This window comes from Sus scrofa, chromosome 14 (assembly GCF_000003025.6).
Source record: "Sus scrofa isolate TJ Tabasco breed Duroc chromosome 14, Sscrofa11.1, whole genome shotgun sequence".
Classification (NCBI taxonomy): Eukaryota; Metazoa; Chordata; class Mammalia; order Artiodactyla; family Suidae; genus Sus; species Sus scrofa.
Genome location: NC_010456.5, coordinates 119,347,429 through 119,419,517, shown reverse-complemented (window position 1 = coordinate 119,419,517; position 72,089 = coordinate 119,347,429).

Genomic DNA, 72,089 nt, shown 5'->3' with positions numbered 1-72,089 from the left:
TCTGCACATATGCTCCTTCCTGCTCTATTTCTCCTCATTCATCTTTTTTCCAGATCTACCCTTTCAAGCTGTGTGTTCAGGTAGTCTGCTAATTGCTGTCTCAACCTCAGGATCACTGGCCTTTGAAATTCCACTGTCAGAAATTCCCCTCTGTGTCTTTTGGTTTAGATTTCTGAGTTGGAGGACTAAGAGCCTTTGTTCATTTTTCAAAGCCAAGGAATAGCAAATTTATGGGTAGCCCACCCTTACTCAGGTGTCTATCCCTCATCCGATTAAGGTATGGGAGTGAGCCAAGTGGGGTTACATATTAAGATAATCACTCTATGGGATCTACAGGTGGGAGGAACTCTGATTAGGCGCATGGGCAGCAAGTACCTACATTTTCATTTCAAACAACTTCCAGCCACTCTGGCATCAAGATATACTTATCTTCTGATAATCAACTTAGCAAGGGGGCACTGGCAGTCCAAAGCAGGGCCAGGGACCAATGCCTATAATTTTCTTCCAAGAAAGAAGTTTTATGATTAAATTTGATGGTAATTGTAGTTATTAAATATCTTTGCTGTTAGCTATAATTATTGATAACATTGATCTGATGTAGTTAAAAATCTTCATGTATCCGTGATTCCCAGGTAACCATATCTTTTGAACAGCTTTATAGGACCCTTTTCCTGATTTGTTTTTTCCCAAAGAAATTGATCTTAAGTGAAATTTCCCCAGGGGCTTCCTGACAGCCAGGGCCTACTCCTCTTCAATGAGTCAGGATAAGCACATGGTGTTATGATTGCATTAGAATGGAGCTTGTATTAGCAAAGCAGAATCTGAACATAGACTAATCCAGAAATCTAGTCCTTGAAGAGACAGCAACTTGACAGATATCTAGCAAGAGAAGGCCCATCAAATTTTCTTCAAGCAATAGCTGATTTATAATTGATAAGGCCTAAAGCAATCCCCATGACCCACTGCCACAATTTACTAAAATACCTTATTAATTAAAATACTGATGCATGAAACAGTTTTTAACTTTGTGGGCCAAAATAAGTAGCAGAGAATAATAACAAATGAAGTGAATGCTCAAGCATTTTCCTTCCTTTTTAATTTTTTTTAATTAAAATTTTTTAAAATTTCTTGTATTTTTTCATGACTGCACCTGTGGCAAGTGGAAGTTCCTAGGCCAGGAGTTGAATTGGAGCTGCAGCTGCAGGTCTATGCCACAGCTATGGCAATGCTGAATCTGAGCCACATCTGTGGCCTATGTTGCAGCTTCCAGCAAGGCCAGATCCTTAGCCCACTTAGTGAGGCCAGGGATTGAACCATATCCTCATGGAGATTATATAGGGTTCTTAACCCAATGAACCACAATGGGAACTCCTATTTTCCTTCCCTATTTAACTAAGCCTAGGGTCTCAAGTCAAAAGAGATGTTCATTATCATACTGAGCACTAGCAAATCAAGGAACACTCCCAGGGAAACCTCTGCAAAGAGGAAAGGAAGCAGATTCCAATGTCTGCCATTCTGCCCTCTGTAGACTGACTCCTCCGTACAGATTGGCATGTAAGGGAGAAGCACAGTTATCTATTGGCTCCTTGGACCATCCTTGAACAACCACATATCAGGTCTGGGGAGAAGTAAAATGCTATTGCTTCAAAGATTACTGGGTCAAGAAATCATATATATATATATATATATATATATATATATCACATGTTACCTGAGGTTTCTGGTGGCAAAGATTGGGTGTCAAGAATATCTGAAGCTTTCTTTAGTGTGGTTGTCCAGGTCCTCCATAACTCAACTTTGTAGCCTCTTCCTTCATGTGGTCCACCTGATTTCTTGGCTCCAGCCACACTATGTTCACTTTCATCTCTGTGCTGACTTTCCTTGGTCAGGAGTCTGTCTTATCAGCTCCTATTTCTCCAACTGACTCCTCCCACTCTTTGAGACACTGTCAGCTTCTGCTCTGTCAGTGTTGCCAGTCACCCTAATGCATTAAGATCAATGGGCTTTACCTTCTTTAAACCTTTAGTATTTTTGATAGTTGCATTTTATGATGATTAAGTGTGCAATCTGTAGAGTCAGTTGGTCTGGGACAGAAAACTGACTGCCGTTTAGTAGGAAAGAGACCTTGGGAAGATTTCCTAATCTCTCTGCCTCAATTTCCTCATAGATAAAGTGGGGATAATTATAGTAATTATATATCATCTTGGTGAGGATTGGAAAGCTCATATTGTTTTTAATGTATCATCTGCAAAAAAATGACTTTGCCTTGATGTGGGTATATTTTTAGTAGATAGGCTGTACTTCATTTGAGGGCAGGGATGGTATATTGTATGTCTTTGCATCTACAAAAATGCTTGTAGTTGGCAGACACTAAAATAAATATGAATTGATGACTTAATCGTTCTAGATGGGCACTAAGAGATTGTGATGAGGTGTGAATTAGCTTTCCTTTCTTCTTTCTTCCCATTAACCAATCAATATTTATAATGTAAACAGACCCATGGATGAATGACTGATGAGAATGTAGGGAGAACAGTGAGTGCTATGACTTGGCTAACACAGGAGCAATGGGAGCACATGGGGGCGGGGGGCAGGGGACCCGAAGAAATCCCCTGGCAAAGAACCAGAGCTCACAATTGCTGTAGCATTTCTAGCAAGGGTGTTATCCATCCAGTACTAGAGAATAGATGGGTAGTGAGATTACATGACTGAGAAAAAAATATTATATGATGGGAAAAAAATTATTTCAGGAGAAGACTGTGTCAAAATTTACAGTATTTCTTGAAATGAAGGAGGGATTCAAGTTTACCCAGTTCATTGCGATGCTGATACTCATCAAAAAGATAAGAGGGAGAACGAACTATTCTTATTGATACAGTTGAGATTCCTATATACTTCTACTCCTGCATTATTTTGAAGGAATATTCAGAACTGCTTCAACTGACTCAAATAGTTTTATTTGGTGACAGTTTAGGCAAGAACCAGGCAGCAAGCCATTCATGACTTAATTACTAGGCTGTATTAAAATACAGCAATTTAACTGTAATTAGTGTTAAAATAATTTATTTATAAAATGCCAGCGTACGCATTTGTAGTTGACGATACATTTACTTTCAGCCTGGTACCGTGTGTGCCCCATTAAATTATAAAATGCAAGGTCATTAACCTGCAATTCCATTTGCATTTTATTAAATGGCATTCCACCCCTTCTCTGGTTGAGACAGAATTGTTAGATAATTTATCTGTAACCGTTTAATTTACCCGTGATCTTATTACTGCTAATTAAGCAGGTGTGACCTGTGCCGAAAGCAGTTGGCAGTCTTTGTACATCTGGCCAGGATCCAAAATTGGGTCAAGTCTCTTTAGTGCTCTCATTTTCCTCTTGTTTGCCTTTGGCTATTAGTGATTATGGTGGATCAGTATGTGTTTTCATGTTTGGGATCATTAGGGTTTGGGGGGCTTAAAATGAGCACTTGGCATGTGACCAGGTGCACTGCGAATAGACCATGGAAGCAAAGCACTTCTTCTGCTTCTGAAGCCAAGATGATAGTTAGTGTTGAGTGGTCAAGGCTGTTGAGCTCAGCATTATGGATAATGAGACTGGGATTTGCAGATTGGAACTTCCCAGGTAGGTTTTTTTCCACAGACAAAACCTGTGTTTCCTGAACACAGGCAACATGTACTCCTGTTTCAGGCCAGGGACATATCTTACTGGGTACATGTGAACTAGAGATTGGACATGCAATATGACTTTCGTTCATGACTTTGGCAGAATAGGTGAAGAATGAAAGAAATAAAGGGAGCTGTCACTTATGTTGCTCCTGTTGATGTATTATTAACACTCAATTTGAAAGCTCTTAGCTCATGCTCAGGTAAATTTCTCTGCAATGCTCTCAGAAAAGTGTTACTATAAACCCAGTGTTACAGGTAAATAAATTGGGGCCCAGAGGAAAAACATAACTTGCCCAAATGTGTACAGTTACTAGGTAGCTGAGCTAAAATTTAATGTCAGGGCTGAAGAACTCCAAAGCTCTTTGTAACAAACCACAATTTAAATAGCCTCTGGCACCACCATGTGCAGAGCTAATTCCCTGAGCTTTGCTATCCTGTCTGAGGATTAATCATGTTTGGTCATTATCGTCCTTCTCTCTTTGGCTCACTCTCTCTTGATCATATTATTACTTGCTAAAATTTTCACACTGAAAGAAAGAAGGAGCAAGCATAGAAAGTATATAGGTCAAATATCATCAGATTTCAGATAATGGTAACTTTTGATCAATGAAGCCGCATGTACCTATTTAATATCCAAATAGGAATGAAGAAAAAGAAAGAGCATTTTCAATAAAATTGTATATAAGTTATACAGCATGATGCTTCAGTGTATGTGTACATGGTAAGATGATTACTTCATTCAAGCTAATCAATATAACCATCTCCTCTTAGTTGCCATTTTTGTGTGCTTCATGAGACAACCTGAAATCTACTGTCTTAGCAAATTCCCAGTATTCCATACAGTATTATTACCTATAATCATCATGCTGTACATTAGTTTTCTAGACTTAGTCAATCTGCATAGACTTTACTATAATTTTATACCTTTTGACTAATGTATCTCCATTTCCCCTACCTCCTTGCCACCACTGGTAACCAATATTGTACTCTGTTTCTACGTATTTTGAGTTTTTAAGATTTCACATAATATGAGATCATGCAGTGTATTTCCTTTTGCATCTAGTTTATGAAAGAGATGTTTTTAATTTTTTTCAAGTGAGTATCATGTATTTTTTAATAGTCATATATATGTGATATCTTAGATGGCCAACAAACACATGAAAAAATGCTTAACATCGCCGATTATAAGAGAAATGCAAATCAAAACTACCATGAGATACCACCTCACACCAGTCAGAATGGCCATCATTAATAAGTCCACAAATAACAAGTGCTGGAGGGGCTGTGGAGAAAAGGGAACCCTCCTGCACTGCTGGTGGGAATGTAAACTGGTACAGCCACTATGGAGAACAGTTTGGAGATACCTTAGAAATCTATACATAGAACTTCCATATGACCCCGCAATCCCACTCTTGGGCATCTATCCAGACAAAACTCTACTTAAAAGAGACACGTGCACCCTCATGTTCATTGCAGCACTATTCACAATAGCCAGGACGTGGAAACAACCCAAATGTCCATCGACAGATGATTGGATTTGGAAGATGTGGTATATATACACAATGGAATACTACTCAGCCATAAAAAAGAATGACATAATGCCATTCGCAGCAACATGGATGGAACTAGAGAATCTCATCCTGAGTGAAATGACCAGAAAGAAAGACAAATACCGTATGATATCACTTATAACTGGAATCTAATATCCAGCACAAATGAACATCTCCTCAGAAAAGAAAATCATGGACTTGGAGAAGAGACTTGTGGCTGCCTGATGGGAGGGGGAGGGAGTGGGAGGGATCGGGAGCTTGAGCTTATCAGACACAACTTAGAATAGATTTACAAGGAGATCCTGCTGAATAGCATTGAGAATTATGTCTAGATACTCATGTTGCAACAGAAGAAAGGGCGGGGGAAAAATGTAATTGTAATTATACATGTAAGGATAACCTGACCCCCTTGCTGTACAGTGGGAAAGTAAAAAAAAAATAAAAAAATTAAAAAAAATAATAAATATATGTGATATCTTATTTTACATATATTTTTTATCACATATATGTGATATTTTATTTTACTTATATCTCATGTGCCTCCACTGTAACACCTTAAACTCATAAGAATTGTGATTTTGGCTCTCTTGATTATTGTAGAATCTGTTCTCAACTAGAACAGTGCTTGATACATAACCAGGTGTTCTGTGTTAAACAGTGAATGAATATTATGACTATTGTTAATTGTGTAGTGTGGCATTTGGGCAGTGTCTTCTAGGGTTTTGAATGCGTAGGATTCTTTTCCTATTTATTAAACATCCATTTTTCTTGTCATTTGTGTCTACTTTTGTACAATGTCTCTCTGTACTTACATGTTACTTCCAGTTGTTATTTATTTAGCTTTCTGACTATGCCTGCCAAAAGTAGGTTCTTTCTGATTCTAATATCAATGCTGGATTGAATGGGGAAAATAGATACTCAAATTAAAAAAAAAAAAGATTAAACATAAGAGAAGGCTTCAGGATTTTGTCTATGAATAATCAAATCAGTTTAATGAATCTGAATTTGTAGCATCTGATTTTGGTACTGTTAAAAAGACTAATATTGTAGTTTGAGGTTCTCTTTCTCGCTCTCTCATTTTTCCCCTCTTCCAATCCATGGCAAATCTCAGTTTTCTCAAAAGGACACTGATAGAGCTCTTCTTTGTAAATCGAAAGCCTTGTTGGTATTTTTATTGATCCTTCCAAAAGTCTCTCCCCAATGTCATGTTTATAAACTTTTCCATCAATTTCCTATTGTGTCCCTCCAGGGTGTATTATGTTAAGTGAATGTTACAAGCTTATGTTACAAGTTTTCAGAAAGTTTAGGTTATTGAGGGAAGCATAAAATTACTGGCAGATGGAAGTGAATGAGTCTGGAAAAGAAATAAAATAGAAAACTTTGAAGAGAGTCCTAATTGTATCCATTGTTGCTGCTTTATGAACCTAGCCCTCAGTGGAAGAGTTCATGGCAATGGTATTAAATATTGAGTCCCATTTCCACATGCTCAATATAAAATTTAAAGACCAATGAATGTAAAGATCATTCTCTCAACCCTACACACAGTGAGTCCTTTTGGATGCCCATAAATGCCATCCAATAGTTTTGCATTATTTTAAATTCTGATATTAGTTAAACAGATCAATATTTGATTTTTTTTTTTTTTTTTTTTTTTTTTGCTTTTTAGGGCTGCACCTCTTGGCCAGGGCCAGTGGTTCCCAGGCCAGGGTTGAATCGCAGCTATAGCTGCCCAACGCCACATCCACAGCAACTCAGGATTGGAGCCCCATCTGCGACCTACACCACAGCGCACAGCAATGCCAGATCCTTAGCTCACTGAGCAAGGCCAGGGATTGCACCCGCAACCTCATGGTTCCTAGTCAGATTCGTTTCCACTGCATCACAATGGGAACTCCTAGTATTTGATAATTTCTTAAACAAAATCCCAGAGATGGACCTAAAGCTAACCTGGGGTTAGGGAACTGGCAGAGAAGTTTTGAGGCTGATTGGTGAGAAAGCTGGCAGTTTGGTGTTGCAGATGCTTGATGTTTCTAAGTAATTTTCAAGTTATCCTCAAAGTAGTATTATGGGAAGAGATTAGTGTGAAGATCAGGATGCCGCATTCAAATTCTGGTTCCCACTTGAGCTCTGTCCTGTAGGCAAGCACTTTCTCAGGGTCTCAGTCCTAGGACCAGGTCTGGGTGAGGCAAGCAAGATGCCTTAGGGCACAAAATTTAAGGAGGCCTTTAAAAAGAAACACTCTCAGGGTCATTTTTTAAAGTGTGATGTCAGCCCTGAGGATTAGAGCCTCCTTAAATTTTGCACCCTAAGCTCCTCACTTTCTTCACCTTCATCCAGGCCTGCCAGTTCCTCTTCTTTGCAATGAATGGTTTGACCTCAATTAGTAGTTCCCAAAGTGGGACCTACAGAACAAGAATTTTTTGGCTGCTTTAGAAATGAGGTTCTGTAAAGGTGATTGAGTTCATAAAATGTAGCATATTACATTCCCACCTTGGAAAATTACAATACATCATATATTATTTACTCTGCTCTGAAATACCCTACAGAATGTATACCTGTTTAACTTGATGTAATTCGTTGTTTCTAAAATTATTGATGATCAAACTTTTTGCTCTTCTCTGCTTAATAACTGAAAAAAACCTGACATCTTAGAAAAACTATGCATTAGGCACTCTGGCGCAATTTCTAAATTAATCCTCAGAATAGCCTCTGAGATGGGCACAAGTACTATCTACAGTTTATAAAGGAGGAAACAGTCTGAGGGGGAGAAAGTAAAATCATTGAAAGAGATGTTTGTGCTTTACCAACGTATTTCTCTGTCATTATGGTGGACTTCACATACATAGAGAAGTTTTCCTGTGTTTCTTATTTCTTTCAACATTAGCACAACATTTTATTTTCAGAATAATGAAAACTATTTTTGCATAAATGAAGTAACAGCTTTGGTCTACACTTGTCTTTTTCTTCTTTCTTTCTTTTTTTTTTTTTTTGTAAACTTCTTGCCTTAACCAACTTGTAATGCAGATTTTATTTACCTCTAACCCCCCAGCCTGCCATGCCATCATGGTTTTTCAGCCTTGACTGGCTCAGCAGGCTTCTACATACTCCTGAGCAATGTGAATTTCAACCCCAGAGTTGCTCAGCTCTGCCACTGAAATCAATACACAAAATTGTAAGATGGTGACATTGAATAGCACTTTGTATAGAGTGTGAAGAGGGAAGCAGGTGATAGAGTGAACAGGTAGCTATCTCCAGAAGTCCCTCTGTAAAGGAAACACCTCTTCTATGGAGTGTCATAATCTACACTGGAAGTTCATTACTGAGCTCCATTTTTTTTTTAAACCAGAGACTATCCCATAACCCAGACATACAATGGTGGAAAGATATACATGATCCATGTTCTCTTATAATTTATAATCTGGTAGTCTTATATTCTGCACAGAAGCCAAGTAAAAATAATGATTAAATTGTTAGTTGAGAAAATCACTTCCAATTCTCTACTGCTCAGCACTCACTGTCTTTTGTGATTGGCAGGACACATCAATTTAAGGGGCTGAGAGATGCTTCAGTTGCATCCACAGAGAGTAATTGTATTTATATTTAGAAACTCAATCCCTCAGCACTTCTTTTAGTCCATGAGGTGTGGGTTCAAATACAGTTTCCATTAGTCCATTTTCAAGGAGGCTGAATATACATTTTGGCTTCAGTGACACTGACATGTAAAATTCCCTCGGGACTTGAAGTGACTGCTGAACTGCAGGACTCTGCTTGAGAGAAACTAATGCAACTCAAGTTGACTACAGATCTTTTTCTGGGTCCAAATCAGAGAATTTTGCTGACTTCCTCTAGCAAGTGAGTAAATAATTGGCCCCAACACATATTTTCTAGAGCTATATTTAGAGGGCTGAGTCAGCTCAATATTTATCACATTTTCAATTCCTATTTTGAAATGAGATCACCCTCTTGATTTTATGCTCTGTCCTACCATTACCATCCTTGTATGTTAGGGAATGTCTGTCTGGTGGGGAAGCTTGCCAAGTATCTGTATATGGGACCAAGTTGCAACCTGGCAAAGAACTCCCTCTCAGGGAGATGGGGTTATCCTTATAAAGCTTCATCATCAAGGAAGAGAATGTTGTTTCTTAGCACAACATGGAATATTTAGAGCACGCTTCCCTTAAGGTTCTTATATTTTATATTTCTCAAGGCATATATATGTATATGGCAAATACATATGTATATATATTTGATGAGACATTTAATTTTTTAATCCTAGTTAATTTCAATTATTCAAAAGATTATTATAATACTATAACAGTGTTCTATAGTATAATCAACTATAATATGATCAATATTCAGTAGCTTATTCCCAGGAAGCAGAAACTCAATATAGATAGACAGCAGAGTAGTAAAATTACTGTGGAGACACAAAAAATTAAATTGCAAAAGGGAGCTCTTCAGAATCAAAAGGAAACATTAGCAAAGCAAACAAGGAAACAATAGAGTTTTTAAAATGCAATCACAAATGAAGATATATGTCTTGGAATAAGAAAAGCAAAAATACTTGCAACAAAAATAAAAGAAAAAATAAAATGATTGAAGGAACATTAAAAGCATGAAAGATTTCTATTCTTTTTTTTTTTTTTTTTTTGATTTTTGGCTTTTTGGCTTTTCTAAGGCCTTTCCTGCAGCATATGGAGGTTCCCAGGCTAGGGGTCTAATAGAAGCTGTAGCCGCTGGCCTACACCAGAGCCATAGCAACATGGGATATGAGCCACATCTGTGACCTACATCACAGCTCATGGCAACACCAGATCCTTAACCCACTGAGCAAGGCAAGGGATCAAACACACAATCTCATGGTTCCTAGTCAGATTCATTAACCACTGAGCTATGATGGGAACTCCCCAAAGATTTCTATTCTTTACAGAAGAAAGTAAATGAAATGGAACAAAAAGTCTAGTTACTTCTTCTGGTTAAAGAGGATCATTATAAGCAACTGAATGAAATTAAGAAATACTATACTGCAATACCAGATTGATTTGGATCGATAAAAGAAAATTGTGACAAGTTAGAACAAAGTGAAAGAACCCAGGAAGTTCACCATGTAATACTGAATTGGCTTCTTACCACCAGCCAAAGAAGAAAGACCAAACCAAGGATGGAAATTGTAGAAATAAAAATAATCTAGTCTTTGATCATATATATCACTGAGTGTCCAAATCTATGGACACAATAAACAGACTAACTGTGGACTCCCCATTATGTGAAAGAATAAATTTCCTTATTACTTGAAATTTAAGTGTGCTTTTCTAACAACTTATTACCAGAGTACCCTAACTTATATTGGCACTTTGTGTCTTTCACTACAGAATATTTGGTCTGTACAAACTAATACATGCTCAAAATATAAAATGTATTTTATAACATCTATAGGATAGTTTACTCTTTTAAATTATAGTTGATTTACAGTGTTGTGCCAATTTCTGCTGTACAGCATAGTGATACTTCACTTTTTAAAGGTCTTCTGTTATTTACAATAAATTCCTCTGACTCCTGGAAAAAAATCTATCATACCATGTATTTTATAGTATAATGATAGAAATATAATCAACTATTGTCACCATGTTATATTAGATCCTCAGAACTTATTCTTCTTAGAGCTGAATATGAACCCACTTAAATTCTTACTTGTGTTAATTGTGTGTGTGTGTGTGTGTGTGTGTGTGTGTGTGTGTGTGTGTGCATGTAGTGACTACATTGACCCTTACTATAGGGAGAAATAAGACATCTGTGGATTTTCATAATGAATTTTGCTGCACTAGCACTTATACTAAGACAGACTCTCTCACATATTATTTGGACAACTTTTTCACTAATACCTAAGTATTCAGCATCCACTGAATTGAAAATGAAAATGTTAAGAAAACACATTTATGTGTCTGTTTAAGGGGTTTCTGGAGTTCCCATTTTGGCTCAGCAGTTAAGAACCTGACATAGTCTCCATAGGGATGCAAGTTCTATCCCTGGCCTTGCTCAATGGGTTAATGATCTGGTGTTGCCACAGCTTTGGCTTAGGTCGCAGATGCACATTGGATCTGGCGTTGCTGTGGATGTGGTGTAGGCGGCAGCAGCAGCTCTGATTTGGACCCCTCGCCTGGGAACTTCTGTATGTCACAGGTGCAGCAGAGTTTTCTGACATTTGGATGTATTCTCATTTATTTGGCCTTCAGATACTTCCTGTAGTTTTTGGCTTAAGTCTATTAATCCTAGAGAATTATACCATGTATTCTTACTGGGGAGTATGATGACTAATTTTAAGTAAGAATATAAAGTCACCTGAAAACATTTAAGGTGAAAGTAGCAATTTACAAACTCCTTTATTATATTTTGGAATATTGCTGAGCTCAATTTTTTTATCTCTCTTCAGCAGATTTGGTATGTTTTCATGATTAATTATATAAGCCATGTTTCATAATTCAGTGAAGTTGTCATAACATTGTAGGTGCACAATCATTTATCACCCAAGCAGAGAGGCACCTCTCTCTTTCCCTAGCTTTCGTTATATAAGTTTTATATAAAAATATAACCTGATAATTATTTGGCATCAAACGTCTCAGGATAAGAAGCTGAAATTAAAATCATCTAAGCCTTTAATATATGGGTCATATTACCCACTTTAAAAAGAAAATACACCATGTGATAAATGATTTTTGTTTACTGACTGGTAAATGTACTAATTAACTTCATGGAAATGAATGTATTTAATGTAAAGTGGTGCCATACCATAATTTTGATTATTTATATAATTTGACTTAAATGTTTTCACATTTTCTCCTGGTCTTTACCCCTATGTTTTTGATGTAAACATATTTACCAAATGCCATTGCTAAATATATTAATTTAAATGCATGAAATAATTACAGAAAATTCAAGATGATATGATACAAAACATATTTTCTAAGTTAATTACCAAATGTGTAGCCCAAACACCAGGTGCACTGAGGCTGGAGTTGAAAGCAAGTTAGGTTAGCGTTCTTAACCTAGGGTTAGGGTAGGCTTCAGTGAAATTTTGTGCATGTGTCTACAATGATAGGTACATATACTTTCTTTTGTTAAGTGTCCATAGCTTTCATATTATTTTTGATGAAGCCTATACCCCTACCTTCTAAGTTCTACTGACATGATAGTTTCTCCATTGGCAAAATCAAAGCACTGGATTTTATTTTCCGTAAATTTCATTCCACTTCTCAAATTCTGACCATTCATCTTGCATGTTCTCTGAGTTCCTTCCTTCCCTCCATTTCTCCTTCCTTGTTTTTTGCTGTTCTTTTTTTTTTTTTCCCTTTGCAGGAAATGATGTAGTCAAACTCCCTCATTTTATAGACAAATAATAAGTTCTACTGAGGTATAACTACTTTCCAAAAGTTGTAAGGTTTTTCTCTCTTTTTTGGGGGGGGGCAGATGTGGGAGTTTTGAAATCAAGTTTTCCCAAAGGAATGTTTTATATCAAGTTGTTAGGAAGGAGCAGTGAGAATAAAAATACTCAGACAAAAAGATGAGGGTCATGATAGCAGAATTGGCATGGGCAATGAATTCACTGTGCCATAGAGAGAAGTTTGTCTTTTTAATAATGTAAAGGAACTGAAAAATAGAGATCCAGGAAATGGAGGCAGAAATTGTAAAGTAATAGAAGCAATCAATGCAGAGAGGGTCAAGGCAGAAAACAGAGCAGCACAATTGCCTGGAAGAGGTGGCAAGACATAATGTCCCAAGGCTTCTACAAACAGACTGTGTTAAATTACGTGGGAGAGGCAGCTGCATTCAAAGCCCAAATCTACTGCTCTGCTGCCTCTCTTCCATCATACTTTTTACACACAGGCTTCTCTCTCTGCAACAACAAATTCAATAACTACTTAAGGGGCTCCAGCTGTGGCTCCTTAAGAATCCAACATAGTGTCCGTGAGTGTGAGAGTTCTATCCCTGGCCTTGCCTAGTGCGTTAAGGATCCAGTGTTGGCACAGGCTGTGGCATGGGTTTCAGATGAGGCTTGGATCTGGTATTGTTGTGGCTGTGTCAGGCCTGCTGCTACAGCACTGATTCAATCTAGTTCCGGTAACTTCCATATGCCACACATGCAAGTGCAAAAAGGAAAACAAACAAACAAACAAAAAAACCCCCAAAAAACCCAAACACTTAAGAATCTGGAAGCTTCTAGAATAAACTAGCATAAAGGAGGATAATTGGGGCTTTTGTGATGAGGGAGCTTTGGCCTGTCATACCAAATGAAGAGAGAAGAGATAAAGATTAAAAATTTAAGTCAGGAACTTACAGGGTGTTCACTGAGCATCAGATCAAAGCCTTGCCTGTTATTTCCACACTGTAGAAAGAAGGGCATATGCTTGAGTGCTCTAGTTTCTGCTTCTCTGTGAGCCATCTCCATCATGGAAGGGCTCTCATGAAGTGTTTAAGACCTGCTAACTGCCTGGATGCCTGAGACACTCAGAGGTAAGATCTCTGAATTCTTTCTTGGGGGGAATTTCCACCACCAAGGTTTAGGTAGATAGTCTGAGGTCATTAACAAAATGAAACAAATGGTGTGGGGGGAAAGGGCATGAGATTTCAGAGGCCTGATAACACAAATTACATCAACTCAGTAATTTTGTCATTAATCAGTTTCCCCATATGACAAAATGAAGATACATATGCACTGGATTTGGTACAGAATTTAATTTAGTTATGAATATGGCAGAACCGTGTAAAGCTCTATACAAATGTTAGCTTACTTACTTATTTAAAAGATAAATGTGTGTCCCTGGAACTTGCAAGGCCCAGAGATCATTTGGAGGTTAAGCCTGCATACAGTAAACAAATCAGTGTACAAATGGGGCACAGTGGGGACCTTTCCCCCTGCTCCTTGCCCTGCAGAGCAGCTGGAGACAGCCAAGCATTGTAGCCAACTCCTAGCATGAGGCCCATAACCAATCCTCCAGGTCAGACCCTTTCTCTCTGGGAATATTTTCCAGTGAAATGTTATTGCTATATCTTCTCTGGGCAGGAGGGATTGAGAGCAGGAGGCAGTGGAGGCTAATCCAGGCTGAGTGAACAGCTCCTGAGCTTGGTGGTATAGAAATCATCTGACCTCCCATCCTCCTGTCTTTAATGGGAGGAGACAAATTAACTTCTTTGAGAAGAAAAACAAAGGACTTAATGTCAGAATTATTAGGGGTCCCTCTGTTTACATCTCTGAACAGCATGATTAGACGAGATCTGGACTTGGAGGTGGGAAGTTTGTTTTCCAGACTGGCCACGCCATTAACTCTCCTTGGGATCTTCAGGAATTCATTTCACTTCTCTGTTTCCTCTTCTGTAAAAATGGGATATAAAGGGAGTTCCCGTTGTGGCCCAGCAGAAATGAACCCGACCAGTATCCATGAGGATGCAGGTTAGATCCCTGGCCTCATTCAGTGGATCAAAAGGATCTGATGTTGCTGTGAGCTGTGGTGTAGGTTGCAGATGCGGCTTGGTTCTGGCATTGCTGTGGCTGTGGCATAGGCCACCAGCCATAGCTCCAATCTGACCCCTAGCCTAGGAAACTCCATATGCCATAGGTGCAGCCCCCCCAAAAGAAAGATGTAAAAGTACATCCTAGTTTCCTTATGAAGTGTTCTGAAATACATTTGAAGTGTTTAAAAGGCACAATGTTATGAAGAAGTAGGTATGCACACATACACACTCCCTTACATTGTGTGAAAACAATACAACTTTATTTATGAGACATTAGATGATATCTACTTTTGACCCAAATAAATAGCATTGCAGGAGACATGATTCCTCAAGTTGTGCCTTGGGGGTGAAATGTCAGAGTTGAAAGACTGTATGCTTAAAATTAGGCAGACTTGGGTTTAAATCTTTGCTCAATCTCTTAAATAGTCCTGAATGATTTCCCTAAACAGCCTTGGATTAATTTAAGTTGGTTCACCTATAAAATGGCCATAAGAATGCCAGAACTGGCATCACGGAATTTCTAGAAGGTGGAGAATATGTGATAGACCTCTATACAGTATCTGGCCAACAGCAGATTATTATTAATGATTAACTTCGTTCTACCCACTCTGTACAATATTAAAATGGAATTTGTAAGTAGTTTGAATGTAAAACTCTTTATCAGGCATCCGGCTTCTGTTCTTCTTTAGGTTTTTGACCTGCATAAAGTACATAAATGTGGTTTCACATGGACATTTTAAGGCACAATTAAGAAAATAAATAGCACATTAAAGACTACATTAAGCTGTTCAAGTGAGAGAGGAGTAATTTCCCTGTGAAGATTCACTTCCCCTTAGATTTAGGAAAAATTTAAAAGAAAATGAATATAGTAACAAGCACATCTGCAATAGGAAATGTGAAATGTAGATTAGTAATGTAGTTTTTTTTTTTAATTCTGTGTGTTATTGTTAACACATTGTGCATTTATGTTGGGTCTCAGTTTCCTTCTGCACAGTGTGATGCAGTTCAGCATAAGACCCTTTCCAGCACCGACATTTTTGGGTTCTACATTTCTCTGATTATATTTCTGCATCTTTGCCTGGGATTAATTCACCCCTAGAAAAAGAAGCTTGAGTTGAGCACTGGGAACAGGCAGGAGGCAAAGTTTACACAGAAACATGAAGGAATGCTTGCATTTCCAGCCTCACCCATGTCTCCAACACATAGCCCTGCTAGTGGTCACCTGATCAGGAATCTGCTTAATGAACATCTGCAGTGGCACATCACACTGCATTTTGACCAGCGGCCCTCCCACAGACAGACCTGTCTCTTTCAGGGAGGGGAATCTGTTTATGCTTTTCTCTTAGTTGGAATTAGCACAGTGGAAGCTCATAATCCCAGTGGTGGTCAAGAGCAAAAAAGATATTTTGCATCAAAAGCAGCAGATAGATTTAACCTGATGCATAATTTTTACAAGGTATGGGCTTTCATATGGGTATAGCTATAATAAATTTTTTTTTATTTATAAAAGTGCTCTCATCTGCTGTGGTAGCCTTTGTGGAGGCAGAATGTATCACTTTTCATCTGGAGATCAAAAATATGATGTAGGAGACTTTCCACTGCTCATGGAAAAAATGCCAAGGTTTAACAGTTTTCTCGCAAGCAGTGTGGTTTGAGTGGCCAGACATCAGCAATGGGTGCTTTCTTTTTGTTCCTTCCTTGTACTGAGTTCAGTGATTCTCTCACTTCAGGATACATATGTATTAGCCTGCAGGACTTTAATTTCCAACTGCATATATTATATATTATGAATGACTCAGGGGACTTTCCAGGATGATTTTAACAACATGCAATTTTCATATTATGTACTGAATATAGAACCTATCTTAGTAAAAGAAGTAATTCTCTTTTGTTGTTTTTCACTCTAAAAATGGACAATTCTTAAAATCATTTATAATAATGAGTTAGCTAAGCTTGGATGTGGGCTCTCATATACTTTGGCTGAGTCTCAGCAAAACATTTTCATTAAGTAATTGGTCAATATCTATCAACTTTAAAAATGTGCATTTTTTTTTTTACTTTGTAATTCCATTTCTAGCAATTGTTCTGCAAGACTTTTATGCATGTGCCAAAAGATGTATAGAAGATGTTTACTGTTGGACTGATTGTTTTAGCAAAACAAAGCCATTATTTAATATATATCCTTAGATATTGTCATACTGTACTTTTGATAAAAGTGTAGTCTCTTACCTTGATCTACAAAGCCCTGAAAGATCAGGCTTTTTGTTACATCTGCAGCCTTTTCTTATGTTCTTTCCTTCTTGTCATCTACACAACAATAATTGGTATTTTTCTAGTAACTCCACAAAAGTGGAGTAAATAATAAATGATAATACATCTAGACAATAACAAATTTGAAATGGATATATCTATAAAGATGAAAAGATCTTCAAGACAGCATCATCCTAAAGAGGGATGTGTGTGTGTGTGTGTGTGTGTGTGCGCGCACGCACATGCTTGCTTGTGCATAGCTTTTGCTCACTTATACTTCCACATCAGAGTTGTGAACCTGCTCCTTCAGCTATGCTGAGTGGAAAAGCTGAAAAAACTACCAAAATTATCACTTCCAGGCATAATCCCTTTCCCTCTCCTTCTTCATAGAAATCTTAAAAACATAACTAGATTACTTCTCTTGTGGGTCCTGGAGAATGCTTTCATAAGCCTGTCTTAAGTTTTATTATACTTTTTTAATAGCAAGTATTTATCAAATGTGAATTTGTGCAATGTCATGTGCACACTTCCAAGGCATTTATTTAGCTCATTCATTCATTTCAGGGACTCATGGAAGTAAGTAGTCAATATCTTCATTTATAGTGAAGATAAGCAAAGTTAATTAACTTACCCTGGTCGGACAACTAGTAAATGATAAAATCAGCATTTATACCTAACTCTAACTCAAAAATTCATGCTTACAAGCACTAAACTGACTGAAAATAGTGGATAAATGGTAAGACTTTTCAACTTAAATCCAACTGATTGTACCTTCTTCCCTGCCCCAAACCCCACACTAGGTAAAGCACCTGAGAGAGAAAGGGACAGTTGGCTATATTGTTCTTAAAGATACAAAGAGCTGCAGTTCTGCCCTTCCATATCTGAGACAACCAGAGACTTCTTGACTTTATCATAAGATGTGGTTCAAAGTCATAGAAATATCTCAGCACTCTCCTCAGAGCAGAGGTGACCAGACAGACTATTGGTTCCATTCTAGTACCATAAGAATCACAGGGACAGAAAAGGAACCCAGTGCAGCTCATCTTCTATGTCTACATCAATTTCTAGGCACCTGAGCTCATACAGAGGACACCTGGGTCAGCTTTGCTATCTCTCATTGTTCTAGAACAGTTATAATTAATAACTGCAAAGTCAGAGCTGTTCATGATTTATGGACTAGAGTCAGAAAGACCACTTGCATATATTGTTTATACTCTTAATTTAAGGACCCTAATTGCATTTCTTATCTTTTCTTGCTACATTTTGGTCATTATTTATATGGCAACATGGATCATCTTTGTCCTTTTGGCTTGGATTTTGTGAACAGTTGTGCTAAATAAAGACAAAACTGTGAAAAGAAACAGTTCAGAAAGGTTCAGAAAAAGTGGAACTATCCGGTCTGGGCCTCTTGATCCCTTGTCATGGTCAGGTCATCCTGGAGTTATGGGTCCTCTGTGCCTCCAGTTTCACATTGGTAATGGATCTTTCTACCTACTCTCTGTTTTGCTAGAGACTTTGTAGTTTATACCCATGTTCGCTTGTTCTTGGTTTACAAGATTTATTTCATGGATACTTTAGCAATGGAGAGAATGCTAATGTTTACTCTTACGAATTTTGGCAAATATTAAATAGACTGCTTCAGAAAGGAGTGTCACCTTGATATTGTGGCTCTATGCTGTTGAGTATGTGCTGCACTTGTCTTTAGGATACAAAGGAAAGAAGTTTACTTAAACTAATTTGCCTAAACAGGATAGGAAGTGGGGTAGGGGTTATTTTAAGGATACAGTGCTATTGGCGATCTAATGGGTATGGAATTAGAAGCTGGAAAACTATAAGGAGGTAAAAATAGTGACTTCTTCTGTCTTTCTGTTTGTCTCTGGTCTGATCTCTCCTGGAGTGTCTTAATTTCTCTCTCTCCCATTCTCTACCTCTCTCTGAGTCTCTGGTGTCCTTGAGATATTGTTTCTGCTTCTGTTTTTGTGCCCCTTTCTCCTATTTCTCAACTTCATCCTCTCTGCCTTTTTCTCCTCTCAAAATGTGATTTCTTTGAAATATTGCATGTGTGACCTCTTACATCAGATGCCTGTTCCACCTAGCAACAACCTCAGAGCTCTTCATTCAGCTGGGAACCCATTTTCTGGGGCTGGGGGCAAGTTAAGGAGTAACACACAAGCTTATAATAATGTATTTGCCAGGATGATCCCTCTGAATATCTTCAGTAGGATATGGTGGATAGGATAGGTCCGAAGCCAAACCTTAAGGATCCTGAGCTCCATCGAAACATAACCTATAACAACCAATATATGTAAATTTGGTTCTTTCAAACACTATTACAATGAGCAAGTCTATATCGTGGATAATATCACCCTAAGAAGGTGTACCAAGTGCTAATGAAAAGGTATAAAAAGACACTAATAAGCCTATGCCAGATAATGCCCCTTTATTATTTTGTGTTTTCCCTGTGCTATATAGTAGATCCCTGCTGGGTATCTATTTTATGTATAGTAGTATGTCTATGTTAATCTCAAACTCCTAATTTTTTTCCCTCTTTCCTTCCATTTTGGTTACCATACATTTGTTTTCTATGTCTGGGGGTCTATTTCTGTTTTGCAGATAGGTACATTTGTATCTTTTTTTTTTAGACTTCTATATAAGCCATTATATTTGTCTTTGTCTATCTTACTTCACTTAGTATGATAACCTCATGTCATTATTTAATTATTTTTTTATTTCTGGGTAATACTCAGTTCCATTATAAATACCACATCTTATTAACCCATCCATCTGTCGATGGACATTTAGGTTGCTTCCATGTCTTAACTATTTGTAAATAGTCCTGCAATGAATATTGGGGCACATGTATTTTCAGTTATGGTTTTCTCCCAATATATGCCCAAGAGTGGAATTGCAGGATCATACAGTAGCTCTATTTTTAGTTTTTTAAGGAACATTTATCATGTTCTCCACAGTGGCTGTACCAATTTACAACCCCACCAACAGTGTAGGAGGGTTCCTTTTTCTCTATACTCTCTCCAGCATTTATTATATGTAGAAACATTTAGATGATGATCATTCTGACTGGTGTGAGGTGATACCTCATAGTTTTGATTTGCGTTTCTCTAATAATCAGCGACGTTGAGCATCTTTTTATCTGCCTTTTGGCCGCCTATATGTCTTCTTTGGAGAAATGTCTATGTAGGTCTTCTGCCCATTTTTTGATAGGGTTGTTTGTTTTTTTGACATTGAGATATATGACTGCTTTTATATTTTGGAGACTAAGCCCTTGTTGGTTGAATCATTTGCAAATATTTTCTCCCATTCTGCAGGTTGTTCTTTCATTTTGTTTCTGGTTTCCTTTGCTGTTCAAATGCTTTTATGTTTAATTAGGTCCTATTTATTTTTTTTTAATTTCTATTACTCTAGGAGACGGATTCAGAGAGATCCAGCTGTGATTTTTGTCAAATAATGTTCTATCTTTCCCTTTAGGAGTTTTATAGGATCTGGTCTTACCTGTGGGTTTTTAATCCATTTTGAGTTTATTTTTCTGTGTGGTGTTAGAGAATAGGGTTTTATCTTACTCCTTCATTTGGAACATACTCCTTTGCTGTCTCATTTTTTCCAAATTTCTATTTGTATTTTTTATGTATGTGGGAGGTTGGTTATCTTTCTTGACTTTTCCAAGGTGTCCCATCGGTTCACTCCCCTCTCATCACCCAGTTGCCAGGGGCCAGCAGGTCCCAGGGTTGGTTCTATCCCATTAGAATTGTTACGGTTTAACAATTACTTTTGTAACTTTATTTAATGTCAAAAATAGCACTAAAAAATATCTCTTAGCATAAGGGGGGGAGTTGCCTGAGTGAAAATTTAAGCAAAAATATGATCATAAAATCAAAGACATGGCCTTCATTTTTTAGGGATTAAGTAGAGGTGTCTTCTGCAGAAATCAGGACAAGAATGTCAATATAATACCCTTTAAATGTCAGCATCATTTTGTATTACTGTTAAATCATTAAAACAAACTTGAAAATTCCTGTTGTGGCTCATTGCTAACAAACCCAACTAGCATCCATGAAGACGTGTGTTTGATCCCTAGCCTCACTCAGTGGGTTAAGGATCCAGTGTTGCTGTGCACTGGAGTGAAGGTCACAGACACAGCTTGGATGTGGCGTTGCTGTGGCTGTGGTGTAGGTCACTGATGCAGCTCAGATCTGGCGTTGCTGTGGCTGTGGTGTAGGCCGGCAGCTGCAGCTCTGATTCAGCTCTTAGCCTGGGAACTTCCATATGCTTTGTGTGCAGGCGGCCTCCCCAACACACACACTCACAAAAGACAAAAATCCTATTGTTAGTGGGACACAAAATAGAAACAGTGAATGGAACATGGAGTTCAGAGCCAGTTGAAGAAAGTCTTAATTTCCTCTTTGTGGCGGGTGAGTCACAAACTCTCTGAACTAACATTTTTTTGTCTATTTCATCTGGAAAGTGGAATTAATGACATGGTTCTTCTAAGAATTCAGTGGAGATGATAGATCTTAATCAGATATAAATTACAACATGAAGTTGGAACAATATTTATTCTGAAACTATTGTAAACTATAATAGAATGAAGTTTAGTTTTACATAATAAAAATCTTCCCTTTTTATTACGTAAAGTGATAAGAGTAAGTGATAATAAAAAATTGTTTTAACCAATGTGCTTTAATATCCTTAAGGTGGGTAATCAGACTTCTTCTTCCTCTAGACTATTTTTTTTCCTGTGAAAGAGGTTTTCTAAATTAGAAAAAAAAATAGTAAAGTTCATGACCTTGTGGTGGAAATTCAAATCCTTTTCATGATCGAGTGGACACAGAGGTTCTGTGTACAGAGGTTCTTTAAAGAAACAAAAGTTACAGAAGTAAGTGTTTAACCATAACAATTCTAATGGGATATAAGCATAATACAATAACCACAATTTACCCTTATTATTAGAGGAGTTAATTGAACTTGGACTTCTACCAGTTAAAGATTTTGTTTTAAAAAAACAGTGCATTGAATTTCCTCCATATATAATTCTTTACAAGTGGCAATGCAAATAAGGAGCAAGAATATAGGATTCTAGGTAAACCTTAAAAAGATGATTTCATTCCAGTTATCTGCTCTTTCCACATAGATAGAGAAGAAAACACTGCCGCATTTTAAAATTAAAATATTTGTATATATTAATTTCCTTTCCAATTGAAAGAGGCAAACAAAAATTTTAACAAGACAAACTTTACACTGTAATCATTCCCAGATGAAATCTAGAGAAATGGTCTTCCCATATTCCTACTAGAATCTAAATGAATCCCTATGACAGAATGTGTCTCTGTGAACTGTAGGAATGCATCCAGAAGAAGTTTGCTTACACCCTTGGATTTTTAGTTTATTGGGATGTTACACCAATTATCTCTCTTTTCAATATCAGTATTGAGGTAAAATCTACATAACCACAGAATATATCTATTTTGTTTGTTTGTTTGTTTTTCTTTTTAGGGCTGTGCCTAAAGTTCCCAGGTTAGGAACTATATGGAAGTTCCCAAGCTAGGAGTGGAATCTGAGCTACAGTTGCTGACCTATGGTACAGCCATAGATGCAGATCCAAGCTGCATCTGCTACCTATACTGCAGTTCTCAGTATATGTGGTTTTGCCACATCCTTAACCATTGAGCAGGGTTGGGGATTGAACCTACATCCTCTTGGATACTAGTCAGGTTTGTTTCTGCTGAGCCACAACAGGAATTCCAGAATGTGTCCATTTTAAATTTAAATTTCTATGAGTTTTAATAAACATAAATAGTTATGCAACCATTATAAAACCCTGTTTTAGATAGTCTCCATCACTCCCAGAAAGTTCTAATTCTACTATAAAAAAGAAAAAACACTTTTTGTTATTCAGATCCTACTGACTTAGAATTACTGGCAATTCAGCAAAATGGGAACTTTGTATACATATGAAAGATGATATTGGCAAGTATAAAATATCTTCAAGCTTCACTTTATTCATCTGTGGAAATGGTTAATGATCTCTGTTTAACTTTACCCATAAACTAAGTGATTAATATCTCTATTTAACTTTACCTGTAAGTGTTTCTACCACTTTGAATGAAGAATAGAAATATTAGTTTCTTATGGTCTCTTTATTCTCCCTGCTTTTTAAGTACAATTGTATTAATTTTATTTATAATTACATAATTATATTTCCTCCATGTGCTTCTGAGAAAGATTAAGATATTATATTTACTCCTACTTTTGCTCTTTCTGATGTCCTTTTCTTTCTGAAATTCCTTGACTTCTTCTGTCCTCCCCTTTTTCTTTAGAGAACTACATTCAGCCTTTGACTGAATGTAGTTATGCTAGCAACAAATTCTTTGTTTTCTTTTGTCTGAGAGTGTCTTAATATCGCCTTCATTTCTGAAGGATATTTTTGCCAGATAAAGAAATAAAGGTTGATAATTCCTTTATCTCAGTACTTGAAAAATATTTCATTTCCTTCTGTCCATATGTTTTGATTCTGATTGGGGTTTCCCTGCATGTGATGTGCCTTTTTTTTTTTCTCTGACTTCTTTAAAGAATTTTTTCTTTGTCTTCAGTTTGCAGATAATTAATTATTATCTTTGATTTTATTCTATTTGGAATTCACTTAGCTTCTTGAATCTGTAGGTTTATGGTTTTCACTATATTTGGGAGGTTTTCAGCCACTATTTCTTCTAACAGATTTTCAGTCTTATTCTCTTTCTCTCCCCTCTGCTACTGAGATCCTAATGATATATATGAATGTTAGCTCTTTTGTTACTGTAACAAAGTTCCCTTATACTCTGTTAATTCTTTTATGATCTACTTATTCTCTGTTACTCAGATTTGGTAAATTGTATTGCACTGTCCTCAAATTCACTGATTCTGTCCTCTGCTGTTTCCACTTTACTTTTGAGGCCCTCCGGAAAGTTTTGTTTTCATTTTATTGCTTTTTTCCATTCTGGAATTTCCATTTAGTTATTTTTTTATAATATATTTCTTGACTGAAATATTCTACTTATTCATTAGCTTCAAATTAATTGGTTATTGTGTATTAAGGCACATTTATGATGGGCTGCTTTAAAAAACTTGTCAGATAATTTCAATGTCTGATTCATTTCAGTCTTGGAATCTGTTGATGATCTTTTTTCATTGAAGTCGTAATCTTCCTGGATTTTGATAAGATGACTGATTTGTTATTCTATCATGTAGTTTGGCTGTTACATTGGGAGATTCTGAATCCTGCATTACCCATATCGAGGTGTGGTATGAGAGCAGGTGAACATATAAGTACAGCTTTCTGCTGCTCCCCCCACCCTCCGCCCCACCATCCTACTGGCAAAAGTTTGATGCTGCTTCATTGCAAATGGATCAGGTGTAAGTTTTACTCCCACCTTTGTCCACTAACACTTCCCCGACAAAAGCAGGGTGCCAATTTAAGCTCCCTATAACCCTCAGGTGACTCAAAAAAAGGGGAAAACAGAGAGCTAACTCATATCACTTTATTGCTACAGGTTGAGGGTTGAAGCTCTGCTCTCCACTTGGCTTTATTGATACTCAGGGAGGGGAGAAAGGAAGCAGAGTTCCAGAGTTACTGCTGGCAGGGGAATTGGAGTCCTTCCTACCTCCACTGTGCACGAGATGGGGATTGACTCCCTTCTATGCTCTATTAGCACTACTTAGACATGGGATGTGGAATACCACCATCTTCCAATGGACAGAGGGTTGGAGATCAGTTCCCCGTTCATTCCCGCAGACACCAGTGGACAGAGGGCACCGGAAGTGCCCTGGGGAAGCAGGGCACTTCTCTGGAGGTGGGGAAGAAAGTCAATTCCCAGAGTTGCCATTGTGGCTCAGTGGAGTGAGGACCTGATATTGTCTCCATGAGGATGAAGGTTTGATCCCCAGCCTCCCTCAGTGTTGCCATAAGCTGTGGCATGGGCCATAGATGTGACTTGGACTGGGTGTTGCCATGGCTGTGGTGTAGGCCCCAGCTGTAGCTCTGATTTGACCCCTAGCCTGGGAACTTCCATATCCTGCAGGTGCAGCCATAAAAAGAGAAAAAAAAAAAAAAAAAAAAAAAAAAGGTAAGTTCCCACTCAGCTCCATTGAAACTGTGAGATTGGTATGTGTGTATGGATTTTCTGCTGCTGTTTGTCTGGAGTAGACTGGGTATTAGTAGTTTTTCTTCTTACCCATCCATTTTCTGGTCCTTTGGCTAAGGGAGAAAGGATTTTCTAGGGAAAACAATCATGTTTATGTGTCTGTCTGCAGTTCTGGGTTGGATGCTTCTGCAGTGTTCTGTCCAGGATATATGGGAGCCTATAAGAAAATCATTACCATGTGATTTCTCTAAGCAGTCTACCTTTCCACCTTCAAGGGTCTTCTATGCTAGCTTATTATCTTATGTCCAGGGTTTTTTGGTTGAGCTGAAGGAAAAAGGCCACTCCCTCTTGGCCAGAACCAGAAGTCCACTGATGGGGCACTTTTAAATTACAAGGTCCAACATAGATGTAAGAAGATATTTTCAAGATTAAATCCAAGAAACAATAATCTAACAAGTATGTGGAAGAGAAATTACATTGCTTCAAAGATTAAGCTCTTTTTAGTCTCTCTGGAAGCATTATTTTCATCCTAACAATAAATATGGTAATGACAGTGTTTCAGAATTAGTTAACTAAAACTGATTCTCTCCATGGAATGGTTCCTGTTAGCATTTTGCTGTACAGATTGTGCTTATTGCACCTTTCAAATGTATTTCAAAACTCTTATTTTTCAGAAATTCAAAATGTTCATCACTTCACTAACCAAATGAGTATGCTAGTCATTTTCAATGCCTAAACTGACAAAAATGAAAAATCTGTGAAGTAAACTCTTCCTTGGTCTTGTTTGAAAAAATCTCCCTGTGGGATCTGAACTTCGTGTCTTATAAGTTATCCTCTAATTAGAGATGGTAAGGAATGGGCTCATTTTGTTCTTAATCTGAGTTTCATTACAGTATTGAGTTCTATGATGACAGAGCATGGTCCCTTATAGCATAAATACAACATTTTTAACCTCCTGGCTTGGTATCATTTATTAGCATTTTATCAAGTGCCTAGGAGTCTATTTACAGCTCATAAAATTCAGTATTCCTGCAATTCATTGGTTCTGCTTGTTGTGGTTGTTCAGTGTGCCATGTTTAAGAAATGCTAAGCCGCATCACACTATGATTTGTTTCCAAACATGTGTTTATCAAGGATGCACCCAGAATTATACTACAAGCTCTAATGGATGGACTAAAGTAATTGGTAATTAAAATGCTATTGATAATGATTATTATAGACATGTATAATTATTATAAAACCTGAAAGGAGTTTACAGTTGCATAAGGGAGATGAACTGAATGCACAAGTAAGGAAGATGAACTGAATACACAAAACTCTTAAAGATGCCACAAAAATTACAACCAGAACCCATGAGAAGTTCTGGTGTCTGAAATGAACCACACTATTGGTCTAATCATGAGGCAAGGAGCCTGGGCTTTTGTACCTCCAACTTAGCCACTATATATCTGCAGACCACCTGGCCTTTTGGTGATAGAGGGTAATGTTGCAGGTAAGGCAATTTCTGTTTGAGAATAGTTCTCAAGGATAGGTGATTATTGTGAGGTCTTAGCCAACAACACTTATGGGAAATGTGGGATGGATGTTCCTGCATATGTATGATGGGTTGCATTGTCTTCTGCCCCATTTCGCATGCTGAAGTCCTAACTCCCGTTATTTCAGAATGTGACTTTATTTGGAGATAAGGTCCCAATAATATTTAAAGGGAGGTCATTAGGATGGGCCATATCCAATATGACCAATGTACTTATAATAAAGAAAATTAGGATACAGAGAGTGGCAGGCAAAGAGGAAAGACAATGTGAAGAGACACAGGGAGAAACAGGCATCTTCAAGCCCAGGAGAGAAGCCTGAAATAGATTTTTCCCTAGTGTTGTCAGAAGGAAGCACCTCTGCTCACATCTGATCTCAGACTTGAAGTTTCCAGAACTGTAAGACAATACATTTCTATTTTTTAAGCCATTTAATTTGTGGTGCTTGGTTATAGCAGCCCTATAAAACCCAATATATCCAGATTTAGCTAATGTCTCTTTTATGAGCATTTGGTACATAGAATCGGGAAGGAACTTGAAATCTGCATCTCTCTGAGAAGTACTATAAAACTTTAGAGTACTTGTTACTCTTGAGTTTTGGACATGTGGAGAAAGATAGTTTTTGACAGGAGCAAAAATGAATAACATCCAGAGAGAAGTAGACACGAGAGAGAGAAGGAACATAACTTTCAATATCTCTATTTTATTTGAGGTTCTCTTTTAATATTCCTAGTACTTATCAAAAGACATTTTCTCTTCAATGCATCTTTCCTCACTTGTAAGTGCATGTACCTTTGCACACACAATCAATGAGTATGAAAAAGTATTAATTTTAAATTCAGCAATTTGGCTACTGAATTTGGAATTGAATCCATTGATTCAGATCCTAAAATGTCTCCTACATTATCTTTGTTCCTATTTCTAAATAGGCACCAACTCTGGCTAGGTTTTGTCCTGTGGGCACAGTACTTAATGAATTGCATGTGAGCTGGATTTTAACTTTGAACACTCCCTACCCCCAGCTTGTTTTCCTTGTGCAATAATCAATTACCAGCCATCATAACAGAGAACCTGGCTGAGTCCTAGCATGGAGGTGCTAAATTCCACTTTTGTTGAATGCCCCCTCTCTGTCTTTCAAACACCAAATCCTTGTTTTCAATCACCTGAACCTCTTGGGATACTAGCCAGGCTAACAGGTCAATACATCAAGCTTATCAATCTTCAATTCATGGGTATGCTATTACCTCCTTCCCATGACCTCTCTGATAACCCATAAGTGAGGAAGGGTGGACAGTTGTGAAAGTGGTTGCCAGGAGGAACAAGTGGGATTTTTGGCTTGGTCTAGTGTTTTCTTTTTGGTTGTTGTTTTTAATATTCTGAGGGGAAAAAGACAACTTATTTCCAATATTATCAGCTTTTTTTTTTTCACTATAATATTAAGTTTGGACACCAGATAATAGTCCCTGGGAAACTGGAAATTGCTTTAATTTTTTTTTCTGCAAGTAAATTCAATTTTTCTGGAAGTAAATTAAGTCATAATGAAAACATAATGCTATCAGAAGGAAAAAACATGCCTGGATAGGACTCGTCTAGCTCCACGGACTGCAAATGTACTCTCCTACAACACAGGATGCCAAGTAGAGGGGTACGTGGCAACAGGCAAGGTGATTGTAATTCTCAGCTACCAAGGCTAGAAGATTACCCCAAAGAGATGATTTCCTCAGAAATTTGGGAAGATGCCAAGTACAGGAAGATAACCTTCAGCAAAAATAATTCTCCAATTTATAAACATTTTCATGAGGATAAAAGTGTAATTTAGAAAGTCAGCTTAGGAAAGGAGAAATCCAACTTAAGAGATATTTAGTATAGAAGACATATTTAGTTAAGGTGGAGCAAATGAAATTAAATGAAACATTTCTACAGATTAACATTTTTCCAATTATATTACTAGGATTTAAAAATCAAAGAGGTAGGGAGCTTGGGCTGTGACTTGCCAAGATGGGATCTTGTGTATAAAACTTTTATGGGCTCTAAAAGCAGGTGTGCCACATCATGCTTTATGGGCTGCACAGGAATGGCACAGGATCCTGAAGATGGACCGGAGAAAAGCCTCTGATATGTTTCTGAAGGTAATATATATCTACTCTAATCAGCAGTCTGCTTTAGAAATCTTCCCTGTGCCCTCCCTGAAGAACTGTTTTTAAAATAACCACTCTAAATGTTCAACTGCTTTGTCCTCTGCACTGTCGTTTTCCTGAGATTTCATTGCAGGTGAAGTCTCAAGGGAGCACAATAAATATTAGAAGTTACCCATGACTAAATAGACGACCTGCAGCACTGAAACACAAACAAGAGTACCCTTAGTATTTCCCTCAGCAAATGACTCTGATAACCTTTCATGCTATTTAACTCAGGTTGTGTTAGCAGGTGATGGGTCCAGTTATCCTGTGGCAGAGAATAAATTCACACAGTGGGTTCAGTGATCTGAGTAAATATCTGTAGCAATGGCAGAAATAATATCTTCTAAAACATTTATAAATACCATTAAGTTTTCTTGGAATCAGCATTTTTTATATATTCCATGACATCATTATCACCAACCTCATCATTACCATCTTCCTCATCATGAAAAAAATAGCAAAAATAAATATATGTATTTCATACAAACCAGGCACTGAGCTAAGCACTTAAATATATTATCTCATTTAATTATTTCTAAAACACACATGCACAACAGAGAGATTAAGTATTTTACCAAAGGCAACTCATCTAGCAACAGCTGAGCCATGAATATATCGAGTTGAGTTGCATTTTTAAAATAAGTCTGAGGCATTAACCACATGCCACACCACCTCTCACCTAAAAGCATATCTGAAATCTTTAAAGTTCTCAGATTAACGTTGATTAATTTCTTCCTTTGCTGCTTATGTTAGCCCACAGAGGGTGGACCCATCCTTTTAATACCCCAAGTCCTTTTTTGTTTCTTTTCTACAAAAAATTGTCAGTACAAGGGAATTGAAAACATTTTTTTGGCATTCATAAAACACCAGGCTTTTACATAGATTATTTTATTCACAAAGCAATCCTGAAAGGTGATTATATTCGCTTTGGAGTTGGTGGGATTGAAGCTTAGAGAGGTGAAGTGGCTTTCTCAGGGTCATACTAAAATATCAAAGACTGGATAGAAACTCAAGTCCATTGGGCTAACCTCTCAAAACATATAGGCCAGAAGGAAGTGAAATATTTTTCAAGTACTGAAATAAAAGAATAATCAACCTTGATTTCTTTTTTTTTTTTTTTTTTTTTTTGTCTTTTTGCCTTTTCTAGGGCTGCTCCTGCAGCATGTGGAGGTTCCCAGGCTAGGGGTCTAATTGGAGCTATAGCTGCCAGCCTACGCCAGAGCCACAGGTTTGCTGGATCTGAGCCGCGTCTGTGACCTACACCACAGCTCATGGCAACACCGATCCTTAACCCACTGGGCGAAGCCAGGGATCGAACCTGCCTCTTCATGGTTCCAAGTTGGATTTGTTAACCACTGAGCCATGACGGAAACTCCTCAACCTTGATTTCTTTATCTGGCAAAAATACCTTCAGAAATGAAGGAGATATTAAGATATTCTCAGACAAAAGAAAACTAAGAATTTGTTGCTAGCATAACTACTCTGAATCAGAAGCTGAATATATATTTCTAACATAGTTGTTGTCATTCATGACCCCTTGGTGTGAAACTGGAGATAAGGTCAAGATACAGAATAAAATGTGGCGTGGGGGGGAAGGGGGTGTTGTAGCCTAGAGCAGCAAAAATTTAGCAGAAGCAAAGAAGTAAAGCTAAGGAAAAGGGCATTGTAATGGGTTCAGAGGAAAGCAGCAAACATGGCTGGTAGGCAGGGAAGAGAAAGCCAGAGTTGAGGGGCAAAAGCAGTGCAAGATCTGGTTCATTATGTGTTTCAGGCAGACTCAAGAATGAAAGCAAAAGGGAAATAAAGAATGGCATGATACAGTGCTGCTCGTTCCAGACTATGGCTTCTGTTGCTCCCTCCAAATCCGTTTAATGGCTTAAGTAAGACTCAACTTTAAACTAGTTGTGGGCATCCCTCAGAAATCTGTTCTTGCCTGAAGAATTGGAGAGAAGGGGCAATGATGTGCAGGTTTTGTTTGGATGGAGGTAGATGGAGTCACACGGCTGCTATATTCCTGTTTCCATTGTTGCCATTGCCATTGTGACTGCTTTAAAGTATTCAGCACAATTTGCTATTTCAACAGTGTATTTAAAGTAATTTAATAGAATTTACTGTTTGTGGGCTTTTTGATGACAGTAATAGTGATGGATGTGAGCTGATAACATAGTTTTGATTTGCATTTCTCTAATAATTATGATGTTGAGCATATTTTCATGTGTTTTTTGGCCACCTGCCTGTCTTTTGAGAAATGTCTGCTTAGAACATCTGCCCACTTTGGATTGGGTTGTTTTGCTTTTGATTTTTGGTTTGTTTTGTTATAGAGCTGCATGAGGTTTGTTTTGTTTTGTTTTGTTTTCTATTTTGGAGATTAATAACTGTTGGTCACTTTGTTTGCAAATATTCTCTCCTATTCTGTGGATTGTCTATTTGTTTTGTTTATGGTTTCCTTTGCTGTGACAAAGCTTTTAGGTTTAATTAGGTTTATTATTTTTATTTTTATAGGTCTAAGAGGTGGATTAAAAAAGATACTGCTGCAATTTATGTCAAAGAGTGTTCTGCCTATGTTTTCCTCTAAGAATTTTATATTATCTGGTCTTACATTTAGGTGTTTAATCCATTTTGAATTTATTTTTGTGTATGTTCTAATTTCATTCTTCTGCATGTAGCTGTCCAGTTTTCCTAGAACCACTTATTGAAAAGACTGTCTTTTCTCCATTACATATATTTGCCTCGTTTGTCATAAATTAATTGACCATAGGTGCATGGGTTTATTTATGGGCTTTCTATCCTGTTCTATTGATCTTTATATATACATTTTCTTTTTTAAAATTTTTATTACACTTGATTTACAATGTTCCATCAATTTCTGCTGTACATCAAAGTGACTCAGTTATACATATGCATATATATATACACACACCCATTCTTTTTCTCACATTATCCTCTATCATGTTCCATCACAAGTGATTGGATATAGTTCCCTGTGCTATCCAGCAGGATCTCATTGCTTATCTACTCCAAATGAAAAAGTTTGCATCTACTAACACCAAACTCCCAGTCTATCCCACTCCCTCCCCCTCCCCCTTGGCAACCACAAGTCTGTTCTCCATGTCCATAGGTTTCTTTTAGATGGGTTCATTTGTGCCATATATTAGATTCCAGATATAAGTGATAACATGTAGTATTTGTCTTTCTCTTTCTGATTTACTTCACTTAGCATGAGAATCACTAGTTCAATCAGTGTTGCTGCAAATAGTATTATTTTGGTTTTTTTTTATGGCTGAGCAGTAGTACATTGTGTATTTGTATCACATATTCTTAATCCATTCATCTGTTGATGGACCTTTAGGTTGTTTCCATGTCTTGGCTATTGTGAATAGTGCTGTGATGAACATAGAGGTGCATGCATCTTTTTCAATAAACTTTTTGTCTGGATAGATGCCCAAGAGTGGGATTGATGGATCATTTGGTAATGCTGTATTAGTTTTCTGAGAGACCTCCATACTGGTTTCCACAGTGGTTGTACCAATTTACATTTCCACCGACAGTGTAGGAGGGTTCCTTTTCGCCACACCCTCTCCAGCATTTGTTATTTGTGGACTTATTAATGATGGACATTCTGACTGGTGTGAGGCCATTCTGACCTCATAGTAGTTTTGATTTGCATTTCTTTAATAATTAGTGATGTTGAGGATTTTTTTCATGTACCTGTTGGCCATCTGTATGTATTTTTTGGAGAAATGTCTATTCAGGTCTTCTGACCATTTTACAACTGGGTTGTTTTTTTGTTTTGTTTTGCTTTTTTTTTTCTTTTGAGTTATATGTGTTGTTTTTATATTTTGGAGATTAAACTCTTGTCAGTTGCATTGTTTGAAACTATTTTCTCCCATTCCATATGTTGTCTTTTTTTTTTTGTTTTTATGGCTTCTTTGCTGTGCAAAAGCTTGTAAGTTTGATTAGGTCCCATTGGTTTATTTTTGCTTTTATTTCTATTGCCTTGGGAGACTGATGCAGAAAACATTTGTATGGTTGACATTAGAGAATGTTTTGCCTATGTTCTCTTCTAGGAGTTTTATGGTGTCTCATCTTATGTTTAAGTCTTTAAGACATTTTGAGTTTATTTTTGTGCATGGTGTGAGGGTGTGTTCTAGTTTCATTGATTTACATGCAGCTGTCCAGTTTTCCCAGCCCCACTTGATGAAAAGACTGTCTTTTTCCCATTTTACATTTTTGCCTTCTTTGTCAAAGATTAATTGACCATAGGTGTCTGGGTTTATTTCTGTGTTTTCCATTCTGTTCTATTGGTCTGCATGTCTGTTTTTGTACTAATACCATGCTGTCTTATTATTACAGCCTTGTAATATTGGCTGAAATCTGGGAGAGTTATGCCTCCTGCTTGGTTTTTGTTGCTCAGGATTTCTCTGGCAATTCTGGGTCTTTTGTGGTTCCCTATAAATTTTTGGATTGTTTGCTCTAGTTCTGTGAAAAAGGTCATGGGTAATTTGATAGGGATTTCACCAAATCTGTGGATTGCTTTGGGTACTATGGCCATTTTTACAATATTAATTATTCCAATCCAGAAGCATGGAATAGCTTTCCATTTCTTTGATTCCTATTTCATTTCCTTGATTAATGTTTTATAGTTCTCAGCATATGAGTCTTTCACCTCCTGTGTCAGGTTTATTCCTAGGTGTTTAAAAGGTATTGTATTTTTACATCCCTATTCTAATATTTCTTTGTTAGTATACAAAAATGCAACCAATTTCTGAATGTTAATCTTTATCTTGCTACTTTGCTGAATTCATTGATCAGATTGAGTAATTTTGTGTTGGGTCCTTAGTGTTTTCTATATATAGTTATCATGTCATCTGCATAGAGTGACAATTTTACAACTTCTCTTCCAATTTGGATAAATTTTATTTCTTTTGTTTGGTTGCAGTGGTTAGGACCGCCAATACTATGGTGAATAAAAGTGGTGAGAGTGGGCTTCCATGCCTTGTTCCAGATTTTAGTGGGAAGGCTTTCAGCTTTTCTCCATTGAGTATTATATTTGCTGTGGGTTTGTCATAAATGGCTTTTATTATGTTAAGGTATGTTCCCTCTATACCCACTTTAGTTAGAGTTTTTATCATGAATGGTTGTAGAATTTTTTCAAATGCATTTTCTGCACCTATTAGGTGGTCATTTGCTTTTTGACTTTTCTTTTGTTAAGGTGGTATATGACATTGATTGATTTGTATATGTTGAAGCATTCTTGCCTCCTCCCAGTTTCCTTGGCTGTAGTGCTCTTCTCCCCAGCCTGTGGCACACAGCTCCCTAGCCCCTCAGGCTAGTCTCCACACTGCTGGTGCTAGTCTTCTCCCTGGAACTGTTTTGGTCTGGATGCTTGCTTTGTGTAGGCTGTTATCCCTGTGCTGGTGTATGGCCTAAATGTGCTTCCAGGGAGATGAAGACAATGGGCAGGGCTGGTAGCAACTGCCTGGTTGCTGGGCCCTTGACAGTGGCACAGACTGATGGGGAAGTGGCACAGGTTGCTCCTGGTTGCAGGGCCTGGGAAGTGGCAGTAACCTTCAGGCAGTTGTATGCAGTGCCCAGAACCTTTGGCAGTGGCAGCAGCAGAGCATGTGCTTTCCCAAGGGAGTGAGCGCAACAATGGTAGCCCTTGGTTGCAGTGCCCTCCTCTGCACTTACCCCTGAGTTGACTGGGGCTGCAGTCACCAACCCATAGTTGTGGTGGGCCACACCCAGCTCTGGAGTCTGGGATGGCTATGGTGGTTTCCCCCCACCACCCACAGCCCTATATGCAAGAGTTTCCCCTCTGCCCATAGCCTATGCAAGAGGCACCCAGCTGCCCCAGATTCTATGGTGGTCTCCCCTTCCTCCTCTTACCCTCCCCAACAAATGCTACCTTGCTTCTCCTATAGGCCCAGGCCTCCCTCTGGGTTCCCTCAGCTGTGGCACTCTGCTTCTCAGCCTATGGTGCACCACTCCCTTGCCTTTCAGGCTGGCTCCACACAGCCAACCCTAGTCCTCTCCCCGGATCTGACCTCTGAGTCTTAGTTTCAGTGCACAGCCCCCACCTGAGTGTCTCAGGCTTCGTGTCAGGGGCAGTAGTACCTATGGTTTGTGAGCTCTCTCCTTTGCCCTCCTCAGTTCAGCTGCTTCACTTTTGTCTGATGCTTTGAGGTCCCTATATCTTGGCTGATTTCTTCATCAGTTAGGTGGCTTCCCAGGGTGTGGGTTCCATTCCTCTTTTTGTTTTCTTCTATCTCACTTTTTTCCACCTTTTGTTCTACCCAGTTATGTGAAGGTTTCTTGCCTTTTTTAGAGGTTTAAGTTCTTCTGCCAGCGTTCAGTAGTTCCTGTGCAATTTATTCTACATGCAAAAAATTTTTTTGATGTTTTTGTGGGAGAAGGTGAGCACCATGTCTTACTCCTCCAGTATCTTGGTCCCACCCCTATATATCTGTTTTTGTGCCAGAACCATACTGTTTTGATTACTGTAGCATTATGATATAGTCTGAAGCCAGGAACACTGATTCCTCCAGCTTTGTTTTATTTTTTCAGGATTGCTTTAGTTATTTGTGTTTTTTTGTGTTTCCACACAAATTTTAATTTTTTTGTTCTAGTTCTGTGAAAAATGCCATTGGTAATTTGATAGGGATTGCATTGAACCTGTAGATTGCCTTGGGTAGTAAAGTCATTTTAACAACATTAATTATTTGAATCCAAGAGCATGGCACATATTTTCATTTGTTTGTGTCATCTTTGATTTCTTTACTCAGAATCTTATAATTTTCAGAGTACATGTTTTTTCTTCCTTAAATGCTGAAGGAGGGTATGAGGAAAGGTAACCCTCCTACACTGTTAGTGGGAATGTAAGTTGGTACAACAACCATGGAGAACCACATGGAGGTTCCATAAAGCACTAGAAATAGAACTACCATATGATGCAGCAATCACAGCCCTGAGCATGTATCCAGAGAAAACCATAATTTGAAAAGATACAGGCACCCCAATGTTCACTGCAGTATTATTTACAATAGGCAAGACATGCAAGCAACCTAAATGTCCATTGACAGGATTGGATAAAGAAGATGCAGTACATATGCCTAATGGAGTATGAACATCCACAAAAAAGAACAAACTAAAGCCATTTGTAGCAACATGGCTGGACCTAGAGATTGTCGTACTAAATGGAGTAAGTCAGACAGACAATTGCAAATACTGTGATATCACTTATATGTAGGATTTAATAAAGAATGATACAAAAAACTGATTTCACACAGAAACAGGTAGTTCCTGTTGTAGATAAGTGATAATGAACCAGACTGGTATCCATAAATACATAGGTTCGATCTCTGGCCCTGCTCAGTGGGTTAAGGATATGGTGTTGTTGTGAGCTCTGGTATGGGTTGCAGATGCAGCTCAGATCCAGCATTTCTTGGTGCAGGCCAGTAGCTATAGCTCCAATGACTCCTAGCCTGGGAACTTCCATATACCATAGATACAGCCCTAAAAAGCAAAAAGAAAACCACCACCACAACAACAAAAAAACAGAAACAGACTCTAAAACCAACTTATGGTACCAAAGGGGAAATGTCAGTGGAGGGATAAATCAGGAGGTTGGGATTAACATATAACTACTACTATATATAAAATAGCCAAAAAGTACCTACTGTATACCATAGTGAACCCTATTCAATATTCTGTAATAACCAGTATGGGAAAGGAATCTGAAAAAGAATGAATATGTGTATACATATAACTGAATCGCTTTGCTGTGTATCTGAAAAAAATGCAACATTGTAAAGTAACTATACATCAATCAAAAATTAAGGTAATACAATAAAACAAATTATAAAACATCCAATAAATCAAGAAGTAAATAAGCAGGTTAGCCAGAAGAAAACAAAAAGCAGTCATTCAACAAAGAGCTTTCTGTTCCTAGATGAACTGGGAGGAGGCCTTTGATAAGTTTTTTCTTTTTTTTTCTTTTTATAATGATTTTTACTTTTTTCCATTATAGCTGGTTTACAGTGTTCTGTCGATTTTCTACTGTACAGCATGGTGACCCAGTTACACATACATGTACACATTCTATTTTCACATATTATCATGCTCTATCATAAGTGACTAGACATAGTTCCCAGTGCTACACACCAGGATCTCATTGCTAATCCATTCTAAAGGCAATTGTCTGTATCTATTAACCCCAAGCACCTATCCATCTCATTCCCCCCCCCCTTTCCCTTGGCAACCACTAGTCTATTCTACAAGTCCATGATTTTCTTTTCTATGGAAAGGTTCATTTGTGCCTTATATTAGATTCCAGATATGTGATATCATATGGTATTTGTCTTTCTCTTTCTGACTTATTTCAGTAAGAGAATCTCTAGTTCTATCCATTTGCTGCAAATGGCATTATTTTGTTCTTTTTTATGACTGAATAGTATTCCATTGTGTATATATACACCACATCTTCCTAATCCAATCATTTGTCAATGGACATTTGGGTTGTTTCCCTGTCTTGGCTATTGTAAATAGAGCCGCAATTCAGTGCTGCGGGTGCATGTGTCTTCTTTAAGGAGAATTTTGTCCAGATATATGCCCATGAGCAGGATTGCTGGGTCATATGGTAGTTCTATGTATAGATTTCTAAGGTACCTCCATACTGTTCTCCATAGTGGTTGTACCAGCTTACATAGCCATCAACAGTGCAGGGGATTCCCTTTTCTCCACACCCCCTCCAGCATTTGCTATTTGTTGACTTATTAATGATGGCCATTCTGACTGGTGTGAGTTTTTCTGAGTCATGAATCTTGGCTGGGGTTACAGAGAGGACTAGATTTTTCTGATATTTTCCCTTGACACCTAGTAAGTTCTACATATGTGTCTACTGAATTTACCTTGACTCTTTGAAGAAATATATAACATCCAAACTAGTTCTTCCTCACCACCCAATTATTTTTCATCAATCTTTACCCCATTTTAGTCACACAGATATCATCTGGGAATGGGAGTGAGTTTTATAATCTGGAATAAACTCTAATTTGAATAATAAATTTGCTTTAAATAAAGAGATTCAGAATGGAACATAGATGGCATTACGATCTATCTAGAATCCGTTCCTTGACCAATTCCCACCAAATAAACTTAATCAAATATTGAACCAATGGATCACTGATCCCATCTACCCCTTGATAACAGATATAATGCTGATTTTCTTTTTTTTTAATTTTATTGGATTATAGTTGACTTACAGTGTTGTATTAGTTTCAAGTGTACAGAAAAGTGAATCAGTTTTACATATAGGTGTATCCACAATTTTATCCCATACAAGTTGTTACAAACTATTGAGTAGATTTCCTTGTGCTATACAGTAGGTTCTTATTGATTATCCATTTTATATAGCAGTGTGTATGTTATTCCCGTCCTCCCAATCCCCTGCACAGTTATCCCTATAGCATTCATAAGTTTGATTTTGAAATCTGTGTTTTCTGTTTTATGAATAAGTTAATTTGTATAATTTTGTATTAGATGCCACATATGTGTTATCATATGACATTTGTCTTCCTCTGACTTACTTCACTTAGTATGATCATCTCTAGTTCTATCCATTTTGCTGCAAATGACAGTATTTCATTCTTTTTTGTGGCTAAATAATATTCCATTGAATATGTGTACTACTACTTCTTTTATCCACTCTTCTGTTGATGGACATTTAGGTTGCTTTCATGTCACACCTATTGTAGATAGTGCTGCAATGAATATTGGGATGCCTATGTCTTTTTAAAATATGGTTTTCTCCAGATAAATGCCTAAGACTGGGATTGCTGGATCATATGGTAGTTCTATATTTAGTTTTTAAAGGAACCTCTGTACTGTGCTCCATAGTGGTTATATCAATTTACATTCCCACCAACAGTATAGGAGGTTTCCCTTTTCCCCACACCCTCTGTAATAATGCTGATTTTCTTAAAATATTGGTTAGTTATATAAAGCTGCAGGCTCACTTGAGAATGTTTTGTCAACTCTATCCGTCATTCAAAAAAGCGTATATGTAAAAAATAACATTTATGTATATTTTGAAGACAAAGTACACACATTCACTGCTGGTATAATTTGTTTTGAAAATAAGATTTTTTCCTAATGTGCTATATTGATACATTAAGGATCAGTTTGAGGATTATAAACATTATGTGTTCGCTTATGAAAACTTTTGTTCATGTGAAATGTTAAGCAAACTTAAAAGCTGCATCCAGCTGAAAAGAGCTGTAAAGGATACAAACACATGCACCATCTCAAACATCTATAGCTACCTATGTTCACTGTATATGTCATGTCCTAAGTCCATGGACACCTGGTGTTACATCATTTTGTCTGATTTCAGACAAAAAGTATACTTAAACAACTCTACAATAACTCTCAAAGGTATACCCTTTACTGTCTGCTCCTCTAAATAAACTTCAGATAATTTTAAGTAAAGTGCTATATTTATTGGAATATTATGCATTCCATTACCATTTGATATATGTAAAACTGTGCTACAGGTTTATTATGCTCCTATATACTTACTTTTTCACTCATGAAGTTTTTACATCTTGTGCCTATAAGCTCCTTTATCTCATAAGCCCTATGGTGTTTGTTGCATGACTTTGCATCATATAGAATTCTTAAAAATACTTATAAAGACAATGTAAAATGCATCTCTTAAAACAAATCAAACAAAAAGTTACTTTAAGCTCCCAAATGTATGAATGTATCATTGTGGGTGTGTGGAATCTTATTACTTTGAAGCGATGGGGAGCATTGGGTGGTGTTACTAGATCACGGGGTGGGAGATTGCTCTATAAACTTCAGATATGTGAAGTTTAGATATTGCTGTGTGAAGTTTAGATATTGCTGTGTGAAGTTCAGATATTAAAAGTGATAAACAACTCCAGACAGTTCATCTGTATGTCATTTATCACTTCTGATTCAAGCAAGACATCTGCCCATTTAGAAGAAAGACTTTCTCCCCCACAAATCCTGACAAAGCATGATACTGATAAATAGGCAATAAACAAACTATTACTGAGCAAACAGAGGATGAGCTAGGCAAACTTAGAAGTGGCCAAGGTCTTCGAATTGAGATAAATTGTGTTGAAAATACTCTTTTACCCAATGTTTGAGAAACAGATAACCAGCATTGCTCCCAATGGCAACTGTGAAGAGCTGCAAAGGAAAAGGTGTCAATACATATTTGTTGAAAGAAAGTAAAGCCAAGGACTATCCATGGTATATTCCAGTCTACACTTCATAGATTTAACATATATTTTTCACAATAATTTTATTAGAAATCTTTTTTTTTTTTTCTAGGGTCACACCTGAAGCATATGGAATTTCCGAGGCCAGAGGTTGAATCGGAGCTGCAGCTGCTGGCCTGTGTCAAAGCCACAGCAATGCTGTATCTGAACTGCGTCTGTGACCAACATCACAGCTCACACCAATGCCAGATCTGAGCCATGTCTGCGACCTACACTGCAGCTTGTGGCAATGCTGGATCCTTAACCCACTGAGCAAGGCCAGGGATCGAACCTGCCTCCTCATGGATACTAGTTGGGTTTTTCATCCACGGAGCAATGGGAACTCTGAGAAATCTTTTTATATGCCCTTCTTATAAATGTGAAATATGAGTCTCAGATAACTTAAACAACTTGCCTTAAGACACACAGTTAATTGGGATTTGGGGTTAATAGATGCAGACTATTGCCTTTGGAATGGCTAAGCAATAAGATCCTGCTGTATAGCACTGGCAACTATATCTAGTCACTTATGACGGAGCATGATAATGTGAGAAAAAAGAATGTATACATGTATGTGTAACTGGGTCACCGTGCTGTATAGTAGAAAATCGACAGAACACTGTAAACCAGCTATAATGGAAAAAATAAAAATCATTATTAAAAAAAAAAAGATATGCAGTTAATATGTGCAGACCAAGATTCAAACTACTACTACTACTACTACTAATTCTTCTCTCCAAATGACCATGATAAAAATAGAAGCAAAAAGAGGGGGTAAATTATCCACTTACATGGTTATATGTCTATGTCTCTGTCAAACTTCTAATTTCTTGTCTGTTACTCTTGGCCTTTTATTATTGTTCTGCGATCTCACCATGTATGGACATTTTACCATTTATTTATCTTTAGGCAAAGAGTAGATATGTACCAACTTGATAAAATGATCTTGAACCATTCATAATACTTAGTACCCTTGTAAAAATCTTAAAAACAAAGTCCTGGAGTTCCCGTCGTGGCGCAGTGGTTAACGAATCCGACTAAGAACCATGAGGTTGCGGGTTCGGTCCCTGCCCTTGCTCAGTGGGTTAACGATCCGGCGTTGCCGTGAGCTGTGGTGTAGGTTGCAGACGCGGCTTGGATCCCGTGTTGCTGTGGCTCTGGCGTAGGCTGGTGGCTACAGCTCCGATTCGACCCCTAGCCTGGGAACCTCCATATGCCGCGGGAGCGGCCCAAGAAATAGCAACAACAACAACAACAACAACAACAACAACAAGACAAAAAAAAAAAAAAAAACAAAAACAAAAACAAAGTCCTTGCAAAGGTTGATGTGCCTTCTGAATGAATTAGAAGATGGTTTCAAAGTTGGCTTTTCTTACACAACTTGTGAATATACATCCCAATATTATGTTTGATTAGGAGCAAATGAAGCACCAAAGACTAGCTTGTGGCTTCTCAGCAAAAGGAAAGGTGGTGATTCCTCACAGTATTTATATATTGCACAAAGGATGTGATTTGTGTCATGGGATATGATAACTGTATTAGCCCTGTGAAAGAACCTGACACTTTTTCTTTGGTACAAGTCACAATAAGATTGAAAATTGAGCTTATTTGCTTACCAAGATTGCAGTGACCTTCTGCCTTCTATTAACGTTAAGCCAAAGAGATGGGGTCTTTTCTTTAATCCTTTAAAGTATTTTTAGAAAGAGATCTGATGTGGCTGTGACATTATAGAAGATAATGAATTCACTGGTAAAGTCAAAGGGAAGCCATCTAAAAATAGTCTCAAATGCTTTAGTTATAACTTTATATGATGATGAAAGGGAATACATTCTATTAGAGTATATATGTAATTTAGAAACTGGAAAATGTTTCTGAAATTTATTTTAATAAGATACAGAAAAGTTGTAGATGGATCTCCAAAGATGTACTTTGTGTCTTTATCTTACGCTTGAGCAATTTGAGTAACATTCAACAAATCCTAAGGAAAACAAAAATACGCAACTTATCATTAGGCAGTGCTTTTAAAATATTGCAAATAAATAGTGACATTTCAGTTACTGTCTATAGAGGAAAATATCATATAGTAAATTAACAAATTGAGTGAAGGGAAAACAGTAAATTAATGTATTAGGAATCTGGTTAGACTATTTTTCACAAGTTAATTCAGTAGTCTATTTTTTTGATTAACTATAGAAGTAGAGACTAATTGGGGTTCTGTTGTAAAATGTATAAAATTAATATACAAGTGAAGGAAAACAAAGCTCTTTTACCATTTAATAATGGCCATTTATGACTTTAATTAAGCAGAGTACCTGATAATAAATGACTGACCTTGTATTTGCTCATTATTTTTCGCTGTTCCAGACTTTAGTCTTTGATGTTAGATTGTGACAAACATTTGTGATTCACTTGTCAGGGGCTCTTGTTTTTCAGGATGCCAATGTTGATGGAGGCTTTTCTGTCTGTGTGCCAGTGCAGCTACAAAATACACACCTTCAAGTCAACCTTTAGTACTAACCTTCTTTGACTGTCCTCCAGGCTGTGATCAGAGCTGAGCTGCTCTTTCAGAGCCTGTCATTTTAGTTTACTTGACGTTTGAATTCCTAGTTGGCTGAAAGCCCTTGTTCAATTTAAACTGCTCCCTATCTTTTAAGTTCCTACCACATAGACCTGGCTATTTCTATATCTTCACACCCATGTCCAACTAGGCATACCTCTAAACTGACATGCAAACATCAGGATACCTCTGGTCTTTTTTTGTTGCTGTTGTTGTTTTGTTTTGTTTCTATGGCCACACCTTTAGCATGTGGAAGTCCCCAGGCTAGGGGTCAAATCAGAGATACAGGTGCAGACCTGCACCACAGCCACAGCAACACCATATCCAAGATGCATCTGTGACCTACCCTGTGCTCACTACAATGCTGGATCCTTAACCCACTAAGCGAGGCAAAGAATAAAACCTGCATTCTCACAGACACTATGTAGAGTTTTTAACCCACTGAGCCACAATGGGAACTCCTAGGATACCTTTAAGATATTGTCTTCTTTATGAGCCATTGCATAGCCCCTCTGGAAATAACTTGAAATCTGTTTGTGCCATGAGACTGGATGGTTTAGGACAGCTGGGGAATGGAAGGTGGTCTGGGACAGGGCCCCACATCATTGAGACTGACACATGCAGCATTCAAAAAGTCATCCTGGAGTTCCCATCATGGCTCAGTGGTAACAAACCCAACTGGTATCCATAAGGATGTGGTTCAATTCCTAGCTTCACTCAGTAGGTTAAGGACCTGGCGTTGCCATGAGCTGCAGTGTAGGTCACAGATGTGGCTTGGATATGGCATTGTTGTGGCTGTTGCAGGTCCTATTTGAGCTTTAGCCTGGGAACTTACATATGCCACAGGTGTGGCCCTAAAAAAAAAGCCATCCCAACTGCATTAAACTCCACCATAAAATTCTTAAGCTGAAATTCAATGCTTCAAGGGGAGTTAACTTCTAGTTAGTAGGAATCATTTTGTTGCAAAAGACCACTGCACTTAATCAAAATCAGTTTCCACAGGCCTTCTGGACCCAAGCGACAACTGTGGAAAGCATTTTTTTCTATTGATAGGTTATCTCTCTCCTCCCTTCAATTTTCCTCATCCTTTTATTTTTTAATTTTTTTTAAAAATTAAACTATAGTTGATTTACAATGTCATGTCAATTTCTGCTACACAGCATGGCGACCCAGTCATATAGATAGATAGATAGGTAGATAGATACATTATTTTTCTCATACTTATTTTCCATCATGTTCTATCCCAAGAGACTGGATAGAGTTCCCTATGTTATACAGTAGGACCTCATTGCTTATCCATTCTAAATGTAATTATTTGCATCTACTAACTCCAAACCTCCAGTCCATCCCACTCCCTTCCCCTTTCCCTTGGTAACCACAAGTCTGTTCGCTACCTCATCCTTTTCTAATTGGCTCTACTGTGTAAGAGCCTCATTTCATATATCAAGTCATGCATTGCTTCCACATTCCTGCTTTTCATGATATATTTTTGCTATTTCAAAGATAGGGATTGGTTTTAAATGTATCTCTCTACTTGGAATTCTAGCTGCTGAAGCTCACTCTCAGCCCAAAGTCCCGCAGGCTCCTCTGACTTAACGTGCCCTCTCATGAATGAGGTTCCCCAAAGCACCTCCTCCTCATGGTTCATCACCTGGTTAGAGGAATCACCATCTCCTTTATCATTCATGCCAGAGAGCTTCTTCCCTCCTCCCCATTACTAAATTAATCACTGACACCTATCAGTCAGACATTCCTCTATTTTCCCAGCATGTCACTCCACCCCCTCCTCACAATGAGGGGTTTCTCACCTGCTATATTTCTTGCCTAGATTTCTACAACAGCCTTCAATCTTCTTTCTCTGCCTTCAGCCTTGCTGGAGCCATTTCAGCTGCTTGAGGGCACAGAAAGTCCATCAATAAACCTCTCCTGATGGAATATGTTCAGTGGGGATGGGAAAGGGAAGGCCACAGGCATCTGGCCATGCTCTGTCTAGGTCTGCTGGGGGTGGGAGCTGGAGCAAAAGAGAGTGCTAAGAGAGTTGAGTCTGAGCTGCAGGTGGCTGAGGCCTTCAGCCTGGAAGTCCAGACATATTTTCTTGTCCCAGGAACCAAGATCCATCAGAGTATTTTTTAGCTTCTGAAAGGCAAAGGCAAGTTCTGGGTTGTCAGGATCACAGCACCAGCCAGTAATACATCAATGCTGAGTAAGAGTGAAATATGAAATAGAGCATGTGCTTGAAGCAAGAACAAGCAAGAGGAAGAAATCATCTGAAAGAAAGACTACTCTAGGGCCTTTGGAGGGCTACTAGGAAACTCTTTTGCAATTATTTTCATTATGTACTTATCCTTGGTTCTTGAAATTCCACAAAAAAAAAAGATTTCTTTCTGCATCCAAAAGTACATCTTTCTGAAAAAAAAAAAAAAACTTTTTTTGCAGTTATGTATGATTTATACATGTATCATTATGTATCTATATATCATTAACCATTCTTCTATTCTCTTTCCTTCCCTACCTCCTTTCCTTCTTTTCACTTATCATAATGTTTATAAGGTTCATCCATGCTATAACATATATCAATATTGCATTCTTTTATATGGCAAAATAGCAGATCTACCATATTTTGTTTTTCTATTTATTGGTTGATAAACATCTGGGTTATTTCCACTTTTTTGGCTATTATTCATAATGCTGTAATGCTGTTGTGAATATTCTTATACATACATTTTCACTTGTTTTGAATATATACCTAGAAGTGGAATTGCTGGCTCATATGGTAACTCTATGTTTAAAATTTTGAGGAACTACCAAACTGTTTTATAACATGGCCACACCATTTTACAACCTTACTAGCAATGTATGTGGGTTTCAACCTCTTCATCTTCTCATCAATGCTTTTTTTTTTTTTTTTTTTTTTGATCATAGCTCTCTTAATGAATGTGAAGAATCACCTTCCATACTGACTGTTAATCACAGCTATGATCTTAGAATCTAAATCATCATTTTTCTATGTTTTCGGTCATTCAGATCTCCTCTTGAAGAAGTTACAGTCCAGCTCCCCCTGATGGATTTACAGTGACTCTTATATAAGGATAAGTTTAATAATTACACCAAACATTTACTGAACCTTTGCCCTGGACCAGGCCCTGCTAGAAACATATGTTATTTCATTAGATCTTCACAACTACCCTGTCCATACTCACAGGAAAAATTTGACTGTGATAACGTATTACTCTAAAAGTTGTTGAACAAAACACAACTATTTAAAAAATCTGTTTATAAAACCCATGTTCCCAGTGCTCTTGATTTTTTTCAGATAGGTTGTTCCATTTCTCCCACAAGTGCCCTTCAAATATTTCCTATTATAAAGGAATTATTTTACCAGAAACCTCAGCACAATGCAAATACACATGGCAGGTTCATTAAGCCCACTGAACCCCTGAGGTTAATGCAAGGGAGAAAGGGGGAGGTTTTAAAACACCACTCACCACTTTCAGAAATTTCTCTCCACATAACTTCTAGTCGGTGGGTTTCTCGATAAAAGGTAAGGTGTAGTGGTATTGGAAAGGAACGAAAGAGAGTGCTTGAGCAAGTAGTTTGAGGATTGCACACCCAAGATGGAAGGAAAGCTCATGAATTGAGAGGTAAGAGGATACCCTTCCTCCATAAACGAGGACAGATTATTTTCACTCCTGTAGGTTGCATACAGGAGAATAATTATCCAAAAAGGTTTTCTCATTTTATACTTTTATTCTATAAAAATGCAAAAGTCAATATGTGCAAAACCACTTAGCAAAATGCCACCATGGGGTTCATAGTTTGTAATTTTAAAAAACAGCAACCAAAGCCTGCTGTACCTCATAAATTATGCAATAAAGGGTTTTGAGTAAGGAGTAAAACCTACACTCCCAGCAGGCAATATATCATTTGACATTTTTCATAATAGTGAAACCTAAGACCTCAGTGGGGCAAACCTGAAACACATTTGCATGTCAAAGAATAGGTTCTATTTAATTTGTTTAGGTTTCTTTGTTAGCTGTTCTGTTTCTTATGGAGTAATATCAAGGTTACAAAGAATATAAAAAGTGTCTAAATGGTTGAAAGGAGGTAGGAATCCTGATGGCAACAGCTGATTTTCTAACTAGACAGTGAAAGAACAGAAAATTGTATGCAAGAAGTAACCTCTCCCCTTTGTTTCTTTAACGTGGTTTTATATCCAGAGGCAAAAAGGAAACCAAAGTATTGGTCAATTAACTCTTATATAATGTATATTTTCCTGGTTGTGCATAAATTTAAGGGCTTACTTTCTTGCCCTGAGGAGTCTTACCTAATTGTCACTTTTTTGACCTTTGCTCGGGAGAAACGTGATGATGACAACAATCTCCTAAAGTTTAGCACTTCATGGATTATTCATCTAATGCTGTTCATTCCTCTCTTGAGGAGAGAGGAGAAGCTGAGGCTGTGATTTACAGTGAAATTGAGTTTCACAGGTTCAGAGTTAGAACAGAGGCAACATGTCATGTAAATTTTGGTTAGCTTGAAAAGCTCCGAGGATATTAAAAACCAAGACAAACAATATACTTATTATAATTTAAAAAAATCAATCCTTTCTACTTTATAATTGGTTTTTATTTCTCACTTAGTAAGATAAAAAGTAGCTTTAATGGCTGGTAAATCAATATATAGGGACAAAAAATGTTTTCTGTGGACTTTCCTCATCTTAATTAATGTCATAAATCTCTTTTAATTGAGAAAAGCCTTTGAGATAGACTAATTTATGTCTAAAACAGTGGTTTTAAGTTATCAAAAGAGCGTCATATGGACTCACAGCCAAATAATCCAGGTGGTTCTAACAAGGTATAGGAGAGAGAACTGGATTTTTCAAGAGTTTCATTTTACAGAAAAATATTTCCCAAGATTTGGATTTTGTTGAACTGACCTTTAATGCACAGGAGATGTTTAAATACCATTTGGAGACATGTGGGGTATGACTCTGTTTGTCTAGGTCTGTTCTCTTGAGTATTGCCCTGCTAAGGTAAGAGGTGTTCCTTTAGGGGTAAGGCAGAGTGTGCCTAAGTGCCTGACATTTGCCAGGAACTCAGATATTTGCAAGGGTATGTATGTAAGTGCACAAATGAATGGATGAAATGAAAGTACGGCTAAACCTGGTTTCTTGGGAGCAGCAATGTTGATTTGCACATTGGGATGGCGTTAGAAGAGATTTAAGCAGTTGGACACTCATAGATAGTGAACTCTAGGGTATGGAACAAGGACTCACTTGTAGAATTTCAGTTGACCTATAAATGAATTAACTTAAAATGTGAATTTGGGTGTCATTTGTTTTGCTGCAAAATTAGATGGAATCATTCTTACTCTCCCATCATTTCTCCTACTAATCTCCTTCCTCATGGGCCTTCATTGTCACATTTTTCTAGTCCTGGTGTTTCTAATACAGCTGGAATTTCCATTTTGATTTTGTCTACCTCTTCTGTGTTACTTTGGGTAGATTAGTTAACTTCTCCTAGTTGAAGTTGTTCATTGTTAAGAGAAGGGGGCAGACACCTACTTCTCAGTACAAGGTTTTAATGCAGCAGTACACATCTATGCATAGAAATATGTAGCAAAAATAAGCTACCATCAATAGCAGCAGCAGTACCAACACCACCATTAAATAGTAACACAATGAAGGGGAAGTTATGCATAAATATGATAACCTAATCTAAACCAATCACTGTCTTCTCTGACCACAGGGTGTTGCCTCTCAGACGGTAAAATGCCTTGACTGAGGGTTTTCATTGGTTTTTTAAGGTTATAACTGCAGCATATGGTGTTCCTGGGCCAAGGATTTAATCTGTACCCCTGTTTCCACGGGAACCTGAGTCCCTGCAGTTGGATTCTTAACCCACAGAGCCACAGTGGGAACTCCATTGACTGAGGTTTAATTATATATTTACTTAAAAACTTTTCAGTGAAGGGAACTGTAAACTTCAGCATAATGTCAAGTTGTTGGTTGTTTCTGTATATTTACATGGCAGTAAAATATTATTCCATTAGAAAGCAATATATTTTGATAGAATCATGTCAAACCCTCCTTGACAAAATATAAATCTCTTAATATGGCTGTAAAATATTACTAAATAACTGTTACCTATGTTACAATATGAATATCTCCCACACTATAATATAGTCTTTCTTTTTTCAGTTTTGGTAAGATTATTTTTAATTGGGAGAAAATAAATTTTTAAAGTCTATTAGAGTAAAGTGAGTATATCAGAACTAGTTACCAAAGCCATTTTAAATGTTTTATTCAGCTAAATGATTAATGCTGTTTTTAATATTAAAAAAGTATTGGGAGAACTGTTAGAATTCAGAATTTCTTTTGAAGTCTAGGAGGCTGAAGAAGAGATCACATGTGGCTCAAATACCCTCTCCCTTTCCATGTCTTAGCCCCATGCATCTAATATATAATTCGCCAAAGTAAGATGGTACATAGAAATACAAACTCCACATTTTAAAGTAAAAATTAGTTTAAATTTAATAATTTCACAGGCACTTTTTAAAATTTATTCATTTGCTTTTCAGCTTTATTGAGGTTTAATTGACAAAATTGTCAGTCTTATAATTTTCTCTATTCTTAATCTACTGAAAAAAATTCACATTGGACACTCTTCAGTAGCTTCTTTATTTTTTTTTTTTGTCTTTTTGTCTTTTTTGTTGTTGTTATTTCTTGGGCCGCTTCCGCGGCATATGGAGGTTCCCAGGCTAGGGGTGGAATCGGAGCTGCAGCCACCAGCCTACACCAGAGCCACAGCAATGCGGGATCCGAGCCGCGTCTGCAACCTACACCACAGCTCAGGGCAACACCGGATCGTTAACCCACTGAGCAAGGGCAGGGACTGAACCCGCAACCTCATGGCTAGTCGGATTCGTTAACCACTGCGCCACGACGGGAACTCCATTCAGTAGCTTCTTACTTTCATTTTTTTCCCCTACTTTTGGCAACAATCTTTTTTTTTTTTTTTTTAGTTGAGGTATAGTTGACATCCAACATTGTATTTCAGGTATGCAACATAATGATTAGATTTTTAGATATATTGCAAAAGACTATCATACTAAGTCTTATTCATATCTATTACCATGCATAGTTACATTTTTTTCTTCTAAGAACTTTTAAGAGTTACTATCTTAGCAGCCTATAGATATATAATATAATATTATTAATTATAGACCCCATTACATCTGCAAGAGTTACTTATTTTATAACTAGAAGTTTGTAACTTTTTTTTGTCCTTTTTTTAGGGTCATATGGAAGTTCCCAGTCTATGGGTCAAATTGCAGCTATAGCTGCTGGCCCACACCAAAGCCATAGCAACATGGGATCCTAGCTGCATCTGCAATCTACACCATAGCTCCATGGCAATGCCAGTTCCTTAACCCACTGAGTGAGGCCAGCGATTTAACCAGCATCCTAATCGATCTTAATTGGGTTTATTACCGCTGAGTCATGACAGAAACTCTGAAGTTTGTAATTTTGACTCCTTTCTCCCATTTTGGGATACCCCTGTCCACCTCTGGCAACCACTAATCTCTCTTTGTATCTATGAGCTTACTTTTTTTTTTTTTAAGATTGTACGTATAAGTGAGATCATATGGTGCCTGTCTTTGACTTATTTCAGTTAGTATAATACCTCAAGACCCATCCACATTGTTACAAATGACAAGATCACATTCTTTTTTAGGGCAGAATAATATTCCATTGTATTGTAGAGAGCATCTCATTTTATTTATCCATTCATCCAGTGATGGATGGCAATGACTCAGTCTTTGGTAACAACATTCTAAGAGATTTGTTGAATTTCTAAGAAGAAAAGCCCATGATAAAGGGTCCCAAACTTAGCAATTTGTGCCTACAAACTTAGTTGCTAACTTCTTGCGGACTGATAGCTATCTGGTCATTTGTCATATCTAAAGAGTTCACATTGATGATTTGGTATAGGAATACATTGTAACAGGATTCCTATCATCTCACCAAAGATTTAATTAACATATTGACACTTCATATATTTGCCTTTTTTTGTATATGAAATACTTAAGTTCTATTCTCTTAAATTTCAGTTACACAGTACTGTATTCAACTGGGGTCACTATGTTATCAATGAGATCCTCAGACCATATCCATCTTATAACTGAAACTTCGTACTCTTTCACCCCACTTCCCATTACCTCCCCCAATTCTGAAAATGACCATACTAGTCTGTATGGGTTCAATTTTTTTTTTAATTCCATACATAATGTGATACCATGTATTTTCTTTCTCTGACTTATTTAGCATAATGCACTCCAGATTCCTCTATATTGTTGAAAATAGCAAGATTTCCTTCTTTTATAAGGATGAATAATAATTCCATTGTGTATATGTGCATCACATTATCTTTATCCATTCATCCATTGATAGACAATAAAGTAGTTGTTATGCCTTGACTATTGTAAATACTATGATAATAATGTGCTAATACAAGTATCTCTTCAAAATAGTAATTACATTTTTAAGATGTATTTTAGATATACAGCTAAAAGTGGGATTGTTGGATCATATGATAGTTCTATTTCTAAAATGTTGAAGAGTCTCCATACCATTTTCCACAAAGATTTTACCAATTTATATTCCCACCAATGATGTGTGAGTTCTTTTTTCTTCACATTCTCACTAACATTTATTATCTATCATATTTATGATGATAGATATCCTAACATGTGAAATAATATTTCATTGTAATGGCCATTCTGACTGGTGTGAGGTAGTACCTCATAGTAGTTTTGATTTGCATTTCTCTAATAATCAGTGATGTTGAGCATTTTTTCATGTGCTCATTGGCCATCTGTATATCTTCTTTGAAGAAATGTCTCTTCAGGTCTTTTGCCCATTTTCACTTGGGTTGTTGGTTTTTTTGCTGTTGAGTTGTATAAATTATTTGTATATTTTAGAGATTAAGCCCTTGTCAGTTGCATTGTTTGAAATTATTTTCTCCCATTACATAGGTTATCTTTTTTTTTTTTAATACTTTCCTTTGCTGTGCAAAAGCTTGTCAGTTTGATTAGGCCCCATTGGTTTTATTTGGTTTTTGATTTTATTTCTGTTGCCCTGGGAGACTGATCCAAGAAAACATTTGTATGGTTGATGTTTAAGAATGTTTTGCCTATGTTCTCTTCTAGGACTTTTATGGTGTCTTGTCTTATGTTTAAGTCTTTAAGACATTTTGAGTTTATTTTTGTGCATGGTGTGAGGGTGTGTTCCAGTTTCATTGATTTACATGCTGCTGTCCACTTTTCCAAACCCCACTTGATGAAAAGACTGTCTTTTTCCCATTTTACATTTTTGCCTTCTTTGTCAAAGATTAATTAACCATAGGTGTCTGAATTTTATTTCTGGGTTCTCTATTCTGTTCCATTGGTATGTATGTCTGTTTGGGTAACATTACGACACTGTCTTGATTACTGTGGCTCTGTAATATTGTCTGAAGTCTAGAAGAGTTATGCCTTCGGCTTGGTTTTTCTTCATCAGGATTGCTTTGGCAATTTTGGGTCATTTATGGTTCCCTATAAATTTTTGGATTGTTTGTTCTAGTTCTGTGAAAAATGTCATGGGGTAATTTGATAGTGATTGCTTTAAATATGTAGATTTCTTCAGATAGTATGTCCATTTTTTTGATATTAATTCTTCCAATCCAGGAGCATGGAATATCTTTCCATTTCTTTGATACTCTTTAATTTCCTTGATTGACATTTCATAGTTCTCAGCATATGAGCCTTTCACCTTTTTGATCAGGTATATTCCTAGGTATTTAATTTTTTGGGGTGTGATTTTAAAATGTATTTTTATATTCTGTTTCTGATATTTCATTGTTAGTATACAGAAATGCAGCCTATTTCTGAATGTTAATCTTATATACTGCTACTTTGCTGAATTAATTGATGAGTTCAAGTAGTTTTTGGGCTGAGTCCTTAACAGTCTTCTGTATATAAAATCCTGTCATCTTCATAGGGTGATGATTTTACCACTTCTCTTCCAGTTTGGATCCATTTTATTTATTTTGTTTGAATGATTGCTGTGGCTAAGACTTCCAATACTATGTTAAATAAAAGTGGTGAGAATGAATATCCTGGTCTTGTTCCATATTTTAGCAGGAAGACTTTCAACTTTTCTCCATTGAGTATTATATTGGCTGTGGGTTTGTCATAAATGGCTTTTATTTTGTTAAGGTATGTTCCCTCTATACCCACTTTGATAAGAGTTTTTATCATGAATGGATATTGGACTTTGTCAAATGCTCTTTCTGCACCTATTGAGATGATCATGTGGTTTTGACTTTTCTTTTGTTAATGTGGTGTACAACATTGATTGATTTGCATATGTTGAACCATCTTTGTGCACTTGGGATGAATCCCACTTGGTCCTGGTGTGTGATCTTTTTTATATGTTGTTGGTTTTTTTGCCTAAAATTTTACTGAGAATTTTTGTGTCTATATTCATCAAAGATATTGGCCTATAATTTTCTTTTTTGGTAGTATCTTTGTCTGGTTTTGGTATTAGGGTGATGGTGGCTTCATTTAATGTCTTTGGGAGTGTTCCTTCTTCTTCAGTCTTTGGGAAAGTTTCAATCTTTGGAAAAGAAGGAGGGACATAAGTTCCTCTTTGTATGTTTGGTAGAATTCACCTGTGAAGCCATCTGGTTCTGGACTTTTGTTTGTAGGGACTGATTTTATTACATACTCAATTTCATTTCTAGTAATTGGTCTTTTCAATTTATCTATTTGTTCTTGATTCAGTTTTGGCAGGCTGTAAGTCTTTAGAAAGTTGTCCATTGCTTCTAGGTTGTCAAATTTGTTGGCATATAATTGTTCATAGTATTCTCTCATGGTTTTGTGTATTTTCTGCAGTATCCATTGAGATTTATTTTTTCATTTCTTATTTTGTTTATTTGGGTTTTTTCTCTCCTCTTCTTGGTGAGTCAGGCCAGATGTTTGTGAATTTTGTTTAACTTTTCAAAGAACCAGCTCTCAGTTTTATTGATTTTTTCTGTTGTTTTTTGAATCTCTATTTTATTGATTTCCTCTCTGATCTTTATGATTTCCTTCCTTCTGCTGACTTTAGGTTTTGTTTGGTCTTCTTTCTTTTTCAGTTTTGCCTTCTAATTTATGTTCTCAATGAATTTTATTACATTTATAGTTGTACAAGGATCATCACAACCCAATTTATAGCATTTCCATCCCAAGCCCCCAGTGTATTCCCCCACCCCTGCAACCTGTCTCATTTGGAAACCATAAGTTTTTCAAAGTCTGTGTGTCAGTATCTGGTCTGCAAGGAAGTTCATTGTGTCCTTTTTTTAGATTCCACATATAAGTGATAGCATTTGATGTTGGTGTGTTGCTGACTGACTTCACTTAGCATGATAATTTCTAGGACCATCCATGTTGCTGCTAATGCCATTATTTCTTTCCTTTTAATGGCCGAGTAATATTCCATGGTGTATATGTACCACACCTTCTTTATACACTCCCTTTGTACAATCAACTAATCTATGACAAAGGAGGCAAGAATATACAATGGAGAAAAGATAGCCCCATAGATAAGTGGTGCTGGGAAAACAGGACAGCCACATGTAAAAGAATGAAATCAGAACACTCCCTAACACCATACACAAAAATAAACTCGAAATGAATTAAAACCTAAATATAAGACCATATACTATAAAAAGTTTTAGAGGAAACATAGACCAAACACTCTCCAACATAAACCACAACAACATCTTCTAAGATCTACCTCCTAGAGTAATGACAATAAAAACAAAAATAAACCAATGGGACTTAATTAAACTTGAGTTTCTGCATAGCAAAGGAAACCCTAAACAAACAAACAAAAAACAACCCACAGAATGAAAGAAAATATTTGTGAATTAAGTGACAAGGGATTAATCTCCAAAATTTATAAATACCTTCTGCAGCTCAATACCAAAACAAAAACAAAAACCAAAGAACCCCATCAAAAATGGGCAGAAGATCTAAAGAGATAATTCTCCAAGACTTACAGATGGCCAAAAAACACATGAAAAGATGTTCAACATCACTAATTATTAGAGAAATGCAAATCAAAATCATTATAAGGTATCACCTTACACTGGCCAGAATGGCCAACATCAAAAAGTCTACAAATAATAAATGCTGAGAGGGTGTGGAGAAAAAGGAACCCTATTACACTGTTGGTGGGAATGTAAATTGGTGTAACCACTGTGAAAACAGTATGGAGATTCCTCAGAAAAGTAAAAATAGAACTACCATTTGATTGAGCAGACCCACTCCTGGGCATCTATCCAGAGAAAACCATGACTCAAAAAGATACCTGTACTCCAGTGTTCATTGCAGCACCACACACAATAGTCAAGAGATAGTCTTCTTTTCCTAATTCATTTAAGTGGTGGGTTAAGTTGTTGATTTGAGATTGTTCTTCTTTTTTGAGGAGGGCTGGAACCCCTAGGAATTTCCCTCTAAGCCCTGCTTTTGTGGCATCCCATACATTTTGAATGGTTTTGTCTTCATTATCATTTGTTTGAGGTATTTTTAAAATACCTTTTGGTTTCCTCATTGACCAATTGTTTTTTTAGTAGCATGTTGTTTAGTCTCTATGAAGTCAGTTTCTTCTCATTTCTTTTCCTGTGGTTGATTTCTAGTTTCATGCCATTGTGGTCAGAGAAGATACGTGAAATAATTTCTTTTTGTGTGTGTGTATCTTTTTTTTTTTTTTTTTAGGGCTGCACCTGCGGCATATGGAGATTCCTAAGCTAGGGGTCCAGTCGGACCTGTAGGCACTGGCCTATGCCAGAGCCACAGCAACGTGGGATCTGAGCTGTGTCTGTGACCTATACCACAGCTCACAGCAATGCTGGATCCTTAAGCCAATGAATGAGGCCAGGGATCAAACCCACATCCTCATGGATGCTAGTTGGGTTTGTTAACTACTGAGCCACGACAGGAATTCCTTGAAATAATTTCTATACTCTTAAATTTCTTGAGGTTAGTTTTGTGCCCTAGTATGTGGTCAATCCTTGAGAATGATCCATGTGCACTTGAAAATAATTTATATTCTGAATTTCTTGGATGTAATGTCCTGAAAATGTCAACTAATTCTAAGTTTTGTGCTGTGTTATTTTGGATCTCTGTTGCCTTATTGGTTTTCTTTCTAGAGGATCTGTCCATTGATGTGAGTGGGGTGTTAAAGTCTACTACAACTATTGTTTTCCCATGATTTCTACTTTTATGTCTGTTAGTATTTATTGTATGTATCTGGGTGCTCCTGTATTAGGGCCATATATATAACGATTGTAATATCCTCTTCTTGAATGGATCATTTTATCATTGAATAGTGTCATTTTTTGTCTTTCTTTATGGCCTTCATTTTATTTATTTATTTATTTATTTGTTTGTTTGTTTATTTATTTATTTAATTTAGTCTTTTCTAGGGCTACACCTGCGGCATATGGAGGTTCCCAGGCTAGGGGTCTAATCGGAGCTGTAGCCACCATCCTACACCACAGCCACAGCAACACAGAATCCGAGCTGCACCTGACATACAGCACAGCTCACAGTAATGCTGGATCCTTAACCCACTGAGTGAGGCCAGGGGTCGAACCTGTAACCTCATGGTTCCTAGTCGGATTTGTTAGCCACTGAGCCATGATGGGAACTGCTATGGCCTTCATTTTAAAATCTATTTTGTCTGATATGAGTATTGCAACTCCTGCTTTCTTGCCTTGTCCATTACTATAAAATATTTTTTTCCCATCCCGTCATTTCAATTTATATGTGTCCTTTGCCCTATGGTGGGTCTCTTGTAGACAACATATTGTAGGCTTTTGCTTTATTATCCAATTTGCCACTCTGTGTCTTTTGATTGGAGCACTCAGTCCATTGACATTTAAGATAATTATTGATGATAAGTATCTATTTATAGCCATTTTAAACCTTGTTTTCCAGTTGATGCTATGTTTCTCCTTTCTTTTTTTGGTTGGATAATTTCCATTTATTTTATGCTTTAGTACTTTTATTTTTAGTTTTTATGAATGTAATGTTTCATTTTGATTTGTGGTTGCCCTGTTTTTTAAGTATGTTAACCCCTTCCTGTATATGCTTGATTTAGCCTGATAGTCATATAGGCTCAAACACATTATTTAAAAAAACAGTCTAGATTTTCTTACTTTCCTTCCCCACATTCTAAGATTTTGAAGTTCTTTTTTAATGATTTCATGTTTGTCCTTTTGCTGTTCCTTGTGTTTATCATCACTTTTACAGTAGATTTTTTTCCCCTTTTATATCTGTATACTGGTTTATATAAGTGATTGCTTCCCAATTGTGATTTCCTCCATCCAATTTCTTATATCTTTTTTATTTAGAAAAGCCCTTACAGATTTCCCAGTGGTTAATGAATCCAACGAGGAACCATGAGTTTGTGGGTTCGATCCCTGGCCTTGCTAGTGGGTTAAGGATCCGGCATTGCCATGAGCTGTGGTGTAGGTTGCAGACACAGCTCAGATCCCACATTTCTGTGGCTCTGGCATAGGCTGGGGCTACAGCTCTGATTCTACCCCTAGCCTGGGAACCTCCATATGCCATGGGAGTGGTCCAAGAAATAGCAAAAAGTCCAAAAAAAAAAAAGCCCTTTCAATATTTCTTTAGAATGGGTCTGGTATTGCTGTACTCCTTTGGCTCTTGTTTGTTTGTTGGAGAAATTGTTTATTTCCCCTTCTATTGTTAATGACATTCCTGCTGGGTAGAGTATTCTAGGCTGCAAAATTTTCCCTTTAGAACTTTGAATATATCTTGCCACTCTCTTCTGGCCTGTAGCGTTTCTGGAGAGAAATCAGCTGATAGCCTTATGGGGGTTCCTTATAACTAACGGTTTGTATTTCTCTTGCTGCCTTTAGGATCCTCTCTTTAACATTTTCCATTTTTATTATATATGTCTTGGTGTGGGTCTATTTGGGTTCACCTAGTTTGAGGCCCTCTCTGGTTTCTGTATCTCAATATCTGTTAACTTTAGATTTGGAAAGTTTTCAGACATAATTTCTTCAGTTATGTTTTCAATCCCCTTGTCTTTTTCTTCTCCTTCTGGGATTCCTATTATGCATAGATTGGCCTGCTTTATATCATCCCACAGATCTCTTAGATTTCTTTTGTGTTTTTTCATTTGGTTTTCTGTCTGCTGTCCTGATTGGGTGATGTCCATTATTCTAACTTCAAAGTCACTCATTTGTTCCTCTGCATTTTTCATTCTGCTCTTTAGTGCCTTTAGCTCAATTTGAGTCTCTGCAAATGAATTTCTAATTTTTCTTGGCTCCACCTTATATTTTCTGGTTCCTTTCTAAAATATCCTGCATTTCTGTTTATATCTGTTCTTAATTCCTTCAGATTCCCCCTAATTCCTTCAGTGTTTTCACTATCTCCCTTTTGAACTCAGTGTCTATTAGACTGCAGAGGTCTGTTTCATTTTTTGCTGCTTCAGGTGAATTATTCTGTTCTTTTAATTGGGAATGGTCCCAGAGCTTCTTCATCTTACTTAAGTTTTTCTTTTTCTGTGAGTTAGGAAAACCAGCTACTGTATTCTTGGAGGTCTATTTTCATGCAAGAGCACCCTTTGTATTTTGTGGGGGTTTACTATTTATTTTTGGCATGGGAGTTTGGATATTTGCTGTCTCTTCAGTGTGAGCAGGCTGTTATCCACAGGGTGCTGACTGTGTTTCCAGGGAGAAGGAGGCAGTGGGTAGGGGTAGTAGTCAGTGACTGGTTGCTTGGCTCTTCATAGCAGCAAGGACCTGCAGGAAGATGGTTCAGGCTACTCATAGTTGCAGGGCCCTGGGAAGAGGTAATGAGCCTTAGGTCGATTTAGGAGGTGCCCGGCACATTTGGCAGTGGCAGCAACAGGTTGTGTGAATTTCCAGGGGAGTGAGAGCAACAACAGGTGGTGTTCGGTTGCAGTGCCCTCCTCTATGGTTCCTTCTGAGGTGATTTGGGTCGCAAGTGGTGCCTATTCATTGACCCCTGTTCAGGCCATGGCCACCTCTGGATTCAAAGATAACTGCAGTGGTTTGCCCCTGCCACCTGTAGACCATGCAAGAAGAACCTGGTTCCACTTAGCACATGCAGGAGGTGCTGTACAGGCTGCTCCTAGTTTCAGGGTCCTGGGAAGGTACAGCGATCAAGTGTGTAGGTGCTGCTCAGAGAGTTTGGCAGTGGCAGCAGCAGGGTGGGTGTGTTTCCCAAGGGAGTTAGAGCAACAACATGTGGTGTTCAGTCACAATGCCTTCCTCTGTGGTGCCCTCTGAGGTGATTGGTGCCTCAAGTAGTGCCTGTTCAAGGACTCCTAGTGGTGGTGGGCCATGCCTACTTCTGGAGTCAGAGATAACTGTGGTGGTTTTTCCTTACCACCTGTAGACCATGCAAGAAGCACTCCACCCCACTTAGCCCATGCCGGAGGTGCTGCACAGGCTTCTCCTAGTTGTAGGGTCCTGGAAAGGGACAGTGATCAAGCATCTTGGTGCTTACCCAAGCATTTGTCTGTGGTAACAGCAGGGCAGTTGTGTTCCCAGGGGAGTGACAGCAAAAACAGGTACTGCTCAGTTGCACTGCCCTCTTTTTTGCTAACCTGAGGTGATTGGGGCTGCAGGTGGAGCCTATTCAGAGACCCCTAGTGGTGGCATGCCATGCCTCCCTCTAGTTTCTGAGATGACTGCTATCGTTTGTCCCTGCTGCTTTTAGATCATGCAAGAGGCATAACATCAGGCTTAGGCCCCCACTGCCCTCAGCCCACACAAGAGGTGCCTGGCCACCTGTAGCCTGCAGAAGAGCCAGCTGGTCTCCTATAGCTAAAGCAACTGGCCTATCACGACCTGTATCCTTTGCCAGAGGCACCCCACCCTCTGAAAGCCAGTACTTTACAGGGAGATTCCTGTGGTGGTCCACCCCTCCTCCTCTTGCCCTCCCTAACAATTGTACCTCTCTTCTCCTGTGGGCCCAGACCTCCCTCTTGGGTTCCCTCTGCTTGGTGTTCCATTCCCCAGCCCATGGCACACCGCTCCTTAACCCCTTAGGCTGTCTCCACACAATCTAAGTCCTTTCCCCAGAACTGACCTCCAGTGCCTGAGTCTTAGTGCCCAGCCCCCACTTGAGCCTCTCAGATTGTGGTGTCTGGGGCTGTGGTGCAAATGATCTGTGTGGCTCTCACTCTGCTTTTCCCCCCTCAGTCCAGCTGCTGAGCTTTTCTCAGTGACTTTGAGGTCCCTCCATCTCAGCTGGTCTCCCTGTTGGTTAGGTGGCTTCCCAGGGTGTGGGTTCCTTTTCTCTTTCACAGCTCCCTCTCATGAATGCTAGTCTGGTCCTGATTCTTTTTTTTTTTTTTTCCCCTCTATCTCTGTCTCTTTTCTTTTTTTTTTTTCTTTTATTCTACCCAGTTATGTGGAGGGTTTTTTTGTCCTTTTTGGAGGTTTAATTTCTTCTGCCAGTGCTTAGTAAATGTTCTGTGTGAGTCGTTGTACACGTAGATGTGTTTTTTGATGTGTTTGTGAGAGAAGGTGAGCAAGATGTCTTACTCATCCACTATCTTCATCCTTCCTGGCTCTCAGTCTTTGAAGCATCCTGTTTAGAAAACCAAGATGTGCCTGTTCCTTCCTCCTTAGTTTAATCCCCATTCTCTTTTCTCATTTACCTTTTCACCTGTTCTGTATTATTCCTGTGAATTCTCTGGATTGTAGACTATCGTTTGGAGACTTACAATGTCTACTGGAAAATTCTATGCCATTTCAGTTCTTTGTCTTAACACATGCAATTAGCTCCATTCTATTACTGCCATAATTTTTGTTGGAACATCCCCTTGGAAAAGTGGGTAGTTCCAGCTGATCTGGGACATCATTACAGATAAGTACCTAGATGTAAAGATGATGTTTTCACTGATGTTGTTTGATCTTGGCAAAACCAATATTTCTAAGTACAATTTTGGTCAATGAACATCATAGAAATAAGATTATATTTACTTTCTAATAAATAGAAGCAATATTTAATGAACTTCTGGGGCAAGATCCATGACCCATTTTTTGACATCTGCCATAAGTAGGCTAGCTAGGAACTCAGGTCCAAATAGTCACAGTATCACTGCTATTTTGATGTTTTCATCCCCATAGAGGAGTACAACTGAATCATTTTTCAGAATCTAAATACACCTGGATTTTGTCTGAATTTCTCAGTCCCTATAAGAAAACTTTGATTCTTAAATATAAAATCATAATGTGGGCTCACTGTACTTGAGAATCTCAGGCAAAAAAGGAAAAAAGTAATGTGGCTTCATGGTTTAGAGCCTCCAGCACCTAATAGATGAATGTAGACTTAATTTATATTATTAATTACATGATTGAAAACCAAAGATTTTTGCTCTGACTTTGGCTTTCCTTTAAAATCCAAATCAAAGCTAAATATCATGGATCCACTGTCTGGACCGGAGAATGAGGACTTTTCAAGTCCTCCAGAATTCCTGCTCATACCTGGAAAATGACTGATCATACCTACCACATTGATGTACAAGGAGCATCCTTCTCTCAGGATAATCTAAGTAGGTCTTTGGTCACCTGAAATCAAAATCATACTTTTCAACACCAAGAACTGCAACTTATGCCCCTACATGTGGTCCTTTGAGACCATCTCAGCCTCAACAAGTGAATGATGACTTGCTGGTGAATCATACCTCTTGAAAGAAGAAAGGAGCAAAGTCTCAGGAAATAGCTCCATACAATGAGGGACTTGAGCTCTTTCTAGCCAGTTACTCTATGTAAAGTAAGTCTCCAGTGAAATTTGACGTGCCAAAATGGCAAAACCTGCTGAAATAACTATCTCTTACCAGTTTTATGTAAATCTGAAATTTTGTGATTAAACTACATAGTTTTTTTTAATTTGTTTACTAATAGATATATTTATTTAAAATGAAAACTGTGGAGTTCCCATCATGGCTCAGTGGAAACAAATCTGACTAGTATCCATGAGGACACAGGTTTGATCCCTGGCCTCGCTCAGTGGGTTAAGGATCCAGCATTGCTGTGAGTAGTGGTATAAGTCACAGACACGGCTCAGATCTGGTGTTGCTATGGCTGTGGCGTAGGCCTGTAGCTACAGTTCTGATTTGACCCCCTAGCCTAGGAACCTTAATATGCCATGGGTATGGCCCTAAAAAAATACAAAAAAAAAATGCAAATTGATGGCACAGTGGAAATGGGGTGAGTTACAAAGTATAAATGTTTAGCTCAACTGATGTTATTCCAAATTAAGCCTTTCTAACTGTTCATCTTGGGACAAGTTCCCTAACTTTAAAAAGTTGTGTTTCTTACATTTAAACAAAAGACAATTCTGTCAATCACCCAAGGTTATTTAAATATTAGCTACCATAAAGCATATAACATATTTAGAATAGGCCCTGGTTCTGCAGTCTCCTCTTGTACCACACTCATAGGGCAAACAAAAGAAACCCTGGAGTCTGTATCCTCAGTCTTTGTAGCATTTGTACCTTTCTGAAGATACATCTCCTCTATCCAAAGCAAGGAGATGAGTATGAGGCCACCTAGTAGAGAGGTTGAATTGAGACTGTTAAAATGAGAAAGAAAGGACAAGTATATTCAGGCCTTAGAAACACAGATCAGGACTTCAGATCAGTGTCAGAAGATATAAGACATACTGTGGCTCTCTACTGTCTTTGTGAGCCAAAGCTACTTTCAGAGCTAAAGGACCCAGCAGTCCTGCAGCTTCATAATAACTGACTGTGCCTTGGAACACTGTGGCTAAGCCTGTATGGAAAGCAGGATGGTGGAATAGAGCACTCAGTGCATTCGGTTCTGTCTCAGAGATGGTGGCTTCTTCCAAAGGAATTACATTCTCATATCTCTTTAAACAAATGTAAAGAACTATGCATGTATATGTATCTGTATAACTTACAGGTTATTGGGTACTTGCTATGTTCTGGGCTCTTTAAGTTCTTTACTGTTATCTCATTGAATTCTCATGATCACTCCGTGAATATAGACACTTAGCAGTACCCATTATGCATGGACATAAGAAGTGTACTACAAAAAGAAATGAATGATACTCAAGATCAATTGGACTGAAATGACAATTTTGCTGGGTGTTAGATTTGTTGCAAGCCATGCAACTTTCAGAGAGCTAGTTGGAGGGTCTAACCCTGCTCTGTTCTGACACACCATCAACATCACCATCAGAGGCTATAAATTGGTGCCCACAGAGCCATGGGTTGTAAAGAGCTAAACAATTTAATGTAGAGATGACTCCCAGACCCACAGAACATAGGCCACCAGAACAGGAAGGCAGCCATGATATAAAGAAGTAAGTTCTTATCACAAGTCCCAGGCCTTAATAGCCCTTGTTCTTTTCCTCATCAGCTGTGCGACCTAGGAGATTTTCATAACTTCCATGAACCTCCAATTCATCATTGGTAAAGTGAGAATAATGAAGTCTTAGCTCAGTGAGGATTACTTAAAATCACAGATAGAATATATTTCTTGGTGTTGTGCCTGGAAATAAAGGAAGCTTTAAATAGATGGTTAACTCTAATAATATTACTATTAGTAGCTTTTGTAGGATTAGTGTTGCTGCTACAAAATATGAAGAATTACTTGGTATATTGAGTGCCAAAATTATGGGTAGATGCTGACTTTTTAAAAGCTTATTTTTTTTTAATTCCTCTACAAGTCAAAGGATGGCAGAGATTGTCAGAAACCTACCATAAACTAGAGATACATGAAACAGATTCTTTTTCAAGCCCTCAGAAAGAACCAATCCTGCCTACACCTTAATCTTGGACTTTTCTAGACTCTAGAACTGTGAGAGTATACACTTTTTGTTGTTATTCTATTTTAAGCCACTAAGTCTGTGGTTCTTTATTAAGGTATCTCTAGAAAACTAATACAAAGGGGGATGGGATTGTCAGGAATTGTTGGATTGGAAGTCACTTTTTTTATCCCTAGATTCCTTTGCAAAGTAAACCGTTGTGTGTGTAAGAAAGACATTTGAAACCAAAATCTCTTAAAAAGTGGAAAGTCCTAAATATATTCAAAGCTGTCTCACTCTGAGGATTTAGTTTTTGCTCTGGAGAAAGTTTCAGATTTTTTATTTCAATTGAAAACCTTTTTTTCCAATTTGTGATGTATTATGAGTCCAAACAAGTAGAGCTCATTGAAGAAAATTACTTTCCAAAAAGGTATATGATTCATTCATCCACATGTTTGAGCTATTTACAGAAAATTATCTATGGGACTATATCATCCATTTAAAAGCCGCTGCAATTGTTTTTGTGTCAGTATTATTTTAGGACATGTAAGAGCATTAGTTGGAAAATCATGTTCAAAAAAAGTGACTCACTCATTCCATTATGTTAAAAATGAGATTAAAAGATTATTTGATTCTTTGTTTGTAACTGTTCCAATAGAGGGAGTTGAAAGAGAACCACCCATCTTCTGCTATATTCAAAGGCTATAGTTCACCCCTAAATTCTTCATTAAAGTGTGTTATAAAGTCAAATGAAAATATAAGCCACAGCTATGCTTGGCTTACATGTCATGAGAGAAGAAGGGTTTTAAACTCATTTCCTGTTAACTGCTTCTGAAAGCCAGGTTATGATGGTTGAGTCTCTGAGATCTGCATGGATCTTAGGAAATTTCTTCAAATGTCACATGGAACTAATGTAATGCCTGTAATTTGCATAAGAAACAATTTATCTTCTTCCTACAGTGTAGTGATTAGGAGTTTATAGCCAAGAGCTTTCTCTTAAACTGGAAAAATACTAAATATATCTAAATTTATATCCATCAATCACCCTTACTCATCATAAATTTTAAATCTCCTAAAAAAAAAAAGTTCCTGTCGTGGCTCAGAGTTCCCATCATGGCTTAGAGTTCCCATCATGGCTTAGCAGTTAGTGAACCCGACTAGCATCCATGAGAACGCAGGTTTGATCCCTGGCCTCGCTTAATGGGCTAAGGATCCAGCATTGCTGTGAGCTGTGGTGTAGGTCACAGACATGGCTAGGATCTGGCATTGATGTGGCTGTGGCATAGGCCAATGGCTACAGCTCAAATTGGACCCCTAGCCTGGGAACTTCCACATGCCATTGGTGTGGCCCTAAAAAAAAAGACAAAAAAAAACATAAAAAATAAGTAAATCTCCAGAAGAGTCATTATGAAAAGGGCAAACCAAATGTTAAGGCAAATTTCCATGGAACAAATTCAGTCAGAGACTAACAGGTCAGAAAATTCAAGGGGAAAGACATTTTATCCTGATAAAGATTTTTAGACATCCTGCAAGAGGTTGTTTGTGTGGGGGGAAAAAAAAGTGGACATGTTCTCTCTTTAAAATAAATACTTTTAGTATGGAAAATTAAAGTCCACATGCCCACACTTGTCAAACACTTCACAAAATTGTTTTGTCACAAAATAGTGTAGGTGTTTGATTTCTTAACTATATTTCCTGACAAATAGCAATTCTTTAGTTTCTTTTTGCCCAGCATTTATTGAAGTATATCCAAAATAATAATTTCACAGAAAAACTTCCCAAAAATATTTTTAAAGATTCTTAGTAAGATAGAATTAGGGGGGAAGAAAAAAAAATCAAACTCTATTAATTTGAAGACTTTGGAGATATAGGCAAGATAAACTATTTATATATGTGTGTATATATATATGCACATATATTGTTTATATTATTTATATATTTAGATATTATGTTATATATATTTAAGTTATATATATATTTCTTTTTTTAGAGCAGTACAACAAAATGAAGAGGAAAGCATAGCAATTTCCTATAGAGCACCAACACCACTCATGTGTAACCTACACTGTTATCAGCATGGCATACCAGAATGGAATCTGTCCCCAACTCTGTGCAACCACTGATCTTTTCATTTTCTCCATAGTTTTGCCTTTTTTATAAAGTGTTGTAGTTGGAATTATGCATCACGTAGTCTTCTCAGATTGGCTTGTTTCACTTAGTAATATGCATTTAAGATTCCTCCATATGTTTTCATGGCTGGATAACTTGCCTGTATGAATCACAGATGATTTACCCACCCATCTACTCAAGAACATCTCAGAATCTTGCAAGTTTTGGCGATGGTGAACAAAGTTGCTATATACATTTATGTGCAAGTTTTTGTGTGCATGTAAGGTTTCAACTTTGGATAAATAGCAAGAAGTACAATTGCTGCATCTTAAGGGAAGAGTATGTTTAGTTTCGTAAGTAACTGCCAGCTGTCTTCCAAAATGGTTGTGCCATTTTACATTCACACTAGTACTGCCTGAGATTCCCAGTTACCCCACGTGTTGTCAGTATTCTGGATTTTGGCCATTCTAGTAGGTATTTCATTGCTGTTTTTATTTGCATTTCCCTGATGACATATGATGTCAAGCATCATCTCATATGTTTATTTGCCATTTATATTGTCTTCTTTGTTGAGGAATAAGTTAAGGCCCTGGCCTATTATTTTGTGTGTATGTGTGAAACTCTGAATTTAATTTTTTAAAATTTTATTGTAGTACAGGTGACTTACAATATTGTGTTATTTTCAGGTGTACAACAAAGTGAATCAGCCATACATATATATCCATTCTTTTTCAGATTTTTAACACTAGAGGCTATCAGAGAGTATTGAATAGATTACTGCAAGCAATATAGTACGTCCTTGTTAGCGATCCATTGTGTATATGCAATCCCAACTTCTGAATCCACCCCTCCCCACAGTTTCCCCTTTGGTAACTGTAAGTTTGTTTCAAAATCTTTGAGTCTGTTTCTGTTTTTTGAATAAGTTCTTTTGTATAATTTTTGTATGAGATTACACAAATTAGTGAACTCATAGATATTTGTCTTTCTCTGATTTACTTAGGATGATAATCCCTAGGTCCATCCATGTTGCTGCAAATGGCATGATTTTATTTATTTATTTATTTTTTTGATGGCCAAGTAATGTCCCATTGTATATATATACCATATCTTCTTTATCCATTCCTCTGTTGATGGGCATTTAGATTGCTTCCATGTCTTGGCTATTGTAAATAGTGCTGCAATGAAGATTGGGATGCATGTATTTTTCAAATTATGGTTTTCTCCAGATACATGCCCAGGAGTTGGATTACTGGATCATATTATAGATCTGTAGTTTTTAAAGGACTCTCCACACTGCTCTCCACAGTGGTTGTACCAACCTACATTCCTGACTTTTTGTTGTTGTTGTCTTTTTGCCATTTCTTGGGCCACTCCCACAGCATATGGAGGTTCCCAGGCTAGGGATGGAATCAGAGCCATAGCCACTGGCCTAGGCCAGAGCCACAGAAACGCAGGATCCGAGCCGCTTCTGCAACCTACACCACAGCTCAGGGCAACGTCTGATCCTTAACCAACTGAGCAAGGCCAGGGATCAAACCCGCAACCTCATGGTTCCTAGTCGGATTCGTTAACCACTGCGCCACGATGGCAACTCCCATTCCTGACTGTTTTTAATTGTTTCTTTGTTTGTTTTGGCTTTCTTATTGGTGAGTTTTAAGAGTTCTTTAGTCCTTAATTGGATGTGTCTTTCCCAAGTGTTACTCCCAGTCTGTGGCTTGTATTCTCATTCTCTCCATATTGTCTTTCACAAAGAATAAATTATTAAAATTTTAAAAAATTGAACTTTTATTTCTTTCATGGATTGTGTAATTGGAGTGGTATCTAAAATGGCCTCATCTTACTCAAGATCATCTATGTAATCCTCTATGAGTTTTACAATTTTGTGTTTTACAATTAGGTCTACGATCCATATTAAACTAATCTTTGTGAAGGGTGTAAAGTCTACATCTAGATTCTTTTTTTTTTTTTTTTTTTGCATGTGGATTTTTAGTTGCTCCAGCACCATATGTTAAAGAGACTATCTTTGCTTCCTTGTATTACATTTGCTCCTTTATCAAAGACCAGTTGATTATATTTACGGGGGTCTATTTCTGGGCACTCTATTCTGTTCTATTGATCTTTTCATCCTTTCTTTTTACCAATACCATGCTGTTTTGGTTACTGTAGCTTCAGATTGGGCTTTTTCATTGAGATGTTCAATCTCTCTTATGTTTACTTATGGAAGTTATATTAAGTTTACACCGAATGAAATATGTGACGTGTTTGTTCCAGTTGTGCAATCACTTTGTGTCCTATAGCCAAACATCCTCTTGAATGTTCACTCAGTCATGTAGAGAAAGTGGAAAAGAAGTATCAGGCTTTAAACAAAAAATATGAAGGAAAGCAAACCCACAAGCTTCCTTTATGTGAAACTCTGCTTTGAATTATAATTTTTTACTATTTTTAACTTCTTTGTTGAATGAAAGTTTCAAGTTCTGTAATGCTTTACAATTTTCAAGAACTTCAGACACATGATTTAATATAATTTCATGATAATCCTTTTTTTATCCCCAACCCCTAAAATACCCCCACCTCTCCCTCTCCCCACTGGTAACTACCAGTTTATTCTCTATTTGTGAGTCTACTTATTTTTTTATATACATTACTTTTTAAGATTCCACATATCACTGATATACAGTATTTGTTGTTCTCTGACATTTCACTTAGCATAACAAACTCCAAATCCATTCACATTTCTGTAAATGGCAAAAATTCATTCTTTTTGTGTTATATCTATCTGTCTATATACCTATCTACATGTATACCATATCTTCTTCATCCATTCATCTATTAATGAACACTTAGGTTATGTCCATTCTTTACAATTTTCAATAATGCTGCACAAATTTACATTCCCCCAGCAGTATCGGAGGAGTCCCTTTTCATCCTTGCCAAAATTTATTATTTGTGGTTCTTTTTTTTATGATAACCATTCTAAAAGGTGTAAGGTGATAGCTCATTGTGGTTTTGATTTGCATTTCCCTGATGATTAGGGATGTTGAGCATCTTTTCATGTGTCTGTTGGCCATCTGAATTTTCTCTTTGGAAAAATGTCTATTCAGTTCATCTGCCCCCTTTTAAGTGGTGTTTTCTTTTGATGTTGAGTAAGATATTCATATATGTTGGATATTAACCCTTTATAGGTCATATCATTTTCAAATCTTCTCCCATTTAATAGTTCTTTTTTTTTTTTACTATTTTGAAAGAAATTTTATATTCTTTTACTTTTATCTCTGATGTACAGATGACTTCAAATTTCTACATACACAAAAGAGGAGCATCAATATGACTTTTCTAATCAATAGCAAACATAGTAAGTTAGTGTCTGTATCTTAGCATGAAGATCAGCTCAAACTTCTCCATGTAATCTTCCCAAACAGCCAATATTAATCATTAAAAACATAGAGCTTCAGAGGCAGAAGGGATGTAATTGTCCTTTTAATTGAAGAATAGCATAAACAAATAATTAACTTCACCTGGGAAAATACATTTTCTTCCAAAATACAGGAACTCGAGTCCCAGATGCACTGAATCACAAGTTCTATGATTAGTTTACAGGTAAATGTGAAATGAAAATGCCCATGTAATTTACCTGCACACTCTACTCCACAATAATGAATCACTGACTGATTCATACCTTTATTTATTCAAAGGCACTACACTCAGTACTTGATACATTTTTTTTTCTCTAAGCAACCCTAGGAAGTTAAGAAACTTAACCCAGTATCATACTGGTAGTAAGTGTCAAGGAGAATCTCAGTACTCAATCTGAAGCCTGAAATTTCACTCTTAGCTACCACAATATTATGCCACATTATTAGATAATTTCTCCACAGATGGCATAGAAAGAGTTGAAATTTATATCCTTGCCTTTTTCTTGAAAGCCCTATTCATGTTTTTGTCTAGATGGACTTATTTTTAAAGATAAAAACATGAGATTTGGAACCATAATTTTGAATGGAATTTTAGATCGTCCATTTTCTTATCATATTACCTAGATCATGTTCTTACCTTACCTAAGACTCTTCTCCTTTTTATTGTTGGCATTAACCTATATGTGTTTGAAGATTAAATGGAATAGCATGTGTAAAGTTCACAGCCTACTATAGCATGTGACAGAAACTCAGTGTTATCAATTTCATTTTCCTTTCTTCTTGTTTTTACTCTCCTTTATCATGCTCAGCAACAGTGATAACACGTCCACTATGAGCAAACAATTATTGTATGTTAATAGCTCCCATTTACCAAGCTGTACACTACTGTATGGTCTACGTATGTACCAGGATGTGCTGGTGAACACACATCGCATGCATGCTCCTCAGTTCTGATCAGCATGTTCACTGTGTATACTGGACATAGCATACAATGTTCCATGAGTGAGAAGAATAATTTGAGCCTAACACTAAGCTGGAATCAAGGAAAATTAATAGGCCTTGAAGTAATTCTCTCTTCTGAGAAAGTAAATGCAGTCTGAGCAGTTAAACTGATTCAGTACTGAAGGATGACCAAACAATGTTGTAAACACTGAGGATCATTTTTGAGGCAATATATTGCTTTAAATCGTGATACTAATTGTGAAAGTGCTACTCTGAGAGAAGTGAAAACCCCTACTGGTGTTTTTCTCCTGCTAATTGCAGTGAACATATCTAGAAAAAAAAAAAAAAAAAACCTAAAGCAAGTATCTGAGAATTCTGGAAAGTAAACAAAAGGAAGTTGATTATGGAGTGGACTTAAAACTTGGAGCAGTGACTACATGAGGGAGAGTTTCCTTTTTTTCCCTTTCTTTCTCTTACAGCTTTGCCCCAAGTGCAAGCCCCAGCAGCTAGAAAGGAATATGAAAGAAAATCTCACAGTAGAGATTCAGAGAAAGAAACAATTCTGTGTATTAACTCACATATCTCTCAACTTAACCTCTGATTTGTGCACATACTAATTTTAAAAAGGCTTACTAAATTTGAAACCACTCCCATGAAAGTTAGGGTGCTAAATTAATCATGTATATAGCAAATTCAATCCAGCAAATGTCAGAAGGGTACCAAGAACTAATTGAGACTTGACTGTCTTTTATAGTTATAACAGTCTACTCTCAGTGGATAACAACTTCAATTGTGTATAAAAATTCTAAACCTTTATTTCTTCCCCTGACACTTTATTAGCATTGCAATATAGGTATTTTTTTCATGTTGTATATTAACATTTTTTGTAGATATAGTAATTTTTTTAAAAATTTTATATTAGAATCATGTGATTTACACACCACCATTACAACATTATGGTACTTCATTTTTGCCTATATATTTACTTTTACCTGTGATTTTTATATTTTCAAATGCTTTTATGTTGCCCTTTATTTTCCTTTCAATTCAAATTAAATAACTCTTTTTAACACTTCTTATAAGGCAGGTCTAGAAAATCTTTATCTCTCCCTGGTTTTGTAGAGGATAGTTTTTCAGGGTATACTAGTCTTGATTTGTTGTTTTGTTTTGTTTGTACTTTGAATAACTATTATCATCCAACATCATTCTGGTCTTATGCAAGGAGGAGGAAATGAAGAGTTGCTACTCAATGGGAATGCATTTTCAAGTATATATGACGAATAAGTTCAGAAATCTGCCATACAGTATTGTGTCTATAGTAGTTTAAAATTGTATTAGCATTTAATATTTGGTTAACAGAGTAGATATGTTAACTGTTATTTCTACAAGAGAAAAAAAATTGAAAAATTGCCATTTATATCATGCTAACCATAGAGCAGTGCTTTCACAGAGACAGACACAAACCAAAACAATAAAAGCTGTCAAAAAAAAAGTGAGATGCACAACATGTATCCAAATCCCAACCTAATGGCTAATCCATACATGTGGAAACCAATTGCAAGACTAATAGAGCAATACCAGATCCTTAACTGTACCAGACCATGGACTGAACTGGTGCCTCCATGAAGACAAGCCATATGATTAACCTACTCCACCACAGTAAGAACTCCCACCACTTTGAAAGCAAATGTTATAGCATTATCTCCAGTTTAGGTTGAGTGAAATAATAAACTATATAAAGTTAAATATTAATATTCTACAAAACCCAAATTAAAGGATAGAAAAAGAAAAAAAGAGTGATCATCTGTATTTTAAAGAATTTAAGAGGAAAGTAATAGTTTTTTGAGTTTACCCAGATAATATCATTTCAGACACTATCATTTCATTTCTGAAAACTCAAGTTTCCTTCACATATCATTTGCCTCCAGTCTGTAGAAGTTATTTCTTCATTCCTTGCAGAGAAAATATAAGGGTGATAGTTTCAATTAAATACTACTTCTTCAAAGAGTGTGTATTTTGCCTTCAATCCTAAGGATATTTTTACTCAATATAGAATTTTTCATTGATAGTGTTTTACTTTTTTCTTTCAGCT